At 31.1% G+C, this 72,089-nt stretch overlaps 5 protein-coding genes across 5 annotated transcripts; 2 read left to right on the forward strand and 3 right to left on the reverse strand.

Moving 5' to 3' along the window:
- Window positions 1–2,300: 2,300 nt before the first annotated feature.
- LOC121206206 (phenylalanine ammonia-lyase) lies at window positions 2,301–5,050 on the reverse strand. Its single transcript, XM_041076749.1, has 2 exons — window positions 4,501–5,050; window positions 2,301–4,157 (listed from the first exon to the last, which is right to left on the reverse strand). Exons 1-2 carry the CDS (start codon window positions 4,911–4,913, stop codon window positions 2,408–2,410), a joined length of 2,163 nt encoding a protein of 720 aa, XP_040932683.1. The 5' UTR covers window positions 4,914–5,050; the 3' UTR covers window positions 2,301–2,407.
- Window positions 5,051–14,557: 9,507 nt separating this feature from the next.
- On the reverse strand, window positions 14,558–23,246 carry LOC107889595 (ethylene-insensitive protein 2). Its single transcript, XM_041076750.1, has 8 exons — window positions 22,936–23,246; window positions 21,305–22,148; window positions 20,676–20,762; window positions 20,422–20,532; window positions 20,132–20,344; window positions 19,021–19,206; window positions 16,212–18,905; window positions 14,558–15,881 (listed from the first exon to the last, which is right to left on the reverse strand). The coding sequence occupies exons 2-8, from the start codon at window positions 21,551–21,553 to the stop codon at window positions 15,495–15,497; spliced, it is 3,927 nt and encodes a 1,308-aa protein (XP_040932684.1). The 5' UTR covers window positions 21,554–22,148; window positions 22,936–23,246; the 3' UTR covers window positions 14,558–15,494.
- An 11,400-nt stretch (window positions 23,247–34,646) lies between these two features.
- On the forward strand, window positions 34,647–36,935 carry LOC107889598 (29 kDa ribonucleoprotein A, chloroplastic). Its single transcript, XM_041076751.1, has 5 exons — window positions 34,647–35,371; window positions 35,489–35,590; window positions 36,007–36,330; window positions 36,478–36,559; window positions 36,703–36,935. The coding sequence occupies exons 1-4, from the start codon at window positions 34,994–34,996 to the stop codon at window positions 36,538–36,540; spliced, it is 867 nt and encodes a 288-aa protein (XP_040932685.1). The 5' UTR covers window positions 34,647–34,993; the 3' UTR covers window positions 36,541–36,559; window positions 36,703–36,935.
- A 6,844-nt stretch (window positions 36,936–43,779) lies between these two features.
- LOC107889599 (auxin response factor 18) lies at window positions 43,780–48,144 on the forward strand. The gene is made up of 4 exons (XM_016814079.2): window positions 43,780–45,037; window positions 45,135–46,325; window positions 46,636–47,552; window positions 47,634–48,144. Exons 2-4 carry the CDS (start codon window positions 45,207–45,209, stop codon window positions 47,722–47,724), a joined length of 2,127 nt encoding a protein of 708 aa, XP_016669568.1. The 5' UTR covers window positions 43,780–45,037; window positions 45,135–45,206; the 3' UTR covers window positions 47,725–48,144.
- A 10,834-nt stretch (window positions 48,145–58,978) lies between these two features.
- LOC107889600 (uncharacterized) lies at window positions 58,979–61,590 on the reverse strand. The gene is made up of 5 exons (XM_041076752.1): window positions 61,235–61,590; window positions 60,975–61,086; window positions 60,457–60,525; window positions 59,538–59,977; window positions 58,979–59,336 (listed from the first exon to the last, which is right to left on the reverse strand). The coding sequence occupies exons 1-4, from the start codon at window positions 61,357–61,359 to the stop codon at window positions 59,888–59,890; spliced, it is 396 nt and encodes a 131-aa protein (XP_040932686.1). The 5' UTR covers window positions 61,360–61,590; the 3' UTR covers window positions 58,979–59,336; window positions 59,538–59,887.
- Between the last annotated feature and the right edge of the window lie 10,499 nt (window positions 61,591–72,089).

Here is a 72,089-nt window from a genome sequence, read left to right on the forward strand (position 1 = left end):
CTCTATTTATAGACCTTCTATCATATTACAATCCCTTAAATTACAAAAAATAAATAAAAGTTTAATTACTACATAAAACCTTCATAATTCTATTGGGGTTGCTACAATGAAAGTTACAACTTTGAGAGTTATAAACATTCATAATAAAATAATATTTATAACAAAAAATTAATATTAGTCTATGAAAATTTTCAGTACCGTGTTGGGGCTGTATGATTTTAAATTTTATGCTAATATATTACACGTTTCAATCTATTGTTTGGGATTTATTAATATTTTGAAAGATTTTTCATACATATTGTAATTTTCAGTTTTTAAAAAATATATATTATATTACATACTTATATGTAAGTATATAAATTTTAAAATTGTTAATCGGGTGCAATAACATTATATTTTAATTTTAATATAATAAAAAATAATTTAAAATATGAAAACCTTCTAAGTTAGATCCATATGCATGGGTCCAGTTAGATATTAAAAATTAATTCAAAATACATACCAAAACGTCGAAAAACATAAATTTTCAACAAAATCACTTCACATTGATTTGGGGTCCAAAGAAGGCAATCGTGCCGGCAGTAAGAGAATCTATCGAATTCACCTGCAAGAAAGACGTGTCATTTAAAAGACAGACATCACAGCTATGAACCATTCATTCATCAAATCCACGTGCTACCTTCATTTAAACACCTCAACTAATGCCGATGAGGGAAGTAAATGGTCTTAAATTGCTTGTTTCTCTGCAAGCTACAGTTGTACCATTTCTTTGGAAATTAAAAATGTGCATTTGTTTGCTTCACTGCTACTCACTTCTAGGGCTCAGGCTTAGCTGTTTTCCCTTTCAAATCGTAACCAAACATCTTTGGGCGTTACTGATTGTCAATAATGGTCGAGGATTTCCAGGAGAGGACCCACCTCCCCATACCAGACACTGTTAATATACGTCAGCTCCTTTGTTGTTTTGACACTCCCTTCAGTTATTGGAATTATTGAACACACACTTGCCAATTCAGGGTAGCTCTAGGATCGTCAAGCATCTGTCACCCCTTGGGATTTCGTGGAGGGGCGTGGTCCTCAGTATGTAGGAAGCCCCATGTGCCTCGTAGGGAAGTGAAATAAAGATGGGAAGCGGCAGAAATATGCCAAAATGAAGCTAGTGTTTATTTTCAATTTCATTCCAAATAGAAATTAAATAACAAAATGGTAACTAAAGTACTACATTTTTAGCTAAAAAGTCGGAACTAAACTATATTAGTTACCTAATTAAACTATACTTTATCATTTAAGAAGTTACGTAATCGAAAATATAAGAACTTGTTGAAAAATTTAACCAAACCCAATTTTTAGAGACAAAACTTAAATTTCGGCCAGTTTCTTTTCTTTTTTATCCCTCAATTATGATTTATTTTTCATCTTGTTTCAAAATTTATCTTATTTTCTTAAAAAAATATTTTTTATTCCTTCTTTTTTTATATGCTTCGGATGCATGATGAACTTCGATAAAGGGAAAAATTAGATAAAGAGTGAAATCCAAGTACAGGGAGAAACTGAGTAGAAAAAAATGATTGTAAAGATAAATTATTTTAACATCTAAAAAAATCATTAAAAAAATCACGGGAGACTGTAAAAAAATTGTAATATTTTAAGGAATAAGATTTCATACACCGTCAATAAAATTTTTAGATTTTACAAAGTCACAAGGTTGACAGATATTTTATAGAGTATAATAAAATATTAAAATAAATATTTTTAAAAGGATGATATATTGTCATTTTAAAAAACTGCTTACAGAATAAAAAATAATTACATTGCTCAATGTATCAAATATTAACCCATGTTTTAAATTTAATAAGTAGGTTGAGGATATTACATGTATCCTCTAAGATATATTTAAAAAGTTAAAAATGAAAAGAAACTTGTCAATATATAGGTTTTGTTCCAAAAATTGGGTTTATATTAGATTTCCATCATGTTCTTGAATTTTTCATCATCGGAGTTCTTGGATGAAGAACAAAATAAGAACATGTTTAAAAAAAAACTTAATGATATATAACATTTTTTGAATTACTTTAATTAGAAATTACCACATGTCACAAAATAATTAGCTAAGAGTTTTTTAACAGTTGGGGTAATTTAGGTAACAAAGTATAATTTAACTACACTTGAACAATGCATTATAGTTTAAGTATAACTTGTGATAAAAAAATATTTTAAATATCAACTTGAAAAAATGGGTATAGTTTAGATACTAGTTTATGATTTAAACATTCACAATATTACTATTAGAGAGGTTTGAGTTGTGAAAATGGATTCATATAGTTAACTTACTTGTTTTACAAGGAAATTCCAACAACAAATGCAAAAGATTTGGATTACACATCTCAACTATAAAAAATAAAGCAAACTAGCAGATTGGAAGAGGGGCACCATTCCATTCCTTGAGACATTCCAGCATTGGATCAATGATCTTCCCTTGGCACATAGCTGTGAAAACCTTGTCAAACTCCTCACCAGGTGACATAACGTTTTCTCCAGTTAGCAGCCCAGTTCCAAGCTCTTCCCTCACAAATTTGTACAGCGGGAAGGATCTACATTCCTTGATCTTGTTAGGGATTGCAGCATTTCCGTTCTCTACTGATGCCCTTGCACTCTCCACCTCCTTTGGCAAAACAGCCTTTAATTCTTCTTCAAAAGCTGCTATCTTTTGGAAGATTGAAGTGCTTGCATTCTTCTCATTTTCACCATTTGTCAATGCGTGCTCAACAAGTACTTGCCTCAGCTTTTGCATCATCGGGTAGGTAGCACTACAGGGATCGTCGATGTAAGCGAAAACATATTCCCTGTCCACAGCTTTTAGTAGATCCTTCTCACAGAACCTTGAAGGGTGAAGCTCACCATTGGCACCAGTAGTGAGGACTTTCTTAGCTATCTGGCTCACGGTGTTCTTCACCGTGCTCCTCAAATTCTCTTCCAAATGCCTCAAATCAATAGCTTGAGAAAGTGCCACCAAGTATGTAGAGGACATAAGCTTTAAAATATCAACAGCCTCAGCAGTTTTCCTTGAAGAGATTAGTCCCAAGGAGTTAACATCTTGGTTGTGCTGCTCAGCACTTTGAACGTGGCTAGTGACCGGATTAGCAAGGTATTGGAGCTCAGAACAATAGGAAGCCATTGCTATTTCAGCGCCTTTGAGACCATAATCCAGACTTGGGTTCCTACCACCCGAGAGGTTTGATGGGAGACCATTGTTGTAGAAATCATTAACAAGTTCAGAGAATTGGGCAAACATTAATTTCCCAATAGCTGCAATAGCCAAACGAGCATTGTCCATCGACACTCCAATCGGGGTACCCTGGAAGTTGCCACCATGTAGCGCCTTGTTCCTTGAAACATCGATCAAAGGGTTATCATTCACAGAGTTGATCTCTCTTTCAATTGATTTGGTTGAGAATCTAATCACTTCAATCTGTGGACCAAGCCACTGTGGAGATGTCCTCAGAGCATACCGATCTTGTTTCGGTTTCTGCAGGGGATCCATTTCATGCAACTTCTTTGCTGCTTTAACATAAGAACTCCCCTCAAGTATGTGTTCCATTATAGCTGCTGCCTCAATTTGTCCTGGATGGTGCTTCAATTTATGCGTCAAATGGTCAGTGAACTCAGGTTTACCATTCATGACTTCAGCGAAAATTGCTGATAAAACTTCTGACAGAACAGCCAGAATATTAGCTTCAAAAAGAACCATGGAAGCCATGCCTGAACCAACTGCAGTGCCATTGACTAAAGCAAGGCCTTCTTTAGGTTGCAACACAAAGAACCCGGAATCGATACCAGCTACACGGAATGCTTCCTCTGCATCAAGGGGTTCACCGTTCGGTCCTACGGCCTTGGAATTCGGCCTGCCTGTGAGCAATCCAGCTATGTAGGAAAGAGGAACAAGATCCCCAGAGGCAGTAATTGTCCCACGAAGTGGCAAACATGGAGTTATGTTGCTGTTGATAAGCTTTGTAATTGCCTCCAAAATCTCAAATCTAATGCCAGAGTAACCCTGGAGAAGGGTGTTGATCCTAACAAGCATAGCTGCTCTGGTTGCCGAGTGAGGAAGTGTGTGGCATGACTCAGTTCCATGGCCAAAGATCCCAGCATTCAAGAACCTGTAGGAACAACAAACAGATTTAATTATACTTGCTGTTCATCATATTTTATCCAACTCCCTGTTCACCAGGTATTAATTTGCCATAGATTTTCCTTGACCTTTCTATTAATAGCCTTATCAACCTTGGTAAGCTAACATGTATTCATGCTTTTTCCAAAAGTAGTAGGGCCACTAAACAACTCATTATAATTGATAAAATAGTGGTAACTCGGTTATAACTCATCCCACCAGACCCAATGAACTTAACTGCCGTCCAGTTTGGACTATTTCCACAAAAGTGATATTCCGTCCAGTTTTATGATAATTGCTAAGTTTGTAGTATATAAAAAAAAAAAACTCACCTAATGAGCTCTTTTTGAAGGGCTGCTCCTTGCTTGGTTCTTCGATGAGAAGTAGCACCAAAACCAGTGGTAACACCATAGCTGTCAGTGCCTTTGTTCATGCCATCAAGGACCCAATCAGCACTGGCCTTGACGCCAGCCCTAGCGTCCTCGGAGAGCTCAACCTTGACACCCAAGTCACGTGTAGCAATGGCTGCAACTTGAGAAATTGTCAAGGTCTCCCCACCAAGCTTCACCAATGGGTTCCTGTATTCAGCCACCATGCGTTTCACTTCATCCAAATGACTCCCCTTGAGTGACTCAGCTGCAACACCCCAATTCAAAGGATCAATGGCTCCACCGGCACCCTTTGAAGCAGTGCAAAAGCTCTCCAAAGACCCCTTGTGGTGACCATTTTGAGTGATCGTCTCCATGTTAAAAGAAATGATGGAAAAGAGAGAATGAGCTAGACAAGTATTTAAAGTTCTTTGTTTGTGAATGTTTTGAGTCGAAACTTAGGAGAGGAAATGAGGAATAATAATAGCTCAAGGTAGTTGGTATCCTTCCTGAGGAAAAAAGGGAAAGGAAATGTGGTTTAAATAGAGGAGAGAAAGGGAGGGAAAGTGGAAGGAAACAGTCATTGAGTTGGTAGGTAAGCATAAGTGGGTGGCAATGGTAGAAAGAAGAAAAAAATAAGGCATATTTGGGTTTGTTGAGATTTATCAATGGCCGTCGATTAAGAAATGATCAAAGGGTTATGGATTAAATTTGACTGATGAAAGTGATGGTGGCTAAAGCTTTGAGTAGAGGATGCGGTTGGTAAGAAGTGAATGAGAAAATGCTTAAATGCATGCTTTCAGACCTTATAGTCTCCCACCAATCCCACCCAAATTGCCACCCTTTTCTGTGATTTACTTATACTGCCATATAAGGTTAGTTATGCTAACATCATTAAACAATTTTAATTTTGTCTTTGAACTTATAGTCTTATATTAATCATTTATTTATATAATATATAAAACCAACCCTAGGAATTAATAGGGTAAAATGTCTATATCCTCTGCTCTATTTTATGTTTAATATTATATCTTTCTTAAAGTTAAAAAAAAATGAAAATCTAAAATTAATTATCTAAAAAGCATTGGATTATAAATTATAAATTGATTTAAATTATTATTTACTATTTTATTTTTATTTTTATATTATGCTATGTGATGTGTTGAAAATTTTAATAAATTTTATTTGTAATTTAATTTTAAATTTAATACCAATCTCTTAAGAAAATTGTATTAAAAATTAATCATAAGTATTTCATAATGAAATTAAAAAAAATTGACTTAATTCTTTTTATATTTCTCACTCTTGAGTAAATAAAGGTGAAATTATGTAATAGTAGGTATTATAAGAAACATTCATCGTCTGTTGATTGAAACATAGTTTTATTGGCATCGACATTGTCGCCAGTGTATAAGGATGTATGTTCGAGTACATTAAAATGCATTATCCTCTTATTTAAAGGTTGGGGATGAGTTATGGTTAGTTTTAAGATTTGTATCGAAAAGACCAGATATGATAAATAACCTATAACGAGAGTAATGTTCAAAAATAAATGTTCACATTCTTTATTATATGATCTTATTATAACTTTTATTAATGTAATATACTTAGAATATTTTAATATTATTTTTTTGAATAATTTTTTAAACATACAATAATTTCATGCATAGCATAGGTAAAAAATTTGTTTTTTTTTAAATCAACTATAAATTTTTATATAGACTAAAAAAAATTTTCATTAAAATTATTTAATGAAGGATAATACAAGTTTAACAATGTAACTTGATGAATTTACGACTTACAACAAGAAAATTGGTCCTAAATCAAATGATGTAAATTACTCGGCGATTTTTTTTAATTTTCGGATATCTAATTTTTATATGAAAAATTGGGACATTGAGTCAAAGTCAAGAGAGATTGAAGATTGAACAAAATCCAAAAAGATGCCACAATGAAAAGAATCCAAAAGATTTAATGCTCTATTGGGCATTCAAAGGCAGAAATGCTTGTTGATTCTTCTTTGGAATTGCAATGCTCCTTCCTTTCTACTTACTTCCTACTCTAAAGTCGATGCCTTAACTAACATTATATATTATCGTGGATATTTCTTTGTATCAATCTAATTCATGATAAGTTTTGGACGACTTTTTAAAATATTTTTTATTTTAATTATGAAATTTATCTAAAATATACAATATTTAAAATAAAATATTAATAAATAAATAAAAAAAGCTTAGAAGACAACCAATTGAAACTGGAGTACATAAATTTATTTTGGTATTAGTCCGTACCCACTGACTGCGCCCAGATAATACAAATATTTATATATCTTAGACGCCCAAATTTAACGACCCGGTGGACCATTCCCTCAGTCAAATATACAAGAACTCAACAGAAAGGCTATTACTTATTTTTTAAAAACCTATTTATCCTCCAATTTTTATTTTGCTCTTTTAGTAAATTATTTAAGTCATTCCACCAAAATTTATGTAATTTAATGCGTAGGTTTTCGAATCCTCTCTTATGCTGTTATCGTAAGTGTTCAGTTAATTTATTGACTTTAATTCAAATTGTATTAATTTTAATTTATTTGTGGTGTAATTGTTTAATTTTACAAACTGTTCATTTATAATAATTTTATACTTATAATTATTCGAAATAATATTTATATTTATCATAATTAACTTCCAATATTTCTAGCCTTTTCTACTTTTTCTTTTTTCTTTTTTTAATTATGGATTCTACTTTGTCTTAGTAAGTGGAAATCCGAACTTTAACGCATTAATAAAATTGATCAGAAATATAAACGAATTAAAAGTCATAATCTGCTTGTTATTTACCTTTTTTTTTAAATTGATCAGAAAATAAATTAAGATAAAGTAAATATTCAACATTTATAAAATAAGGAATTGCCACTCATTGTATGAAAAAAAAAGAGCTTAATCATATATGTAATTTTGAAATTTTCATTATGAACTTCAAAAACTAGGGCCGGGGTTGGTGGTATAATTTTTCCAACAAATTAAGGTGTCTTTCTTTTGAATTTGTTCATAAAATAAACTTATTTTATTTTTCAAACTTCACCAACTTTCATTGTCTCCCCCCACCCCCACCCCCAGCCCCCCCAAAAAAAAAAATAAAATTACCAACCTTTTTAAAATTTTTAATATTGACTTGGAATGGTCTTACTTTGAAGATTTCCAACATAGAAAATCGTCAATGTATATCTAAAGAGAAATAAAAATTTTGAAAATTTATATTAATGATACAATAAAAAATATATAAATATGTGTCTCGAGTTAATAGAGTTGAACTATTATAATTATTATAACACAAATAAATTTAAGAACTGAAAAAATTCAAATAACTAGCTAATTAAACTAAAATCTACTTATATAATCATAAATGATATATTTCGAACTTAAATATTCATGACTAGGAACTCCACTTTTGCAACATAAAATCTTTAAATTAATTAAGGAGATTTATGGTTGTAAATAATTATATATATATATATTTTTTTTTTGTGGTGAGAATTCATTTTCTTCTTTGATTGAAATAAAACAAGAAGAAAAGTGTTGGATACTAAAAATCTTAAAAAAAGAAAAGAAAAGAAAAGCACTACACCATATTCGTGATTCATTGCTTTTCACATGCATGTCTTGGGTCCCTTTTTATAAATATGAAAATTTAAGTGAATTTAAGTACTAAATATTATTAGATTATTTGATAGATATGATTTTTTATTTTTGTTTTTATTTTTAAAACATTTTATATCATATTAAACAAAGTAAAAATTAAAGACTTTTAATATAAATACAACATATTTTAACTAAATATATTATTACATATAAAATATTATAAATCTAAAAATTAAGTATCATATATCATAACTATAAAAGTTTATTGAATAAAAGAAGAAACCGGAGAATTAGAATTTAAGATCCATTCCATTATTTTTTTCATTAATATTTAATACAATGATCATCACCATTCAAATATGTAGCACTCAAATGATAGGACACTCACTATTTGATGAAAAGAAAAAATTTATGTAAAATATATAATTGAAATAAATAATAATTTTTAAAATAATATTTTAAAAATGATGTAAAAAATCTGTATTTTAAATAAATATTATTTTTAAAAAGCTAGCTTTTTATTTTAAAAAATAGTTTAGAAAAGAGATCTTTTGTTGTTGAAGTATTTAATGTTATTTTTAAATATTTTGATATAAGCTAAAAGTCACCGATCATTTCATATTAACTATTACATTATAGAAAATAAAATGATTTTTTAAGTCTTTATCTTAGTCTCTTTTTTATTATAAGAGTTCTGGTAATGAAATTATTTTTCTACAGAATTATTTTATAATCTTAATTATCAAAGTAGTTACTAAAATAGAATTTTGTTTCGGGCGTTGGGAACAGAGGAGGGGTTGGTGAGATTTTTATTGGCATTTTTGTGAATGGTGTCATGGTTTAATCATCAAAGTTGTCAAGACGTGCATGAGTGGCTTAGATTTTCATCTATTTCTGTATTTAAACCAATAGAGAAAATTGTGACATCTGGATGCCTAAATTATTTCGGTTTTCCCTTACATCATTTTAAAGAAAAATTATGTTTTGGAGTTTAAATTTTAAGGGAGATAGATTGTGATTTCTCTAAAAAAAATTTTAAATTTGATTTTCTTGTAACTTTTTTAAAAAGAGTAACACTAATCGAGTTTCATTTTCCTTATTTTAGTATACGAATATTAAATACTGTATTAATCTTAGAGGACGATATCTATTACACGATTATACCAATCAGGGCAAATTTATTTTTAAGACAATGAATTTATATGAAGCAATAAATTTTTTATTTCTTAATTTGTTATTTATTTTTTAGTCAATGCTAATAGATTTATTTTGCAATAACTTATTTTCTAACACTATGTGATTGGAAATTAGATTTTAGAATTTAGAAATTTTTAGGTATATAAAATAATAGAGAATGCAGAGAGGAATGCTTAGGGGTTTTTTTATTATAAAAAATTAAGAAATTTGGATGAGTTATTTATAGGTTTTAGAATTAGGTTTCAGTTAAGTTTTAAAGAAAACCTCGTATATTCATAAGTGCTGAGATCAATTTAAAATCTTTTATTTTGTCGTCAAATAATCGATTATATAGATTACAATCTATGTTTTAAAATTTTTTATACAATTTACCATCTACAAATATCAAGTTTTATTTAAACATTATCAAAATAATTATATCGGTATAGTTTAAAATTTTAAATGTTTTACATTAAACTCAACACCTTTTTAGTGGCTCAAAATAAAACACTTGACTTGACACCCATATTTGTTGGAGTATCCTTTCAAAAAAGTTATTATGAGAAATAATTTTTTCCTAAACATAAATACTTAACTACAAAAATCATGTTTTGTCATATGATAAGCGAAAATTTTGGATTTCACGAATAACGTTTAAAAGATGACAATTTTATATGTTCCTTCCTATAAATTTTTTCGATTCTTATATTGATAACAATACAAATGTTAATTGATCAGTTGGTATTATATTTATAAAATTAATTTATATATAATTTAATTTTATAGATAAATATATTGATAAAGATTATAATTATAATGATAAGAAATATTCAAAACTTAGGTTACAAAAGTGTATTTTAATATTTCCTTAAATTTATCTATTTAGATTATATAATATATATTAAAATTTCTTAATTTCTCTATTTAGATTATAATATAATATAATATTAAATTTATTTTTAGTTAAAATTTTAAATTTATCTAAAATTTTCTTATAAAAATATATTTTAATTGTATCTCTTAAATTGAAATTATAGTGATATCTTATATAAATTCATTTCAATTTCTACATTAGGTTCAGTAAGGAAAATTGAAAAAGATATAAAGTAAATTTGTGTAACAAAAAAGAGTTTGATTGGAGACCTGACGTCCCACCTAACCTACCAGGCGGGCCCTTAGCCTTGGAGCATGGTGCACACACATTCATCATTCTCCAAAGGCTGAGGACCAAGGGTCCATGCCTAAATCAATAATGTGAACCTCTTATCCACATCCATCATGCCTTTAATCTGTGTTTTCACATTTCCCTCTTATCCCAATTACACCTCAACTCAATTGCAAGCATTGGGATGTTGGGATTTTTTCAATAAACACGTCATTTATTCTAATTTTAAATGATAGCAGAAAATGAAAGTTTAACCCTTTTTTTTTCTAAAACACAGTCACAATTATTTCAAAACATTGCAAATTAACATTTTTAACATTAAATTTATCTTTGTTTACACTTTTACTTTTTAAATAAATTCTCACTTTTATATTAAAAATAATTTTATTAGTAAATAAATAATATATGAACCAGCCATATAATTTTATCTAATGAGAAATTTAATTAAAATTACAAATATTTCATATTGCCCCTTTTAAAATAGGAAGATGTATACTGAATTTTAGCTATGTTGCTATTGTTGTTGAAACAATTTAGAAGATGAGTTCAAATGCATTTAAATATAAAATATCCTTTAATTTAAAAATTTGGAGTTATAACTTAATTTAAGATTGTATAAAAAAATATTCTTAAACTTAACTAGATCAAGTCAAGTTGAGTAGCAACCAAGTTCTAAAAACAAAAAATTCAAATCTTAGCTATTTTATCGGTCATACTCAATTCATCAACATGTTTTCTTCATAAAATATTAAAATATATTTTATATTAATATTTACATATTTTACAATTAAATTTATATTCATCGGACTACATAAGTTACACGCTCATGAACAGATTTACACTTAATTGAACCAATATTAAATGCATCATGTTTTATAATAATCATGCAAACTATGTAGTTAGCACATTTATTATTGGATGAAATAAATAAAAAATGGATGAAATTTTTAAATAATATAATAAAATAAAATTACTTAATTAGCAATTATTTTACTTTTAAAAGAATAATGTTTATTGCGATTCAATCGGCGGGCATTGTTGCCAATGTAAGAAAACGTCAGTTCGAGTGTGTTGAAACACATATCCTCCTATTTATAGGTTGGGGAATGGCTATGAATTGTTTTAGACATTATGTAAAAAACAGATATGATTAGAACTTATAATAAAATTATTCAAAGAAATAATATTTATTAATATCGGAATAAAATATGCAAATAGTTCTATTTAAAAAAAAACAATAGATAAATAATGCGAAGGAGGATGAGAAAAATAGAGGAGTTTTTGTTTTTATTTTAAATCAAATTACTTAGGTACCCATACTTATATATTACTTATTTATTTATTTATTTATTTTTCTTAATTAAATTACGTCTAAGTAATTTATAACACTAATTCAGTTAAGAATTATTAATAATATATTTAAGTAAATATAAATATACTAGTTAAAGATTTTAAAAGGACACATATATATAAGATCTATGAATAACCCAAGTATTACACATTTTGATGAATTTAATTGTAAAAAAAATATTTTATATTAATATATTTTATTATGAAACTTAAATAAAAATATTTTTATTATTAAATTAAAATTTGAGAAAAATTAATTTAAATTTGAGAGTAACTTAAATTAGGTTATTCTAAAAAATATGGGTTTTAGGTACCAATAAAATAGTACCACACCATCAAATTTTAAAGACATATAATTAGTACTATACACTCATATGTATGACATATTCTTTAACTTAATTTAACTTTAATTAAATTACATAAAAATAATTAAATAATTTAAAATTAAAAGAAGAGATAAAAAATGAAAATAAAGAAAAAAAATGAAACCAACAATTAAAAAAAAACTAAAAAAAATTCAGTAGGAAATTGAAAAGTTATAGCCACCACTAATTGAATTATCAAACTATGTTATTTGATTTAAAATAAAAAACAATTCAAAATGGAAAAAGAAAAAATTGACTACTAGAAATTAATTTTAAAAATTTGGTTATAAAAATAAAAATACTAATTTAGAAAAAAAAAACTAAAAATGATTAAAAATATAAAAGAAGAAAATATATTTATTTATTATTTACAAAATAATTCAATTAAACTTAAATAAGTTGAAAAGGACAATATATATAGATGAATGTATAATAATATTTTATTATTTTTAAAAATAGATGATGCCACAATATTTTAATGGTGCCTAAAAATTATAGTTTTGAGAATTCTTAATATAACATTTGGTACCTGAACTTGAAACTTTTTTCTAATTTGGTACCTAAACCTTTTTTTGGGTCCAATTTGATACCTTGAACTTGGCATTTTTTTTCTAACTTGGTACATAAGCCTTTTTTTTTAGGTTCAATTTGGCAACTAAATTTATTAAATGTTATAAAAATTACACAAAATACTAACGGTGTTAAAACTTTTTTTGTTATGCTACAAAAATATTGTCAATGTCGAGGAAATTCATGTTAAAAAAATATGTATTGAGCTATGCTTAACCAATTAATATTAAATAAGAAAAAAATATTTTTAAAACCCCAAATTAAAAGCAATTCATTATTTTCAACTAATAAAATAATTAATTAAATACATAAGACTATAAGTAATTGAACATATAAAATACAAAAGAAAATCATGTCATCTGTCACATGTCGGTTATATAATGATTATTTTTGCTACCTCAAAAATATTAGAGTAATTTATAAAACATTTGACAAGTACCAAATTGAACAAAAAAAATAGTAAATACCAAATTAGGAAAAAATGTCAAATTTGGGTACCAAATTAGACAAAAAAATTTAGGTACCAAATTAGAAAAAATAAATTCAGGTACTAAATATTATATTAAACCCTTTTAGAATATTCCTAATATAAATTATCCTTTTTAAGTTTATAATATTTTATTGCAAACCAAACCTATATTTGTCCGACATTTGGACAAGTTTATATAGTAATATGAGATAATAATAAAAAATGAAGGCTGTGAAATGATAAGTAATGAAAACATAGCTGTCGTATGCTATTGAATGTATTTTCTATGCATCCAAAAAATGCGGTAGGTTTGAAGTTGTGGTTCATGCGACTAGGAAGTAGCTACCTCTTCATCTATTACATCACTGGTAGTTGTTTCCCTCATTAGTTTCACACTGCATCGGGTTTTTTATTTCAACCATTAACAGCCAGAGTAGGTCTATTTAGGAGTTATCTTTCTAGAATCTGATCTATATGTATGTGTGTCAAAGGTTAATACATGGTTAAATCATTATAGAATTTATGTTTTTGATTATTAAAAAAAAATACTATATCAATATTCATAAGTGTCGAGTTTAAAGATATCAATATTAACAAGGTATTTAATGTCTATAGACTCAACCAACTCATTTAATATTAACGACTCACACAGATTAATATAAAAATTCTCTCTTATAAAGATCTACTTATCTTCTTTTATTTTCATCAAAAATCACTTTTTTTAAAACTCTCAAATTCTTCCTCCGCTTTAAAGTTTCAATAAGGTCATATACATCATATTAAGATTATTAAATAATTTTAGTTATTTATCATAGTGTTGACATCAACCTTAAGTTGGTGTCGAATTAATTTGTGACGCCATCTCACTCAACAATAAAACTAATAATTTGTGTATAATAAAATTGACATGTATAAAAATATTAAAAAAAATTTAGTTAAGTGATAAATTTAATGTTTTGCTACCCCAATTGTCATGAGTTTATATCATCATAAGCATATTTTTATTGGGTTTTTCAAAATTAAAATTGAAATTAAAATATTTTTAAATAATATAATTTATTTTAAATACGAAAGAGACGTTAAAGTAATTTTCATAACAAAATTAAAACCTGATTGATAGATGAAACCATCTTAATAAACTGCTTTATAAATAATTATAGATAATTAACCACCATTTATTTTAACATTCATTTAGAGGGTTCGCAGGATTCTCATCACGTTATTATGTATTTTATTATTTATATACTTAAGGGTTTAATCAATGGGATAAGAGGTAAAAAAAAACTAAAAGTGAAGGTGGGTGCTTCGTCTTGTTCATATAATTTCCATTCAGAATTCAATGGAAAACTTGGAAGTTACGAATAACACAGAAAATAATATGAAGCTAATATTTTGCAGAAATAATCAAATATTAAGCAAAAACCAAAACCCAAAAGATTGCTAGTGTTTATACAAACCCAATCTTTGAGCAACTCTCTAAACCTCGGACGGTTTCGCTTGTGTAGGTGGAGATGAAGCTGAAACTGAACCCGGTGGTGGCACAGGTGGCCCAAAGTATTGAGCAGCTCTTTCAATTCGACCCTGAGCTCTACCAATAAGGCAAAATGCAAGGGCTAGGATCAAGACCAGCAAGAGCAATGGAAATGATATCACTAAAACAAAACCCATCTAGTTTTTAATGGTGAGGGCTAATATAATTATAATCTACTTTGAAATTGAATTAAGTTGCGAAGTTTAGAGACCAGTGGAAGATGATAAAAATTGTGGTTGCAGGCTATGTTTTAGTTTTAAGGTTAGTAATCATCCAAGTGTCTCCACAATAATTGAGTACGATGTCATGGTCCCTTAATTTAGTCAATTTTATCTTCTAGGTAAACTTGAAAAAAAAAAAAAACCCAAATTCCAAATTTCAGCCACAAAGTTTGCTATTATAGATAATTTCCAACTTTTGTTCTAAGCACCTTTGTTTTTCTTTTCCTGAATCCTGTAATTATAACATATCCAGTAAACTTTTTTATCCTAGGTATATATATCACATACATGGAAATTAGTTATGCAGCGATGACTGTTAATACAACACAGAGAGAGAGAACGGGGGAAAAAGAAATGGGGGTTGGTTTTGGGTTTTGACAGTACTGTGAGAAGTGAGCTACTGCATCATGAGCTGCCATTCAAAATCGAACAGCTCAACAAGCATAAATTGGGAGAGAGTGGAACGGAAGCTATGAGTTGTAAGAAGCCAACATTGGAGTTGTTGGAACCTTGCGTGATCCTGTTCCGTCATGGGTGCTGACCTGTTTGGTGGACAATCGGCGCTTGTAGCGTTTAAGTACAGATGCCAAGTTCTCTTTTCCCTTTGGAAAAGCCACATCACCAGCGGCAGTACCTGTTCGACCCTTCCGGCAAGATATAGCAATCTCCACTTCCTTAATTATATCCAGGAGTGTAGATGCAATCGTAATCTTACCCCTGCCAGGTTTTGAAGCTGGAGGCAAAAATCCATTTGAGACCAGAGGACTTGACCTCTGCTGATATTCCACGGGGATCTGAAGGCAGAAGCATGGGGGCACCAGGGATCGATGCTTCGAAAAGGCAAGATCTATGACACCCTGTTAATGAGAAATTGCCACATTTAATAAATTATTTTATATTCATTAAATATTAACTAATAGGAAAAGGCCCTCCCACTAGTGCTTCAAGCTCCAATAGAGGGGCAAGGGAGGGGAGCCCGGTAAAAATGAAGTTAATGGTGCAATAGGGGCATTTTTATGCCGAAATTGCACTTCACCTTTAAAAAGAAACAGTTGTGAAATAATAGCCTGAGAATAACACTCACTCCTTAATGCTCAACTGCTAGAGGTACAATGGTCACAATCAACAATAGTGTAGAAGGATGCATGCATTAACTATAGGAAAGGAAGAGACTACCGAAAATATACCTGGAGACGATTAAGCACATAAGTGTATTTTCCCCACAGCTCTGGTCGGCTTTCCATCAGCGAAAGATCAAGAATTCGGTGAATGCACCACACTCCGAAGCTTATTATCAGATCGGCTTTCCAAATACAGCCTTCTCCACAATTAGGAACTGATGAAATTGAAAAGCTGGCAAAACTTGCTCTGTCACTCTTTGGTGAAGAACCGTACCTCTTTTCAGAAGACAGGTATTGAGGTTCTCCCATGTGAACAACCTGGTTCATCTCCCTGGCTTCAGCATCATAAAGAAACTTCTCCCTGCCAGCTACACGATCGATTAAATCTTCATCAGCTCCACCATTTTGTCGAAACAACCAGTCAGACCCATCTAATTTCAAGAGCTTTACTATACAATGTCGGAAAGATTGAAGAAGCTTGGACTCTAAATCCACACTAGAAGCAGTATCCCGAGTTAATGAGTTCAACCCACTTCCAAGTGCTTCACTGCCAGCAGTTTGTTGTTTCTCAGCTACACCAAACTGCTCAAAAGGCTGTCTGGACCAAAGGGATCCTGTATCTGGACTTGAGCTCAACTGTAGGGACAGAGGATCTCTGTAACCCTTTAATTGAGAAGTCTCATTGAAGGCCAATGGAACTCCAGCCCTTGGTCCAGTATTTGGATACATGGATGTTTCAAATTCTGTACGACCAATTGCTGACCCATATCCAATGGAACTGTCCCACTGAGCACTCTTCTCAGACATGTACATATTCCGAAGAGGAACAGAGAGCCCAGATATGTCTGGTAAACTATGATACTTCTTTGAATTGACTGATAAGCCAGAATTACCATTAGTTCCAGAGTTGATGTCATAATAAGACCTTTCAGATTGTAATGAACTATTTCTAGAAACCGCAGCACTCTGAAACCCAGCAGCTTGAGCAGGAGTTATCCCATTTTGCAGTTTTTGCCCTAATGCAAAAGCTAGGGAGTCTCCGTAATTTGTAGGGGCCAGGCCAGGAGATTTTGATGCCGGTGATTCCATTTGACCATTCAAGCAATCAGAGCTTTTATCCTTAGCATTTCGATTGAGATATGATGCAAGATGATATCCATGCACTGTAGCTGGTTGATACTCCACTGCATCAGCAGATGGGGCAGCACGCAAACTAGAGTACCTCCTTTCACTAGAATTGATATTGTGACTTGAATTTTGAACATAAGCATCCAATAACTGCATGTGGTTCGACCACAAGGGCACAGATCCTCTTGAATACCCATACGGCGAATCAACACTATTTTGCACCTTCAGTTGCTTTGGAGATTCATACAGACTTGAATTAATAGCATCAGATCCTCTTGCTCTGACCAAAGGGAAATATCCACCATACTCCTTTCCACTTGTATCCACCTTTAATGGTTTTGAATCGACCCCTAATAATACATCTAATTTCTTTTTCTTAGCTTCTGGAGTTGGTTGCCCATGAAAATCATACAACTGTCCCCAAAATTCATCAAGAATGGCAGCTAATTGCCGCCTTGCAGCACGACCTAACCCTGCTAGCCTAGAGAGACTTCCAGTTCCATTCCCACCATCATCGCTTTTCCCGCTGAGGCTCCTAAATGAAGGAGGGCCATCTGCTGTCAAAGAGGAAACACTTCCGGAAGGCGGTTTGGATGGCTCTTCTGGTTCCCAACTATCTCCATCATCATCATCTTTTTCAACCGACAAATCTCCCTCTACATTCACTGTTTTCTCCACAGTCTTCATTGATTCAATCCTCAGAGTCTTGGTGCTAGGTAAATCATCATCGACTACCTCATTAACTAAAGTGGGAGCTGACTCGATTATGGATGTTGATTCCTGGGTCTTACAAGCTGACGGGCTAGGATAAATACTATTAGAAGACGTCTCATTAACAGTAGTCAAATGTATTTCCCGGTCAGACTCCATAATCGTTTCAGGCAAATTCAAATCATAATTTGTAAAAGATAAATCTGAATGACTCCCAATAGATTTTTCTGGTGTTGATGATCTTTCCAGTACATGAACAGATTCCTCTCCGTGATATCTAGTTTCACATAAATCATTATCTACCCTCTCCATAGTTGCCTCGGAAAGAGTTCTGTTCAAATCCCAATTTAATGCATGAGCTTCACTTGGAGAACTTGTTGATTTCAAAGGAGTAGCCACTAGCCAGAGCATCAGAGAAAACGATGCACAAGCAGTAACAAGAAGAGCAATAAAAGGAACTGACAAGCTAATTCCAGCATTCAATCTCAAATTATCAACCCAATCACTATTTCCAAACATCATTTCTACCACAAAAATTATCTTTAAGCCCAGCATCCCCATGAATGTTACCAGAGCTAGGAACTCCACAACTGGAGAAATCTTATAAACACCCATAATGGGTCTTGATGAGGCAATTCGAAACAAGGGGATCACCGAAGATGGAAGCAGAAGAGCCACCATAACCTGAGCAAAAATTAGCAACTGATATATTCCTTCAGCTCCAGAAGTCCACACGCAATAAAGGGCTGGGACCATTGCTATAATTCTGATGGTTGCACGATGAAGCCAACCTGGTAAATCAAGCCCGAGGAAATCATGCAAAACAACTTGCCCACCAAGATTCCAGGCTGATGCAGTGATTTGATTAGATAAGAACATAACAACCAAAAAGATCAAGGGCACTATGCCATTCCTAAAAACCTGTTTCAATCATGTTTAAAAGGAACTTATTAACATCCACAGTTGAATTGTAGAGCAATACTTAAGCATGATTCTCTCAATAACTGTTAGCTTATTAGAAAAGAGGGGGAAAAACCTGTTCCATTAGTGACATTGCATCCTGAAATGTAACCAAGACAAGGCCTGCACTATAGAAAACATTTGCAGCTGAATTCATCAGCACATAATTTACCAGACAAATACCACTGAAGGCACACAAAATGGCAAAAAGATGGCTGTGACATGAGGCACTCTTGGAAATATTTGGTGGCCCCTGATGCTGCTGTGAACATGAAAGCAAAAGTTTGAGAAAACTGACAATGAATCAAATCAAAATGTGTAAGCTCCAAAAAAAGTGCAGAACCATAAAACAGAACCAATGAATTTGCAAGCACAAAATACCCTATACTTGAGAATGACACCATAAGTCTAACAACCCCGTCATGAAAAAGACTAGTAAAGTAGAAAATATCCAAATAGACCTTGTGGGCAACAATCCACCTTCACAGTTTGCAGCCATGCCTCAAATACAAGGTAAGCAACATGATCTAGAAAAAAGTGGATCGAAAGCAGGAAGAGAAAAAATCTCTTTGTGATACCAGTTACATTGAAATGCATGTATTAGAAAAACAATTCATACATTCTAACATATTTCATAAAACAAATTCAGATTAAATCAATAATGATAACAGCTTGAATAAAACAAAATTAATTGTCCAATTATCATATATATTAGTATGATGTTGTTTCTCCTTAATATAATGCAAATTCCTACTAAAAGGTTATATGACTCAGGTCTGATAACTACTGAGGTCAATAGCAGTATTTTTACAGCATACATATATTGAAGTTAGATATGAACTTATCACTAAAATCATCATCTCTATAAAAATTAATACTTAACAAACCTAAGTTCAGTTTAGCTGAAGAATAAAAAAGAAAAAGAAACAAAGAGAAATATACAAACGTAACTTAAAAACATGCACAAATACCTTTGATTCAGAATGCAGGGACACAAAAATTACAAGGAAGTCATCCATGTGAAAAGATTCTAAAAAGGCTTCTAAAATCCCAAGTATAGTTAAAGAATATATCAAATTCTCAGTAAAAATAAGTTTCCAAAGAACATAGCATTGAAACCTAAAATAAGTGGTTCATATACAAAACTCATGTATGTCAGTGCATGTACATTGTCCAATAAGAGATACCTGAACAATAAAAGAATGCAAGTAAAAATTGTGAGGCATGATGCTAGCTCCAAGGAGACTCATCAGGGCAAATGCACTCTCCCCGCTCAACTTTGTGAGCATCCCAGTCGTGGAAAGAGAAATTTCTGGTTGACTGATGAGCACTCCGAAAACATAAGAAAGCAATATGAAACCTGCCGCATATATACATAGGAAACTTGCCCTACAATGATCCTAAATATTGAAATTATATCAGATTGTTGGTGATGTTGCAAGAGAAATTGTACAACAAAAGAAGCAGTTCAGCTTACCAGGAGGGTGGCAAAAACTGGGAATAAAACAGCATCAAGAGCAGCTAAAAAAACTCCAGTGGACAGATCCACCCCCAAGAGAAGATTAATCCCATGCGCAACACCCAAAACCTGGTAAAATAAGGACATTTGTTGTGAGAATAAAGTAAACATCATTCTGTAAAGTGCAAATCACAAATTTTAGCAGTCTTAGTTCCAACATAATTCGGAAAAAGCATCTGGGCAGTATAGGAGCTGGTCAATAAGAAAATTACCATGGTAAGGTCCAAGACAACCATGGAAAGCTCTGCTTGAACTCCTAAGAATATACGAGTGGATTTGTCATACTCATCACTGCAAATCTATCATCACCAGAAAATGAAAAGATCAATTGCACATCATGAAAAAAGCAAAGAGACATCCACAAACACACACACACACATCGGATTGAGCACGTAATAATAGATTTATAAGCACACATCCATAGAAAAGGTTTCTAGCTAATATAGGTGGCAAATAATTAAAAACGTGCATTGGTAAGTATAACCACATAATTTAGTTACTTTGTGTACACTTTTATAATTAGGCAGGCGAAAATAATACACTTTCAATGAAATTACGACATATAAGAGAAATAATTCCTCATGTTTTATAGCAAAAGGAACCAATGTGAGTCTGCCTTCTAAATTTATTACTCTCCAATATTTTCTCGTTTATAATTTGTCCCAGATTTTTTGCTTCAATCAGTGCTAAATCCTAATAGTTGGGAAAAGCTCTATTTGGTTCTGTCTCTCTCTCCTCTCTCTGCAGGTGGTATATTGCATAAAACAATCATACAGCAAAAGACCAGGAAAAAAAGAAAATTTCTTGCAATAAACGCAAGCATGAAAAGAATGAACTATACCTGAGCAAGATCTCTCCCAGTCACTATACCAATTCGAGCAGACAGGTATTGAAACAAAATAGCAGCACAGTTAAAAAGAAGCATGGGGGCTACCAGATCAAAACCAAACCGTGCACCTCCTTCAACAGTTGCAACCCACTTTCCAGGGTCAACATATCCAATTGATATCAGAAGAACAGGTAAAACAGCAGGAAGCATCCGATTTAGAACACCTGGATGGTGGTTACCATTCCCAGTCTCAGCTTCCATGTTCTAAAGTAGAAACTTAGGCAATATACAAGTCACAGTGCAGTACAGAATCTAAATAATTCTTCAGAATAGCGAAAGAACCTCCAATTCCAAAAAGTTAAGCAATTACATGGTTGCCCATGTTGATTGAATCTCCTGAGAGATGATGCTACCCATCAGAATTCGTTCAGCAGGGCATTAGCAAATTCTTTTACTAAATATGATTGTCCAAGATAAAGCAAATTATCCAGCCTGTTTCTCCAAGCTTGCTAACAGAGGAGTGTACATCTAACAATAACCCTGGCACAGCAGGACCAGCAGGTATCTAAAATTCACTATCCAAAATCAGTGTAACAGCAACTGCTAACAAGGCAAAATTACAGCCCCAACTGCAACCAGGAGATGCCAATCTAATTCTTGAATCCAATCCCTTAACATGCCACTCTTGAGACGTATGTAGCTTCATGGTCATCTCCCTGAAACAAGTTGTTGATTCCTCTAATTCGTGCAGGACTTTACCAATAACTTGAGCTAGCATAAAATGATAGACATTCTCAGCCACAGTCCATAAGAAGAACAACAAAAATATTGAAAGAAATTCCTCCCTTGCAGGCACCTGTGAAGTAAAAATCCGACCAAATCAGTCAAACAGGGTAAACTACCATACAGACGTTAGAAAATCAATACAGCACAAAGAAATTAAGTAATCAATCAACATTAAAAATGAAGGTCAACCAAAATTCAGTACAAGATCAAGACTAATCCATTTGCCACATCTTCAAAACAAAATATGTTCCAAATCCAGATATAAAATCCTCAGAGAGTCATATAGTGAACGTCATAAATTTCACCAACTGGGATATTAAACTAATTTGTTCACATAAATAAGGGTAAGGCGAACTAATTCAGGCAGGCAAGCATTCATCATTAGGAATCCACTTTCCAAAGTAAGTTTCACCATCAATTCTAAACAGTAGTAGTAAAGATCAGCACACAAACCAAATAAAAGAAGAGGAAAAAAATCTAATAACAGCTCCATCAAAAACCAAAAAGTTGCCCAACACGAAAAAATGCAAAAATAAAATCTGAACTTAAAAACCCTTGGATCTTCCTGAAACATCACAAAGCAAGCAAAAGTTGAAAACCCCCCAGAAAAAAGGAAACCCAAAATGAATTAAGCATCCACAAAGCTAGAAATGAATAAAATCAAGTTCCATGAATCTGATTCAGCTCAAGAACTAAAAATAAACAGAAATCCAGCTTGCACAATTCAAGGAAGATGAAACATAAAAAGTAACAAAACCCACAAAAAAGAAAACAAAAAGAGGCCAACGAAAACTAAATAAAACAAGATGTTTGATAAGGGCTTTTGGGTAAGTAAAAGGAAAATGCTTTGGTTTTACCTCAATGGTAAAGTTTATGAGAAGGGATTGTTTTCTGGAGCTTATCTTTCTCTCTGCAATCTTAAGTTTGAGTTCCAACAAAGTAGATCTTGAAGAAGAGGCTTTTCTTTATGATTCTTTTTTCTTCACAGACAGAGGGAAAGATTAAAAAAAAGTAGAGCTTAGTTTTGAGAGACAGAGAGAGAGAGAGAGAGAGAAAGCTTGATCTTTTAAATATAATATATTTGAAAGGTGTGTAGGCTCTTTCCAACTTATGTTGGAGAGAGAGAGGGGGGGGGGAAATATATAAAGATGGTAATGAAAAGGGAAAAGTCTTACCTTTGCTACTAATCAAAGCCAATAAAACGCAAGCAAAATAAAAGCCATTCACAGGGGATGCCTGTCTGTGTTGTGTATATATATGTATATATATTGTATTTCTTTTATGTAGGTGTAATTATCCTCAGTTTTTATACTCTTTGATTTTTTTATATAATATTTATTTGGTTTAAAATTTTAAAACTCAATTGATTTTTTATTAAATCTAAATATATATTATCAGTTGAACTTTACTTTTTCAAATTAAACAAATAAATTTAAAAATAAAAGCATTAATTATATATATATTAGCCAGGCCAGGTATGTTTTTTTTATTGATTTCTAAAAATATGAAAGCATGTATTTTTTTTTCTTTCTATTTTGAGGCTTAAACAAATAATTTTTATGTTTTGTAAATTTTAATTAAAACCTAATATATATATATAATATAATGATTGATGAAAAATGCAAATTTGACTTGTAAACTGTACAATAATTGAGTCCAACCAATGATTTTTTTGGCTGATCTGTTTTGGCACTAGCAGTCTTCCTTCGTAGTCATTTTAAGAATAAATTTAAAAATGAATGAGAAAATAGTTGTTCCAATGAATCTGAATATATAAAGTCATTTTCATGAATTGAAAATAGACGAAGTTTTGGATGCATTTATCATTTAATTTCAACAATAATAGGTTTTTCCTAATTTTAGAACTCAAAAATTAAGCATTTTTCAAATTATTTCTACTGAATTACAATAACAAACGTAACTAGCGTAATTTAAATCCAGGCTATATTTAAAATGATAAACGCCATTAATTATCAAATTATCATATAAAATTCTATTTCTACAGTTTTTTATTTGAAGTAAATAATTCATCTTCTTTCATAAAAAATTTCCAAAAAGACATTAACATTTTTAATTCTGAATTAGTACAATGAACTACTGAAAATATCAGTAAAAATCAAATTAAGAAAGATGTGAAAAATATCAAACAGCCATAAATAAAAAGGAACAAATTAACTTTTTCTTACCAAATCAAAAAAGAAAAATATGTTCATGTTAGGAATACAAAATTAGCTGTTGCATAATATCGTACATAGTATTAAATTAATAAATAAATAAATGTTCGTAATTATAATGATTGTTATTTTTTAGGAAAATCGTAAAAAATATTTTTTCCATCAAAGTAAATTAATTTAGAGATGATAAAATTTATATTTTTTGAAATATTTCAAATCGTTTCACTTTGAATGGAGTAGATTTTTGGCGGGGCAAGTATGAGGTAAAAATGTAATAACTTAATATAAAAAAAATCTATTTATTTTATCTTTAAGTGTTTTTTAATAATTATGCTTAAATATTTACACTTTAAAAATATTAAAGATAAGTACAAAAAATTAAATTAAAAAGGAACAAGGTGGGTGGTGTATATATGAATGTATCCAATATTCATGTAATGACCCGAATTTTACCGATACTGAAAAAGTGTAATTTCGGATATCTATTTATGAAAAATAGATTCGTAAATATTTATTAAAAATATTTACGAAGTAAAATGAGTGGTTAATTAGAGTTTAATTAAGTGAATTTAACTTAATTAAGAGTGATTAGTAAAAAGGATTAAGTTGAATGAAGTGTAAAAGTTTAATTACAGAATTAAAGAAAATAAGGACGACTAAATAGGGAATTAAGCCTATTCTAAAGAATGAGGCAGCAAAACATAAAAATCTTTGATTTTTATGTTGTTTAAATTATAAATATATTATTAATGTTATTATTTTATTATATTACAAATTAAATTAATTATATTATTATATTTTGAAATAAATTAAGAAAAGACAAATGTATGATGTATATGGATATGGTGACATGTGTAATATTAATATACATATAATTGTAAAATACATGTATATTTGCTTATCATATAAGTATATTATTAAATTATATATTAGTATTAAGTAAAAGATATTTATATAATAAATAGATTAAAGAAAGGCAAATGTAAGGATATAAATGGATACAAATGTTAAATAAATATTGGTTATTTAGTAGATTTTTATTGTTATTATATTATATATATAAAACAAATGGAATAAAAAAAAAGGAAGATAGAAAAGAAACAGAATGAAACGAAACAGAGAGCAGGGGAGAAAAAGAAATAAAGGGCGAAAAGGAAAAATCGAAGGTTTGAAGCTTTAAGCTTTCATAGGTAAGTCAATCAAACCCTTTTTACTTAATTTTGATGTTTTAGAAGTTTCAAAACAAAGTTTTGATGAAATTAAGTTGATATTTTGAAAGTTGTTAGATTTCTAGATATTATCCATGTTAAATAAAATGATGAATTAAGGGCTAAATTGATAGAAATTCAAGTTAGAAATGATATAAGGATTGAATTGTAAAGTGATTCATAAGTTTTATGCTTTAAGGACTAAATTGAAAGAATTTTGAAATTATGGTCTTATGATAAAAAATAGATAATTATGTTTAAGTTTGGTTAAAAATTGAGTAGAAGTAAAGTATAAATTAAGATAGAAAAGCAAGTGAATTTAGTTAGGATTAAATTGAAATTAAAAGTAGAAAATCAACATTTTGCACTAAGACTATTTTGGACAGCAGCAGTAGTCTAAGTTTGAAAAATCACCAAAAATTGTATAAATTTAATTGGAGAATGAATAAAATATGGAATTAAAGCTTATTGAGTCTAGTTTCTTATAAAAGAAACGGTATAAGCAATTGAGTTGTAAATTATGAGATATAATGAATTTTGTGAGACAAGGTTAGAATGAATTCGGGTTCCCCTGTTCTGACTTTGGAAAATCACCAAAAATTGGAGAAAAATAATTAGAGGCTTAAAGTTATATGTTTAGAATCCCTAATGAGTCTATTTTCATGAGAAATCAACGGTAATTTTATCCGAGTTTTTTACTATGAGATAATTAATTTTTAGTGAAGAAGGGTCGAAACTGTTAAACAGCAGAACAGGGGTAACTTTAAAGGAATAAACTGTACTTATTGGCTAAACCAAAAATTCTGAAAATTTTATGGTGAGAAGATATATGAGACTAGTTTTAGGAAAAATTAGCGGATTTTAATTTGGAGTTTTATAGCTCCAGATATAAATAATTTAGTGACTATGACACAGATGGACAGCTTGAATATCCATAAAAGTAAAAAATAAAAATTATAGATAATGTTACTTACAAGTGTGTTATATACATTAAGGATGTGGAATGGAGAGGAGAAGGAGGAAAATATATATGAATATTCAGTTAGCATGGCTAATTTGCATGTTTTAAGCTCATGGACTAAATTGAATAAAAGTAAAATTTTAGGGGACAATTTTGTAAAAATGTCAAAAATGACTAAATTGAAGGGAATGAATTGTTTTATTATCTAAATTAATGAATTGAATGAAATTATCAATTTAAGATTGGGTGAAATTTGGAAAAATGGTAAATTACCAATATGCCCCTAAATATTGGTATTTCTGCAATTTAGTCAGGTAGGTTCGTATATCCTGAATGAGCATGTAAATATGACAGTTTAAGTATTGTATGGTATTTTATATGATATTTTGAATTGAATATACGAAAAGGATGTTACATGAAATATGAAAATGAATACTAAATAATATAAATTAATTGAAATTATTCTGAAAATCTCGGTAATGCCTCGTTTAGGTGGGGATTCAGTAATCTCATCTCACTGTTTCTTTCGGTTCCCATGTTACTTCCTTAATACTATGACTTCACTTCTCAAGCTAGTATCTCGATCGGTTCTTTTTCTTTATACAATGAATCAATTTAAATTTCAATATCCCTTGTCAAGCTAACATATGAGAGATTTGACCTATATTTTCTGAGCATCACAAATTTTCTGTAGCTTCGGAAGTGAAACCAATCAATTCATTACTATCTGAATTCTTTCTATAATTTCAGATACCCAAACAGAACGAGAACTTAGCTTCTCTTTTCCAATTAGATCTCAAAATTTTCTTCCAACATGCAACTTAAGAAATACCTCATCACTGACAGAATACTCGATATACATAATTTCCATCTGTTAAAACTGCTTTCAATCTATTTCAATCTAATCCGACCACTTTCACTTTTCTTCGGTTTTATAAATCAAACAACTTTGCATATTCATTTTCTCACAATATTAAATCAAATACTATGAAATTCTACATTTACAATCATACAGAATTTCATACAATACTGTAAACTATTATTATATATCCCGAACTTCTTGTACTTATTCTAGAATCAGAATATAAACCATGTATTTCAATCAGAAATAATAAAAATTACTATACCATGAATCTGACGATCTCAGAAACCAATATTTCAGATAATTATTAAGTAAGAATTTCATTCATATCGAAATAAATTATACAGACTTTGCCTTATCTTCGACGATTGTTCAAATATCATCTTTCTTTTTCACGGACAGAAATAATTCCAGTCCAAAACCATAGAGATTCTATCCCATTTCTATTGTGGTATCATCACTACCCGATATAAACATTTATATGCAAATTCAAAGTATTGCTTTTCTTTTCCCAGTCTTAAACACATCTATCTCAAATCACTGTACATCTTATTCTTCCAGAATGCATAGACATAGTACTATTATAATTTCATGCAAATTCTCCTGTATAAGTTCTGAATCCTTTTTTTCAGCTTTTATTTCTAAATTGCAAATAACCATCATATTCAATCCAAAATGTTTAGTCAGAAATCATCTGTACACTATACCCATATAAGATCCCAAAAATTTACTATAATATACCTAGTTATAACAACTATATTCAAATATTTTTGCAATTTATTCACCAATCTATTGACTAGTATAGTCATCAATAATTTCACATTATTTACTTCACTCAAAAAAAACTAATTCAGAAGAAATTTTCAATTAACTATTCTGAAAATTACATATTTAAATAAATCGATTTTCCCATAAATAACTTCTTTATTTAACAGTGCTACTGTATATCTCAACTAGTTTAAGAAAAATCTGATATCTCTATTCAGAACCCATCTTTACTTATTAACTCAATCTCAGTTCCGATTGCATTATCAATTGTTCAACCATTGAGCTTTTCACTTTCCGCTTCTGAATTTAATCAATATAAATCTCATGAATTTCATTGCATATAACTGTATTAGTAAAGGGGTATAGATCGTAAAGCCTCATAATTTAATTTTCATGTATTTACTCATATAACATTTATTATTCTCAAGTATTATAAAACATTTATCCGTATTTTTACGAGTTCTGCTTCATCATAACTAACATTTTTACTCAGGGATAATCCTTTATCTTGTAAAGAAAATTGTTTACTTTTTATTTAACAGGGGCCCAGTAATCTAGATAGAACACTTCGGATATACAGGACTTATACAGAGGTGCATTATTATGCACTAATGAACAGAGAGCACTGAAGTGCTATACAGAGAGCACAAATGTGCTAATCAGAGAGCACTGACGTGCTAAATATCAGAGAGCACAAATGTGCTAATCAGAGAGCACTGATGTGCTAATATTCAGAGAGCACAAATGTGCTAATCAGAGAGCACTGACGTGCTAAATATCAGAGAGCACAAATGATTTGTGCTAATCAGAGAGGACTGACGTGCTAAATATCAGAGAGCACAAATGTGCTAATCAGAGAGCACTAATGTGCTAATATTCAGAGAGCATGCTGAGGTCCCTTAACATCCTAATAGTTCTAATATTGTCTACTTGGGCAAATTATTTCATACATGCATATCACTTTTACAGCTTTCACATAATATTTTTACATGCTTTACAATTTAATCATTGTACCAATAATTCATATACTTATATCGTTTGTATCTTCAATACATGTAATATATTTCAAAAATCACTATTCATTCATAATTCTCTAATAATCCTTATCACGTACTTCATATATTACATTTATATATTTTGTAATTTAGTCATCAGCACAATATTTCATATAGTAATATAATTTGCTTTTAATAATACATATAACATAGTATTCATCATCGACATGTATTATAAAACATTTATTCATGCTTTTTTTTTGTACCGATTCATCATAATCAACTTTCTACTCTTATACTTGAGTATTGCTTTTAGCATTATCAGAATTAGCTTGGTTGAAAAACATATCTTTCTATAAGTAAAACAAAATTTCATTAGAGTCGAGAGATATCACACTATCACATATTTTAATGACATGTGTTTTTAGACTTCACATATACTACGTTTGGCCCAAGAACCGACTAAACCATAGCTATGATACCATTAAATGTAATACTCCATACTCGTATCCTATCCTGGTCTCAAGTACGGGTATAGGGTATTACAATCCATAAGGGTGGTAATGATTTTTACACATGTAATGGCCCAAATTTGAGGTTATCGGAACAGTGGTTTCGGGACCACAAATTCGATGAGAAAAATTTTATTTTTCTTATATTTTTATGGTCTACAATTTCACAAAATGATTTTTTGAAAATTTCGTTCGAAAATTTCGACGTTTGGGCACTCAATTTAGTCAAAAGGACTAAATTGTAAAAAGTGCAAAAGTTGAGTTCTACATGTTAGAGGTGTCCAATTGTTATGAAACTTTAAATTGAAGGTCCTTATATGGTAATTATACCATTGGTAACTTGGTAGACAAAAATGGACATGAGATAAGTGAAATAGAAAATTTTTAAGTTAGGGGCAATTTGGTAATCTAGTAATTAAAATGAATTAAAAGGGAAAAAGATGGCAAAAATCATCATCTTCTTCATATGAACGAAATCAGCAAGGGGGGAAGCCATAGTTAGGGTTTTCAAGCTTCCAAGCTCCATAGTAAGTGATCCCAAGCCCCGTTTTTAATGTTCTTTACGTTTTTGAGATCCCGGTAGCTTAATTTAACTTATTCTAGCAATAATTTAACCTAGGGTTTATATTTGGAAAAATACCCATAGGTGAAAAGTGTTTATTTTGATGTTTTATGATAGAATATGAAGCTATAAATTATGTTAAACAACTTTTGCTAAGCGATTTTAAGTGAAAACGAGTAAAACGACATAATCGGTAAAAATACCTAATGTTCATAAGTACATGTTAGAGTGGGAATTTGATGTTGACATAGAAGGGAAAAATGTTCAGGATGTTATAAAACATAAGAATAAGAGATGAAGTTTAATTTCCGAGCCTTGGGGCAAAAATGTAATTATGTAAAAGTTTAGGGGCAAAATTATAATTTTGAAAAAGTTGGAGTCGAGGGCTGTTTTGATGAATGTGATTATTAAATAAGTTAAGTTTACTATTTTAGATCAAGAAGTACGAAACTCGAGGTTAGACAAAGGGAAGAATAAAGTTGAAGACTAAGTTGGTGAATTTGGCTATAATTGGTACCGAGGTAAGTTTACGGTAAATAAATGCAATATTTCAATATTTATTATTAATGCTGTTAATTTCCAGCAATTATGAATTTATTTTATGAATTTATTTGATGATGATCCAAGCATGAAATGATAGAGAATTAAAATTTAAAAGTCCTGTTGATACATAAGGATGGTACTGGATACGAAAGTCATGACATTTGGGTAAAGAGATCCCATGTAAGACCATGTCTGGGACATGGCATTGGCATCCTTAAGATCATGAGAGGTCCCCTGTAAGACCATGTCTGGGACATGGCATGGGCACCGAGACGAGAGGTCCCATGTAAGACCATGTCTGGGACATGGCGTTGGCACCGAGATGAGAGGTCCCCTATAAGACCATGTCTGGGACATGGCATGGGCACTATCACGAGAACATCCCATGTAAGACCATGTCTGGGACATGGCTTTGGCATGTTATTATCAGAAGAGACCCGAGTATCCTTATTATTCCAATGTAGCTCAACGGGCTTGTAAACGAATCATGTTCATGAAAGTTCAGTTTAAAGCATAAATGGCAAGCTCCGGTAAGTTGTAAGACTTAAGAACTTATTATACTATCAATTGATGTTCAACGATGCAGCAATGATTGAGTAAGTTATGCACACAAGTATTCTAAGTAAACAAGTAAGAGAACTAGTATGAGATTAACTAAAGAGTAAACTAGAGATATAGACATTGAGTTTAATTATTTAAGTTAAATATTGTTATTTATTTGCTAGTAAACTTACTAAGCTTTATGCTTACTTCTTTTATTTCTCTTTCTCTTATAGTATTGCAAAGCTACTTCAAGGATCCTAAAGAAGTCGGAGATCGTCCACACTATCAACTACAACTGCTCGGTATTTTATATCGAAACACGTTTGAGTTATGGCATGTATAGGGATTTAGTTATTTTGTATGTTTGTAATGATGATTTTGCTAATGAGTGATGTGTAAGTATTTGATGATGTATGGTTATTAAAATGATTAAGGATGAAGGTGTTTGTTGTTATGAAAGATTAGGTGATAAATTATGCATGGAAATCATGAAAGGATAAAATTTTGCAAAGAAACAGAATTCAGGCAGCACAGTGACGTGAATTTGAAAAATCACCCAAGATAGTATAAAATGGATTAGAGGGTGAATGATATATGGAATTAAAGCTTGTTGAGTATATTTTCATGGAAAAATAACGGTGTAGAAAAAGGAAATTTATATTTTAAGATATGTGAATTTTAGTAAGATAGGGTCAGAACTGTTTTTGGAGTCCCCTGTTCTGAGTTTAGAAAATAATTACAAATTGTACAAAAATGGTTATGAGTTGAAATTTACATTCTTAGATTTCTTAATGAGTCTATTTTCTGTAGAAACAAGTAAGAACTTCATATGAAAATCCTACAGTGAGAAAACTTATTTTTAGTGACTAGAGGTCAGGGCAGTCAGGTGGTGAAACAGGGGAGACTTTAACTAATAAACTGTACTAATTTGCTGAACCAAAAATTCTAAAAATTTTATGGTGAGTAGATATATGAGTCTAGTTTCAGGGAAAATTTACGGAATTAAATTTCGAGTTCTGTAGCTCAAGTTATAATTAATTTAGTAACTGCTGCGCGATTGGACAGATTTGCTGCGAATAATGAAATAAATTTTCAAACCTAGTTTTTATGCTCCGAATTGGTAAGATAAGCTAAGTAATGCCTCGTGCTCGACTCCGGAAATGGTCTCGGGTAAGGGGTGTTACAACACATCTATAGTGGAGCAGGGTAGGTGATGGAGCAGAGTGTGGTAATTGTGAAGCAGTGGTGGATTTAGTAATATTTGTTTCCGCCCCACTTCATTTTCATCCATAAATTAGTCCCTTCAAAATAAAATTTTTTTGTGAAAATAAAGTATAACATTACAAAATACTAGAAAGACACTAAAGGAGAAATTTCATGTAACTATAAACCCTCCTCCCTACCAAAAGCTAACTTGGTGATACTATCAGCTTCCAAGTTTTCATCTATAGGAACGTATATAATTAACCAAACTTCTTTATTTTGCAAAAGTTGTAAGTACGCCTGATTAATGGAGAATTTGATTCATTCAATACAAACTCCTTGATAGATCCAATGACTCCTATATTGTCTATTTGCACCAAAATTCTATCATGTTGTCTTCCTTGTGTCAGTATCACACCATCGAGTATACCCCATAAATTTTCTTAAAAAATAGAACATTTCCCCAAGTTGCGGTTGTAACCAAGTATCCAATCTCCATTATGGTTTTTCAATACACCGCCTACCGCAGCGCAACTTATGTTGGTTTTAACAGCTCCATCAAATCTTACTCGGATCCACCTTACTATTTCCACCATATCCACTCTTGAAGTAGGTCTCACTACATTGCCTCCATTACAAGCTGCAATGTAGTGATTAGCCCAATTGTGTGAGACTTTGACAATCTTCTCTACACTTCACGACATGCCATTAAAAGTGTAAATATTCTTGTTCTTCCATATCCGCCAAGCAACTAGGCCAGAGAAGCATGACGAATTGGCATTCCTTCAGACTATGTTGAGTTGATTTTCCAAATTAGATTTAATCTATTCCTGCAAATTACCTGGAAAGAATATGGTTAGTTTATGGGGGAAGATACGGTTCCATACATTATTCGCTGCATCACAATCCCTTAAAACATACAACATGTCTTCTGCTTCATGGCTGCAGATTAGACATCTTGTGTCACTACCCACGCTACACTTTTGCCATTCTACTTGAGTAAGCAACCGCTGTTTAAGAGCCAACCAAAGAAAAACTCGCACGCTTTGAGGTCCCTTAACCTTCCATGGCAAATTCCAAGCTTCCTCCTTAGGATTCCACAAACTTTCCTTAATCATACGATAGACGTTTTGATAGAGAAACACCTTGAAGTGGTTCTCAACCAAGCAATTTTGTCAGGCCTTGTTGCAAGATGTGGAGGAAGGATGCCAGTAATGCGTCTAATTAAATATTCAAAAAGCCAAACTCGAAAAATTTTCGGATTCCATGTTCCTTCATCAATAACCATCATATTTAAACAACAATCAGTGACCATGTTAGCACTTGCTGGAATAAGGTTAATCAATAGGCTGATCTCTGTAATCCAACTATCCCTCCAACACTTAATAGAGATACCATTTCCAACTGACTAGAAAATATTTTCTTTAAGTAGAAGCCACAGCTCAGATAGAGATCACCAAAGAAAATAGCAATTACTATGAGCGATACTGAAGGGTATGCCATCCTTAATCCCATACTTCGCCTGTAACACACGAACCCACAAAGCCTCTGAACTCGACAGAATGTTAAACCCCAACTTTAATAAAAAAGAAGTGATATAATCTTTCAATTGTTGAAACCCAAGCCCTCCATAAGTCTTTTGGTTGACAAACTGAAGTCCAACTAACAGGGCCCAATATAAAAAATGAGTGTATGATGAAATTTAATTACAACATTAATAATTTTTATCTATTTTACATAAATTTGATTGATATAATAATAATGTTTTCGCATGCTGTCTTTTTTTTTGTATGTATTACTATTTTTTTAAAGCTAAATTTTATATATATTATTATTTTTTTATTTTTTAGAATTTTAATTTTTTATATATTTTTTCAAATTTCTTTAAGAAATAAGGTCAAATTAATTGAATATGTAAATATTAAAGGCTCACCAATGAAAATTATCTAAAATTAAATTGAAATAAATCATTAATAATGTGATTAATTATTTTTAATTGTGATGAATTAAATTATTCTAATTTTGTTATAAAGCGATGAATGTATTCAATATTGAAGAGGACTTTTACTAAGAAAATTTAACTTAGACATGAATGCATATATTGTAGGGCTTAGGCCTGAAGTGTTAAACCCATAAATTGTAGGCCAGTCTGACCCATTTTCAGTTGAAATTTGTAATATTTTCATTGCTATCGGGGGCTTTTGTCAATTGTGATAACCAAAACCAAACCAAACCAAACCAAACCAAAGACAAAGAAAGACAGCAGGAGAAAGAATGGCATGGGAAGTTGGGAACTAAACTCCAACAGCTTTTGTCAGAAGACAAAATATCTACTGAAATCTTCTGATCATCAAAATCGAACGGCCGAGATCTCGTAATGTAGCCAAGTAGCCAACTCAACTTGCTCCCAATATCTCAATCCCACCGAAAATGGAAAAGGCTAGGCTAGGCTGATATCTTTTTTCCATTTCTCCCGCTATAAATATCTAACCTAACCTCACAGCTCTTCTTAAACCCTCCTCCTCCTCTTCCATTTCGAAAACCTTATCTTTTGAGAACGAAGGTTAAAGGAACCACACCAGCCATGTCTGCAACATCTGCCTCATCTCTTATTCTCCCATCGCTCAAACCCAAAGTTCTATCTTTATCCGACTCAACTCCCAATTCACTTTCTCTCTTCTCCCTTTCTCCTACCCCCCATGCAAAGCCTCTCTTCTGTTCTGCTCTTCCAAGTTTCCAGCTTTTAACCAAAAAGTCCTCTTTTTCTTCCGGGTTCCTGACAAACGTTGCTGTTTCTTCTGAGTATGACCAGGAAGAGGACTTATTTGGCAGCGATGATGAAGAAAGGTCTCCTACTTTCTCACCTGACTTGAAACTTTTTGTGGGTAATCTTCCTTTTACTGTGGATAGTGCCCAGCTTGCGGGTTTGTTTGAAAACGCCGGAAATGTTGAGATGGTTGAGGTACTTTTGTTTTACTTTTTTGTTTTTACTTATTGATTACCCGGTTTTATGTTTCTCAATCATTTGTAGACTTAGAATCAAATTGTTCACTCCGTTTAATGTGGTGAAATATTGCAGGTGATTTACGACAAGGTAACTAGGAGAAGTAGGGGATTTGGATTTGTAACCATGTGCACAATCGAGGAAGTCGAAGCTGCTACTCAACAGTTCAATGGCTATGTAAGTCTTTTTTTTTTTCATATGCGATGACTATTTAGTGCTTTCCACATTGCTTAATTGGATCATCTTTGTTACATGTCTATCCCAAACAATGTGCCTTTTCATTTTTTTAGTTTATCATGAACATATTCTTACATATTATTAGAAATTTTGAGTAGCAATTTCTTGTTTTAGCTTTAAAACCTACTCTTGCATATAAATCTGATCGACATATGGAGTAGCTGCTTTAAACTTTCTTCCGCATTCTCTTTTGCAGCATGGTGGGGGAAAGGGGTGTTTGAAATGTCAAGTTTGCTCAAAATTTTTACTGTTTTAGTATCTAAATACCTCCCAATAAAAGTGATTAATTAATAATGTCTGTAGTTTTTATCACAAGCTTGTTTTGAGATTATCGTAAAATTATCTTCTGTTTGCAGGAATTGGAAGGGAGAGCATTGAGGGTAAACTCAGGACCTCCTCCTCCTCGTAGGGAAGAATTTTCTCCTAGGGGAGCAAGAGGTGGTCCTTCAATGGGAGCAAGGGGTGGTCCTCCTATGGGAGCTTCAAATCGTGTCTATGTTGGTAACCTTTCATGGGGTGTTGATGATACAGCACTCGAGACCTTGTTCAGTGAGCAAGGCAGGGTTGTGGAAGCGAAAGTCGTTTATGACAGGGAAAGCGGTAGATCAAGGGGTTTTGGCTTTGTAACTTACAGTTCTGCCGATGAGGTCAACAGTGCCATTAAATCCTTGAATGGTTGTGTAAGTTCATCGTTACCTTGGTCTTTCATGTGTGAATGTCTATAGCAACTTAGATTTTTGTGTGCATGATTTTGTACAAATTGCTTCGTCTTGAAATCTATTAAGCTCATTAACGATGGTGAATTACTTTAAATCTGTCTGGTGCAGGATTTGGATGGAAGACCAATTCGGGTCACTGTAGCAGAGTCTAGGCCAAGGCGCCAATTTTGAGTGCGGATATTTCCTACTGGTATAACACATTTTAGGTTGAAGAGGAGAACGACTATCATGTTACACGAAAACTGGTCCTAAATTAAAATGTTAATTGATTGTACTGATTTTAAGTTGGATTGGACTGCATTTCTTAAGACTTGCTGGTTCTCATTTTATCAGGGACGCCTAAGTTATGCAGCCGGAATCTGGCAACTGCAGTCTTTTCCTGTTCGTGGGAATCTGCTCGGCTGCATTTGGACGTTATGGTTGATCTGACTGCTTTTTATACTAGGAAAAGCTGATAATATCCATTTAAATGTTTTTATTGTATGTTTCAAGTATCTTATGATTGGGTGACTGACAATGTAGCCTAATGTTTCGCCTCATTGGATATAGTTGCTTCAAATTATTGACATGTTTGGCTCCCTTGTACAACCTTGTGGTCGAAGAAGGCCTTTTTATGTTTGTTGCAGTCAAGGCAAAAGCTGGTCCTAGATTATTTATTTGAGAGTTTCATTTCATGCTTGAGGCTCATTTTTGTCATTCCCCATGGAGTGGTCACCATTGGTAGCCTTGACTGGGTTCTTTACAATAAGGCCTTTTAACTGGAACATTTTAACCTTTAAGCCCAAACCCAAAATCTGATTGAGAGAAAGGGAGGGGGTAACGATTCTTCACACTTTTTTTTTTTTTTGTATATTAGGTAATGGGATTTACTGGAGTTCATCAATTTTACAAGAAGATAAATAAATAAATGTGATGCATAATTTTATAGTGTCACTTTTATGAGAAAAGTGAAGTTATAAATGGATAGGCAAAAGTATGGTATATATGTGCTGCATCAACCAGCCTAATATGCTTATGTTGCAAAATTAGGGCGGTGAGATCAAACAACACGTCTGTCGCTTTTATGGTAAATTTATTTTGAAGTCCCTTGAAAAATTATAAATTAATATAATGATACCTTAACCTTTTAAAAATATTTTTTCTGCTTCATCCCTGCAGCCAACATCATAATCATCTAGGCAAAAACCAGAACCAGTAGGCAAACAACATGGTTGAAGGCAATTATTTTGGTGAATGTAGCTACTGCTATCTGTCAGCATTTCTGATAATATACTAATTAAGAGTATAGCTTTGTTTTTCCATATATGGTTAATAGACAATAGATATCTCAACTTCTTATAAAGTTGGTTCAAATGTTAGTGTATCCCTTTTGCATTATTTCCTTTACCTGTCATTTTCTAATAAAATATTTAATTTCAATTAAATTTAAAAAAATTAATAGTTTGATGCTTAAAATAGAACCAAAAGCATTGTTATTAATTTCTATAAAAAAGATGTTTGTAACTTGAGAGGGAATTTGATTAATTTTTTATTTTAACTCTTATTAAATATATGTTCAAAAATTAAGGTTGAAGGGAGTAAAAAGCCCTCTAATTTTTTTAAAAATAGCAATTAAGCTCCCTTCTTTTTTGTACTTAATTGAGTAATTGATCTTTTAAAATGCATCAAAAAGGTTCTCAAATTTCTTCAAAAGAAGCAATAAAGCCACTACTTATTTTTTTTTCACTCAATTAGGCACTTGAACTTTCAAAATGCATCAAAAAATCTTCAAATTTTTTCAAAAAAGCAATTAAGCATGTGGTCTTATTAAAAATTAGAAAAATAATAAATAATAAATTTTAAAAAAAAGTATTAAAATTTTTAAATAAAAATATAAAAATATAAAAATATAAAATTAATTAAAAATTTGAATTTTTTATAAAAATCTTAAAAATATAAAAAAATTGTAAAATGTTATAAAAAATCATAAAAAAATTAACGACTCCTATTTTTTTTAATTAAAGTCATCACGTGTAGCAGCATAGCGTGACATGTGACGAAAAATGATAAAAATAAAATAAAATAAAAGTTATAGAAAAGTTATAAAATGCTCCTTTTGGTACTAAATTTTTATAATATTTATATTTCTTTACATTTTGCATAATTTGCTTATGACTTTATAAAATTTTTATAATTTTTTTATATTTCTATATATTTTATAAAATTTTACAATTTTTTATATTTTTTATGATTTTTATATTTTTTCTAATTTTTAATAAATATTTAGTATTTGAAATTTTTTATTAAATTTTAATAATATTTATAAATTTTATTGATTTTAATTTTTTTATAATTTTAATAAGAGCAGTAACTTAATTGCTTTTGTTGAAAAAGTTTTAGGGTCTTTTTGATGCATTTTGAAAGTTTAAGTATTCAATTGAGTGCAAAAAAAGTAGGTGCTTAATTGCTTTTTTTTTTTGAAAAGGTTTGAGGGCTTTTTTGATGCATTTTAAAAGTTCAAGTACCTAAATGAGTGTAAAAAAATAGGGGCTTAATTACTTTTTTTTTAATTAAGAATTTTTTACACCCTTAAACCAAAAATTAATTCATTCCAAAAGAAAAGAGTGATGCCAAAAAAATGTATTATTCCAATTCCTAATTAAAATAAAATGGAAAACATGGAAAGGATGATTTACCTAAAATATAAATGTAAATGTATGTGTAAAAATATACATTAAAATGGAATGAAAGGGTAAAAGTAAAAGGAAGAGGGGACTAAATAGTAAAAAAGGGTAATTATTGAATTGAAGTAATTAACGGTGTATCTTTGTAAATTGTAATCAATGCAACCAATAACGAAAATTAGCTCAAAAAATGTAGTTTTACCCATAAAACATGTTACTAAGGTATGACACGTACAGTTGAGTTAGGTTAGCTATCATCGTGGGAGGGAGATTGAAATTGTAGTGCGTATGGATTGTCCATGTCCGAAGAAGGCCACGATGGCTTTTAATTGTTGGTAGTTTTATATATGCCTTTTCAATTCTAATGATGATCATAATGTTAGCCAAGAAAGATGTGCGTAATGATGGAAATACATTCAGTTACCTATACGTATATATTAAAATAAATTATACGTATACCACTCAACTAATATTCATTTTTATTTTAACATGCACAAGTTATTATCTTTATCAATAGGGCCACCAACTCGGTTAGAGAAATTTTGAACATACCTTTCTATAATTAAAATTAGTTATATTATTCAATAGTATATTAATCTTTTTATTTTAAAAACCTGTAAAAATATGTATATGATGAGATTTGAACTAATTGCATGGGTAGAATCTTTAATTTACCACTTATTTAAAGATTTATTTTGATATTTTTATGCATTTTAATTTTATTATACATACTTTATTATTTCCACCATTTGTATATATATATATATGTATATATTAACAATGTATTTGATTGAGTTAGTGTAGCAAGTTAACACCGATTTAAGATTGATGACAACATAATAATAAACAATTTAATCTATTTAAAAAAATTAATATCATATATATTTATTGTGTTATTATTAATTAGTTTCAAGTTATATGTTTCATTATTTATTATATATTATTTTTAAATACATATTTGTATTTTATATTTGTAACTTCCACGCACATACATGTGCGGATATTAACTATTGGATATCTATTATTTGAATTTAACTTAAATTTACGAATAGTAAATTCAAATATCCAATATCCAAATTCATTTACTTTGTAATAAATTTGGGTTTGGATTTTCGAATCCTTGATCAGTGTTTTTTTTTTTAACAAAATATTTTTGAAAATATTCGTCGATTAAATATTTGCAGATTGAAATTTAAAATTGAAGTCAGTGGCAGAAATCATAGTGTGTGTTATCCAGTGTGATTCGTGCTTTTAAATTCAACCATTATGAAATTTGGTTTCATCTCCACGTAAAAGGGCGGAGGGTCCTAATGCAGCTAATGTTCTTGGTAATGGGTCTTTGTCTTTGTCCTTGTCCTTGGCACCAACAAATGTTCAAACTTCTGGCCAAAAGTTTACGTTTTACAGGCTATACAATACAAGGGAATAATGGTTCCATATCTGGCATTTCCAAAATGGAGAGAGAGGGAGGTTATAAATTAAGTGAATGGTCCTGGCTTTGATTAATGTTCCCACCCAAATGTATTTGACAACTTCATGGTGCTTGAACCATACACATCGACCTGATACTGTTTAGACTTTTTTCTTTTTTAATGACAAACATAATGTGGGTTAAATGTCTCAAGTTTCAGTTGAGATTAATAACCAGGCAGGGCAGCAGATGGGAGATTTTAAAACATGATAGATGGTTGAAATTGGAAGCGGAGCTTGAATTGAATTGTGATTCCAACATTTTGCATATTTATGTGTACCTCTATATGACAACCTTGATGCTAAACTGTCATGTCCCCCCTATCATCATAAATGATCATTACTAATCTTTGGATAATTTTATCAGTAACTGATCTTCAATAATTACTGACAACAAAATATACTGCTGCACACTTAACAGTTAGTGTTCCATTAAGAAGAAGAAGAAAAAGGAAAGCTTTCCCTTTTTTAAAACACAACTTCATTTGAAATACTTTCTTTAACTTCACATTGATGAGCTCAATGTTGAAACTGGTAGTTAACGTCGAAGAATTTACAATGTTCATCACATTATAGCTCCCGGATTGGACCTTAAAACTTAAAAGCTAACTCCTCAGCCTAGTTTAAGGTCCCCTCACCAGAAAAAGGAGCAAAGATATGATGTGAATCCCAGAAAGCTATTTTGAGTTGCCAGTAGCTGAGATTGGGCATTTTAGGGTGAGTCCTATTTGTAGATTATGAAGAATTGTTTAGCCACTGGAGCTGCGTTTTGTATGCAATGTTTTGCTGCTGGTAATTAAGAACAAGTTTCACTTCTTACCTAACAGGTTTGTTAAAGTTATTAATAAATGGAGTGGGTTCAACTTCAACTTTAATAAATGAACAAAAGATTTTTCATGTCGACGGAGCTAAAAAGATTATTATATTAATCTTCAGTGAGGTTGAATTGTGCACACAAATGTGGTTATTTGTCAAATAGGGTAAACTTGAAGTTCACCAAATCGGAAAGTCTACTTAACTTTTTCTTCTTCTTCCAGATTCCTTTGTTAACCAAATCACTGTCAGCGGCAAGCTTCACGCGCGGCTGGTAACGTGTGGGTTTCCTTTTCTGTTTTGTCAAAGGAAAGTGACAAAAATACCCAACAAAAGATTTTCTTTGTTTTACTTTTGTTCAAGTCTCACGACTTGACTCAATTCACTGCTCTAACACAACAGAGTTGGATGGGAGTACCCTCACTTTTCAGACTTATTGTTTTAATTATACATTAACTTTTTTAAATAACAACCAAATTTAAATTAAATTTTAAAAGATATACACCACCACATAAACTATAAACTTTTGCTCTCCTCTCCACGCGCCTCCCAATGTACACTATTCTAACTTTCATCCGTCTGATGCAAATATTTGGCTAAATAGGTAATATATATCGGTTTTTTTAATTAGTTAAATAGATTGTTTTTTTTAATTTAAAAAAATAAATCGATTTTGGAGAGAGTGTGTGAAAACGCATTCAACTATACGCTATTGATATATCAAGAAAAGCACACATATTTAGACCCGATTTCTTTGAAATTTTCAGAAAATGCTTCTAATTATACGCACTTTTCCTAACATATAAGTAGAAAAGCTCGTCCAATTTGACACACTTTCACACCCTCTTTTCAAAAACGACTTATTTTTCTAAATCCTAGAAAAACCATATTTGACCAATTAAAAAATCTACATATTTAGCTCAAATACTTGCTCTCAATTTAGGGTTTTTCAAATTCCTTTGTATTTGTGATTGTTTATTTCGGATTCAATTTAAATTTAACTTATCATATTTTTATAAAATAATTTTGGGATAATATTTGAATTAAAATATTTGTGTAGAATATATATATATATATATAAAGAACCGTATTTTTTAAATGGGAATAGTAGTTTTTCTTAAGAAATAAATATAAAAGTTGTTTGTTTTAAGTAATGGTTTTGACGGAAAACAAAGGTAGTGGTTTAAGTTGTTGTATTTAAATATTTTGTATGAAAATATTAGAAAATAAAAAATATATAATAATATTTTAGTTATAAATAATTTTAGACATTGCATAAAAGAATATCTTAGTTAAAATATGTTTTAAGTTTATATACTCTTCATACATTTGAAATTTAGTCACTTACTTTTATTTTAAGAAATTTGATCCCTCAACTTTTTAGATTTAAAAATACGAGTCCAATTGTTAATACAATTAAAATTCTTCTATAAACTTAGATTCGTTACAATGTAATTATTTTAGTTACATGGCTACTAAATAAGTATTTTTTTTTAATTTCAAAATTGTATACCAACAAATTTAATAGAAAATTTTCATTTTCTTATATTCTTCGTGTTCGTTTTACAGTTTGTGTTCTCAGTTTGTGGCTGCCCCTCCTAATAATATTGCCTTCGAAATTCGAACTTGCATTCTCCTTTGACAATACAATGTATCTTACCACTGTAAGATTCATACACGATATAGTAACAAATTAAATAAATTTATTTTTAAATTATTTTATGATGCTATCATTTAATTTACTAATAGTGCATAAAATATATACCAAAAGTACACTAATTCTTTTAAAAATGATTTTATGATTTTTATTTTCTAATTAAGTTGCAATTGATTAACTCGAATTGCCAACTTCATATGAAATTTTATAATAATATTTTTATACCTTTTTACAACTAATATATTTATATTATTATTACGTCATTGATTATTTTTTATACAATCTCTAAAAGTATAAATAATTTTTTTTAAATCTTAAATAAAATAATAAAATATATTTAAACGTACTCGAACTGATCTTTCTATTGATATCAATTAAATTGATATTCAATCAATAATAATCCTTAATTGTTAATTGTTATATATAAAATCTCATGATCTCATTTTTATCATTTCAATTAAATTTTCATTAATTTTTACATAATTTTTTTCATAAATATATATATTAAGTGTGCCGTAGGATATAATATTTTTTTAATGAAAAATAATTCTTTTACTGAATTTTAATGAAGTAGCGTATAAACCACTCGCGGCAAAATAGAGTGAAAAAAAGAAAAGAAAAGAGCAGACAACAGTAGCATCAATCCCAAAAGTGAAACAATTTGAGGTTAACCAAAGGTCCAAATTAAAGGTACACGCTTAACTCTAGTTGACTAAAACTTGAACCAGGGTTAAGTTGTGTTGTTATCGGTTAACCACTGTCTTAGCTTTGCTTTTAGACTTCAATTTACTGTTTAAAGTAAAGGATATGAAAGAATTAACATATGAAGATAGAGGAGCGTGAGGAGAGGGGTTTGTGAAATAATCGAATATTAATGAAAATTTTGAAACATAAGTTCTTTTTTGTAGTTAAATTGATAAATGAGAATCAATAAAACGATATTTTAAGAAATATAATTTGATTCATGAAAAAGGTTGAAATATGGATCGATTTCTTAAACATCTTTGTTGGTTTGCTGGCTTCTTATACAGTTTCCTTCAGATCCAAAGAAAATGGTTAATAAAAACATAAAATGAATAAACAAAAAACACAATACTAAATTATCTTTTTGAGTTTATATTTATGTTTTTTTGGGGTTTTTAATATTACTTTTAATAATTTTAGGTGTTAAAAGGGTGTTCTGTTCTTTCAGTGTATGCTTTTTGGACACTTGCATGATCCAAAAAGTTGCCTCTCTTCATACATATATATTTTCCCTTTATTTTCCCTTCCTCTTACTTTCTTCTTATTCTTCTTCTTTGTGCGCTAATGGCTTTTTTATCTGCTTCTGTGTCGGCCAACGAGTAATTTCTTGATTGAATCCTTGAAAGAAATTGCACACCCAAAGAAGATTCATCACTGTTTTCCTTCTTTTTTTCCCCCTAGATATCCTCTTTGGGTCTTTATAGGAGGAGAATTTGGAGGAGGTTCTGATTACAGGAACTTTGTGTGTTGTTAGTTTCTCAGAATTTTTGGGGTTTCTTTATGGGGTCAAAGAGACTGTAAGATTAGCAGAGAACTCTTTTTTTCAGGGGTGTGCGTTTAGCTTCTGGGTTTCTTTTTTCCCTGTTTTTAATGGATCTTAATTTTTGTAGTAAAGTTTTGATGGTGAACTCAAAACATGGTAATTGAACAGTTGTCTTTTTTTTCTTGTCTCTTTTAGTCTCTGATTTTTTACCATAAAAAAGTGTTTCCTTGGGGCAGATTTTGTTGTTCATAGCTAGTTATAGGGAGGCTACAAAACTCTTTTAATTGGAGGAAGACAGACTCTTGGGAAGCTTTGAATGTTGTTTAATGAAGCCTTAGATATTTTGTGAGAAAAAAATGGAGCTTTTTGGAATCTGAAGTTGGCTTTTATTTTGGCAACAAAATGATGAGATTCTGTGGAATTCCTAGTTTTTGTTTTGGATTCTCTTTCTGGTGAGGATTGAAGATCAAAGAAGATCTTCGCTGGATATTTTTCTGGCCTTTGCAAAGAAGACCGCCCTTAATCACAGTGTTCCTTGATCATACAAGCTTTTTCAAGGTAGTAATTTCGCTTTCAATTCTACCCCTTTATTTCTGATCCTTTTTTTTTTCTTTTTTGGTTATTGAATTTGATGAATAAGTTTCTTTTCTTACAGCATTTCCTTAAAGAGAGAAGTGGTAACGGAAAAGGAAAGTTTCATTGTTACAATCATAGTTTGGATTGAGAGATGATTACTTTTATGGAGTCGAAAGAGAAACCGAAAGAGATGGAGAAATGCTTGGATTCTCAGCTATGGCATGCTTGTGCTGGCGGAATGGTTCAAATGCCTTCAGTTAACACCAAAGTCTTTTACTTTCCTCAAGGCCATTCCGAGCACGCTTGTGGCACTGTTGATTTCAGGAACTGTCCTCGAATACAAGCTTATATACTCTGCAGAGTCGCCGCCGTTAAGTTCATGGCCGACCCTGAAACGGACGAGGTTTTCGCCAAAATCAGGTTGATCCCAGTTAACACCAATGACCCTGATTTTGAAGATGATGGAATTGGAAGCATTAATGGGAATGAAACACAAGAAAAACCGGCTTCCTTTGCAAAGACATTGACTCAATCAGATGCTAACAATGGTGGGGGATTTTCAGTTCCAAGGTACTGTGCTGAAACGATATTTCCAAGATTGGATTATTCTGCTGATCCCCCGGTTCAGACCATTCTGGCTAAGGATGTCCATGGGGAAACCTGGAAGTTTAGGCATATTTACAGGGGTACCCCAAGGAGACATCTTTTGACTACGGGCTGGAGTACGTTTGTCAACCATAAGAAGCTTGTAGCTGGTGACTCGATTGTGTTTCTTAGGGCGGAAAATGGGGATCTCTGCATCGGAATTAGGAGGGCGAAGAGGGGGATTGGTGGAGGACCCGAGTCTTCAACCGGATGGAATGCTACTGCTGGAAATTGTATGATCCCGTATGGGGGGTTTTCAGCATTTCTGAGGGAAGAGGAGGGTAAGCTGATGAGAAATGGAAGCGGTAATGGGGTTAGCTCAAATGGTAATTTGATGGGGAAGAGGAAGGTTAGGCCTGAACAAGTTATTGAAGCTGCAACACTTGCTTCCAATGGCCAACAATTCGAGGTCGTTTACTACCCAAGGGCGAGTACTCCTGAGTTCTGCGTGAAGGCCTCTTTAGTGAAGGCTGCATTGCAGATCCGGTGGTGCTCAGGAATGAGGTTCAAAATGGCATTCGAAACAGAGGATTCTTCTCGGATTAGTTGGTTTATGGGCACTATATCTTCAGTTCAAGTCGCGGATCCCCTCCACTGGCCTGACTCACCTTGGAGGCTTCTTCAGGTCGGTTCTCTTTGCTTCTAATTGTGTGTTTCTCCATGGTTTCTCCATTGTTTTCAGTTGATGTATCTATGTATGCATTGTGATTTTCATGCTGTTCATAACAATGGTTATTACTAGGATAGCTTACTTGTGCTCTCTTATTGAGAATATAATGAATTTGCCAATTTATTGGGACATGTATATGATGATTTGTTCATAATTGCATATCTTGTGTTACAAGCTGACATGAAAGATGTCATTGACCATATATGTGGATCCTGTGAATGAACAACTGGAATATGGTCTTATATGATCAAGTTCTGTATTGCAGGTTACATGGGACGAGCCAGATTTGCTTCAGAATGTAAAACGAGTTAGTCCTTGGCTGGTGGAATTGGTTTCGAACATGCCCGCGATTCATCTATCTCCCTTTTCACCACCAAGGAAAAAGTTGAGACTGCCGCAGCACTCGGATTTTCACCTAGATGGTCAACTTCCAATGCCAACATTTTCAGGCAACCTCCTTGGGGCCAGCAACCCCTTTGGGTGTTTACCCAACACTGCTCCTGCTGGCATGCAGGGAGCCAGGCATGCTCATTACGGTCTATCTTTATCAGATCTCCACCTCAATAAACTGCAGTCAGGTCTCTTTCCGGCTAGTTTCCCACCACTTGATTACGCTCCTGTACCTAATAGGACCTCCAATGGTGGCCCAAACATTCAAAAGCCTAGCATGAGTGAGAACGTTTCTTGTGTGCTAACCATGTCCCATCCCTCACAGAATTCCAAGAAAGCTGATGGTGCAAAGACACCTCAGCTTGTACTTTTCGGTCGGCCTATTCTTACTGAGCAGCAGATCTCTCTCAGCTGCTCTGGTGATACAAGCTCACCAGTTCTTACTGGAAATAGTTCTTCAGAATATCTGGATAAGGCAGCAAACTTTTCCGATGGTTCTGGATCTGCTCTTCATCAACAAGGCCTTCCTGAGCGAGCATCCTGCGAAGGTCTCCCGTGGTACAAAAACAATCGCCAAGAAGCTGAACCCAATTTAGAGACTGGTCACTGTAAAGTTTTCATGCAATCAGAGGATGTCGGTCGTACGCTCAACCTTTCTTTGCTGGGGTCTTATGATGAACTGCGGAGAAAGTTGGCAGACATGTTTGGTATAGAAAACTCCGAAACTCTGAGCCATTTACTCTATCGGGATGCTACGGGTGCTGTCAAACAAATCGGAGAAGAACCATTCAGGTAGAACTCATTCACCTTGTATGTTTATGGGTTAATGCCCTTACAAAGGGCATGGTAATCAATTTCTCATTGCCATTGCAGTGACTTTATGAAAACCGCGAGGAGATTAACGATTCTAACGGATTCAAGCAGCGACAACGTAGGAGAATATAGAGGAAGAAGCAAATCTTGAATTCAACATGTACAGCTGACTGCAACCTATTCACCTTATTGAAGTTGTAGGAAGGGGGGCTGCTCAAGTCCATGTTGCGGACTTCCAATCCTTGAAAACTCTTCCCTAATTCAGAGCTGTTCCCCATTGTTTTCAATGGATATTTGGATTTTAAAGCTTGTTCAAGTTCATAGTTCATCGTACATTTTTGTTGGCATATTTGTTCCTTTGAGGTTTCCGGGTTTCATTGGCGCCTGTTCTTACAAGTACACCAAGTCAGTTTGTAGGACATGGCCCTGTGTATTTAGGGGCTCTGTTTGCCTTTTACAGTTTTATTAGGTTTCTTTTTCCATTGGGGGAATTAAAGAAAAAAGAAGAAGCTAAAAGCTGCCCTATCTGTACTTCATTTCTAATAACTATAAAGTGTACAATTCAAAGGTTTTTCCTGTGTCCTGCTTACATCAAATCAAGTCCGATGAGTATCTTTCATTTTACATGGGGGTTTATCTTTTATACAAAACATATGGCAGTTCGTGATCAAGCTGTGAATATTGACAAAAATGGTTACGTGTATGAAATAAAAAGCTAGAAAAATGAAGGGATGGGTGAAATCAAGGATCAAGAGAGAACAAATATTTGGGTTGACTAAATGGATTTGAGTGAATCAGATGTTTCACGCTACAACAGATTCTATGGATTCTGTACTAATTACTCATTGCCATCTCTTTAATCTGATATTTTCTTTTTTAATTATATAATACTTCGTTACTAAATGTACCTTCCTAATGCAGCAAGTGTGGGAATAAATTAAGAGGAAAACAAGATATGAGACATTGGGATTGCAAAAGGAGATTAATTGTCAAACACAAAGTCAAGAGAGAGAAAAAGGAGAAGTAAATCTGAATCAGAACCGCACGTGTGAGAGAGAAAGTGAGGGATTCACGTGCAACAAAAACACCTTTTTTTTTTAGTCCAAACATTTTAAATAATTACTATTAAAGTATTCAAAATTTTAAAACATTTTAACTTCATTTTCAAATTACTATTATATTTGAGGTGTTAATTTTAAACGACAAGCTTGTACTTATAACATATTTTAGAAATGGGATTACAACATATAATGCAATTAACCCTAATTATTTTGTTATAAATTAAAAATTCTTTAATAGAAACCGAGGATATATAAATAATAGAGGCCGAGGGGCTTCACGTGTGGCCAACGTCAGCTAAGGTAAGCGTGGGCAAGTGTTGCGGCGTTTCGATGACTGCGCTGCTGCTTGCTTTGCCTCTGGTTTTGGCTTCACTTTACCACCTTTTTCTCTCCTTTTGTTTCTTGTTTTCTTTGAGCTCAACATTTAATTCGGTATTTATTGGGTTATTTTCTTTAAGTAAAATTATAATTGCGAAAATAGTTGAAAAAATTTGATCTCTTACTTAAAAATTTGATTCGATTCCAGCTCAAATTTAATTAAAACATAATATAGAATGTAAAAGAAATTATTGTGATGCATTTATTTATAAATTAATTAGTTTTCTTCTCTCACCGACAGACAACGGAAGAAGCCGAGACATAAGCATATCCTTTTACCGACCAGAGTAGATCCTTAGTTGGATCATGTGAAACTCCTTCAACCCTCAAAACCGTTTCATCAACGTTTCCTTCATTTATTTCTCCCCTTCTTTCTTGTTTTCTAAAGTTTTCCCATCTCTAGAAACTTGTTCTCAAAAGTTATATAAAAAAAAAGGTAATTCAAAAAAACAATTAAAAAAAAAAGAAACTCATTTTTATAGCATGGTTTACGTAAACACATGCAATGCAGAAACCCTAGTATAAAAGTTAGATATATTTTTAGCAATTTGATTGCAAAAAGCAACACACATATTAGGTTTTTTTTTTCTTTGAAGGTTTGTTAAATTTCTTTATTTGATAAAAGTTATAATGCAAAACAGCAAGCAAACCAGGCGGTCAACAACTAAACAAAAACCAATATGGGTCAAAACAACACACACATACACAAAAGGGGAAAACCTTTTCCAAAGCATTGTGTTTTTCATATATATTATTATATAATATAGGTAGTAAAAGAGGCTAAAACCAAGGGCTTTGATTTCAGAAGTTGTCCATTTTCCCCACCAAGTAAGGCGCATAGTTTTCTACCCAGAAGATAAACAAATCCCCCCTCCCCACTAAACAACATTAATGGTGTCTAGTCTTGTTTACTTTTTGGCTTTCGTATTACGTCAAGAAACTGCCACTCATCAATATCAAACACTGAAACAAAAGCTAATGTAAATACAATTTTATATTAAATGGTAGTTGTATAATTGCATTGAAAGATCCAAGTCACGGGAAAAAGGGGCCATCCAACATGAGACAACTACGTCATTAGCATTCAAGGTGCTTCGTTAACTTAATTCTGTCCCTATTTCTTGACTTTTCTTTTCTTCTCTTCCCTTTTTTATTTTTATTTTTTATTTTTCACTATTTCCAACTCAAAAAATACCATTTAGGACCCATAAATAATATTAGATATTATTAGAGAAAGCTATGTTATTCTTGTGGATACCATAGAAGCAGTAAGGTCGAAGTTTTTTTTTTCTTTTAAAGATAAGATTTGGGTTGATACCGTGTAAAGAAAAATGAAGGAATTTTAGATACCCAAAATTACATGAACTATATGTTTTAAAGCAATAATGAATAGTATGGTTAATAATTGGATAGTAGAAAGAAATAGAGATAAAATTCTGCATGCATTTCCATATTGGAGCCAGGCAGCGGGATAAGCTCATACGCTAACCATTAAATAATTTCCAAAAGAAGGAAGTAGTGTCACGTGTGTAGATAACGGCGACACGTTACAATCATGCGGTATATCTTACGTGTCGTCCATTTGGACTCTTGGGATGATGGGATGGGATTTGGGAGGTTTGGTTCATTTTTATGAACGAAAGACCAGAAATCAAAAGCCTGGTTATCAAACTGTGGGGTCCACCGCACGGGTCCTTGGGTCATGCCATGTCATCAAGTACTTGCCTCCGTGTCTCTGTCGTTTTAATTGAAGACCTCACCATTTTCTTTTTTACTTCCACAGTAAATAAATAAATGAATTTGAAATTCCACACCCGAAAGGTGTTTTTGACAGCGATGACTAACAGTCCAATGCAAAAGTATTAAGTCAACAACAACTTGACAAGGAGATGTGGTCTTGTTTCAAGATTTAAATAGGGGACAAGTTGTATAGATGAGTCGAGTTTGTTGTGGTATCTCATTTCATCCTTTGATCATTTAATCATGTGGTTTGAAGTTTCAGAAAGATTGATATACAAATAAATGGGTTGGATGAAAATGAAAAGTGAGTGATGAGATAAAAAGGGTTTTTTTGTATGTTGTGTTGGAATGAATGCTATCGCTAAGAGTCACATTATGGAACTGTGAACAGCTACCAGTGCAACTGTAGCATTAGCTGTTTACACAATTATCCGGACGAAATATTCTCTCAACCCTCAGCGCTGTAGGGAAGGCCAATACTACAAAGTTTAACTTCATTGGTCCCCTATTTCTTGATGAGTTTAAGATCCGTAGTGATGGTGGTAGCTTGTAGAAACTACAATGAATAGATAGGGTGGTCCTTTCTCTATCACTTTAAAATTACGGTATCCGTATTTTTACCTTTTATATTTACCATAAGACAATCATTTTATTAATAAAGTTTTCTTTTAAGTACTCATACAATTAGATATTTTTCATGTCTACTTTTTATGTGACTTGTACTTCATCAACTTTGATTATCTGATCTATTTCATTATTCCATGTTATGTTTAGACAATAGTTATGATCGGTTATTTGGTTGGCATATTTAACTATATAATTAATGTTAAGCTGTTTTTCAATATTATTAAGCAACAAATGGATGTGTCGGGCTCATGAAATAAAATTACCATAACTTCATTTTATCTTTTTATTTGAAATAAAGTAAAGGATTAATTATTAAATAAAATCATTCTCTAAGTGAATCCTAAATTAAATTGTATTAACAAATATTATAAGTTAATACTCTCTTTGTAACTCTTTTTCTTATGATGTTTATTCTAACTTTCAGCTCGAACAATTATTTAAATTTGATATTGAAACAACTACAAATTAAAAGTTTTTTCGATATGCATTCAATTATTTATATTTTGATAAAAGTATTTTAATTTTATATAATGAATGTTAGCAATCATTATTGAAACATAAATAAAATATTCTAAAAAAAATTGTATTTACATAATGTTTAAAAGATCAACATGTTACATATCTATACTTTACACTCTTCAATTTTTCTTGTTTTGTTCTATGAAAAAATATGTAAATCAATTAGTTGTATTATAAATGCATTAAATAATAATGTCATTTTAGCTTCTAAAACAAATTATCGGTATGTTGTAAGTTTTGAGTGATACGTTTACTTTGATAGAGTCATATTTAAAGTAAATTTTTAATATTTTTATCATATTTACTGACAGGCAAACATGAAAGTAGAAGATTACGTTAAATTATATATGTTATACTTATAAAATTCATAATAATAAAAATAATTATAATAGTTCATAAAAATATTGGATGTGTAAATTGTTGGTAAAATTAGTTAATTAAGGAAACAATTATTATTGGTATATTGGAACTTTAATTTTTTTTTTAAATTATGTTTTTCTGTGATATTTATAATAATAAATCCTAAACTAGAACTATACATGTGCTTTGTGCGATGCGGACTCAAGTGGCTTTTAACCAAACAACCTTCCCCGCTATCATTGTATCATGAATTGTATCGACTATGGACTCAAACAATATGAACCAAAAATATAGAAAATGAATGATTTATTTACTTTCAGTGGGAAAATAATTTATCTCTCTATAAACTGGTAAAACTCGTAATTCTCAGAAAATAGAATTTACTCTTAGTTATTAGTAAATAAATTACCACTACTTTTTGATTGAATAATGATATATCAATATGTATGAAATGTATTTTTTGGTCAACCCATGCTCTCTATTTATAGAGTGAAGTACAAGAATCATGGTTAAATTATCACTCGATAAATAATATTATTTAAATAGAAAATGTAATCCGACTTCAACTAGAGTAGAGGGCGGCACACCCTTGTATTTTCTACTAGGGTTGCTGTCTTACATGAGGGATAAGTTTAGGCCTCTCATGTATTAAGTCCAATTATATTTGTTTCCTAATTTTTTAACCCAACACTTTATTATTTTATCCAATCCAATACTTATTTTCTATTTTTCAAAATAAATATGATTTAATCAATTAATTAAATTAATTTCTCAATTAAATAATTTTCTCAACTCAATATTAATTCAGTTAGAGTCATGACAACTTTATCGTAATATAATATCTAATGAAATATATTTAATTTTCTTATTCAAAAAATTCCATAATGACTAATTAATTTAATTCCATCTTCAAACTTCAACTATTTAATAATTAATTAAATAATAATTTGAAGAACCTTAAATTAATTCTCAAGTCATTTCTATATTTAGCGAGAAAACGCATTCATTGTGGATAGTGATTCATGCGATCTATTCATTTTACTTTGTCGTTTCTATTTATTTTCATTCATTGGTTATACATGCAATCCATTTTTTGTTATTTCAAGCTAGTAGAGAGATTGATTGAATATATATAATTATGGCTCAAATAATTTATAATTAAGTTTAGACTTTCTCACCTATTAATTATAATTTTATTTAGTCACAAAGTCATTCCAATAAAGTATATCATTTTTGAGCTATCTCTTATTATATGTCATCAGAAAAGCTACTTAACAAGTGTTCGTCCAATGACCTTGTCATAAGTGTGTTACCTTATATGATATCTTTAATCTCTTTAGGATAAATCTGTTATCCTGATATGATACTATTTTATTTTATAGTAATCATTACATCTTTAATGAAAAGTCAATTACTATCAAATAATAATTAAATCATTTATCACAATCACAAAGACAAATTACTCATGGTCATGTTTACTTTTCATCTATCATGTAATGTTGATGAGATGATATCATTTATCCTTTAGCTAGGTTATGAATTCCACTGTTGTGGGACTGATGCTACACACTACAGAAGTCCTATACCCAATAAAATAGCTTTCAGTTACTTATCTCTTTGAACTTAGGCTTTCATTTACATTAAATTATACGAGTCACACATACATAATCCATCATCCACTTAGGATTAAAATATGTCACATTATGAACATTACAAATGGATCTAGAATTTATTCTACTTGGGTCATGTTCGATGTACTATTAGTCCAGTCAATTACATCTATGTCTTTATCTTTTAGGAGCCATCCACTTCAGCACCTAAGACAATGTATCTCCCCAATTGGATTTGGTAGATGATATATTAGTCTTTCGATTGGTTTACTCATTTCCAATTAGACTAAGGATATATTTATATTATCTATTGATATAAACTATCTTTTTGTATTACGATCCAACTATGTAATACTATTTAATATTAGTTAAATTTTAGATAATTAATAAGTCAATATTTGCTTTCATTTTTCATTACGTGCAAAAATCATTAAGTACAATATACAAAGAATATTACTATAATCAATGAATATTTATTAAACTAATTTTTTTTAAAATACAAGTATACATAGACGAAAAACTATTAAGGGCACTAGATCCAATATAAACTTGTTGAGTTAACTATTCAATATGAACTTTTTATTTGATGAAGAGAATTTAATTTTTTATTTATTTTTAGTATAGTTAAGTCACCCTTCAAGTCTGTTTGGCAATCCATGAAGACGTTTAGAGTTAGTGCCTGCCTCTTTTATACTATCATTTTTAAAGTTCAACCCTGAGTTATACAATTTTTATTAAAATTTAGGATTTTTTTTTAAAATTTTTTTTCATATTCAACATTTATTACATGTGGCATACCACATATTATCGTCTTGTATCATCATTTGTCACATCAACAAATTGTAATGATCTACACAATCAACTTTAATGCAAGTACGTAATTTTATTTTTTCTGATAAAGGCTCAACTAGATAAAAACTTTTTATTAGATCTTAATTGATTTTTGGTAAAAACACATCTTTAGTTCCTCTCAAATTTGATATTGAGCGAGTTGATATCTCTAAAAAAAATTGAGCAATTTAGTTACTATCAATTTAAAAATGAATAACTAAGAATAACCAATCACTGCATTAATGTCTTTTGGTCAATTGTGTATAATTTTGATGGTATAATAACAGAGTTACGATGGTTTCTAAAACGGACCAATAGTTGAACCTATCAGACCACCACTTTACCGGTTTGATTAAAAAATTATTAAAAATTCTTCTTTTTTTTAAAAAAAATTTCAGTTCAACCGCTAGTTCAACTGGTTCCTGATCTAACCGATTCAAAGACACTCTCTAGATCGATACCTAACCGTTCGGTCTGGTTCAAACACCACTACACAATTAGTCTTCTATGTTTACATATTATATCATTTTGATATTTCTATTAATTTAGTTTGATTCTAAAAATCAACAAATATAAATAAAATTATATTTTTTTTAAAATAAGAAATGAAAATTTGAAAATCAATGGGAAAAAAAACAAAGAAATAAATGAAAATGTGAGCAATTAAAATTGGAACCACGAGATTAGGTGAGATGGTAAGAGTTTCTTCTACCGTAAAAAGTGGCTGAGGGTTCAAACATCGCTGGCATCTACTCCATTAATGGACCTACAAAACACAGAGGATTAATCATTGGGTTTGCTCCAGTGAATACCTCGAGAACCAAAAATCGAATGTTAATTTTTGGCATTGGTTTTCTAATTTTTTATATATGCACAATTGAGCGAAAATATTAACATTATAATTAATTATTTTTAATTGCTTATTTTTAAAATTGACAAAAAATAAATTATTTTAATCTTTCTGAAAGAAATTAATTTATTTAATATTGAAATCCAAGAGTAATATTTTTACTTAATTTTTTTTAATGAAGGAACTTTTTGACTTACAAATATATTGTTGAAGAAGAAAAAGAAAAGGAATTATTCCCAATCATTCAGAAAGAGGAAATTTATTTATTCCAATCTCCTTGGTAATGGACCCACAAATATTATTAAAAATAGAAAGCCCAGATTCTATTATCTGACCCACAAACAATACCATAATTACAGCCCAAAAAGCCATGTTCAAATTATCCGGTTTGCCTTTAAGAAGAAAGAAGAAAGGGAAAAAACTTGTTTGGGTTGCCAATTATCCATTACATCTCTATTCTTTAATTTACTTTTATAGTGTTTTAAAATCAAATTTCAAATTCTTTTCCTCATGTATAAAAATATATTTATTATGTTTTCTATCTTAATAAATCTAATTCAGCTACCATTCATCAACTTATTTATTATTATCTATTTATACTCAATCCGACTTTTTTTTTTAAATTTTCTACTCAAATGTGGTAATATTGTTGGTTGTGTCTCTCAAGGGTATTCAAATAGAGGCGTTCATGAGTTGAGGTTATGTAGTGATCTTAATATATTTTATACTTATCTAAGATTGATTTGACTCAAAATATGAGCTTGAAGTTTATCTCAAGTTTACCTATATTTAAAACTAACTAATTCAAGCCTATTTTTGGTTCAGGCATATCAATTTTTAAAAGTATATTATATTTAATTTAATATTTATTGATTTAATAAAATTTAAATATAGATAACATATCTTTTAATATTTATATTATAGTATTATATATTTTATTTTATATAGATTACATACTATATAAAAAGGGAGATTATTAGAATATTGACCGTTGAACTGCATTATCCCAACTAGTGTTGGGATATGAGATTAGATAATGAAATTTGATATTGTTGGCTATTTTGGTGACTTGTAATCTATTGTAACTTGGTTGTATTATGAAAATAAGCAGCAAATATAGGTTTGGTTGAACAAAGAAAATGATTACAGAAAGTTCATCAATCATGGGATTTTGATATCTTTGGGGATTCTTTGATTTAAGTATTTACTTTCTTATTTAGGGTCCTTTTGGATTAGCGTTTATTTTCAGTGCTGTGTGTTTAATTTTTTTTTTGTCTCGCGCTTCAATATCGTTACAATATCTAATCTCATCGCCACCATTAATTTTATACTAAACACAAATAAACACACCATCCATTCAAAAGGACACTGGAGAGATTATCAATAACTGATTTTTAGGAGATAACTTGCTGGTTAATTTTGGAGGTAGACGAGCACAAAGTTGTATAGAGAAAAAAAAAAGCGCAACATTTGTGGAGACCTTGGACTAACGGGAGTCCCTTAGTGAATTTAGTTAGTTTGAGTATGATGGATTCGATGTTTAGTGAAGGTGACGCAGACACAAATTTCGTAACCAATTCCCTACCTTCTCTTTATTTCACAACTGTGGTAATATCTATATCCAGAATTTACTTAGAATGAAAGCAGAGGTGTATCAAGTTTGTGTAAGCATTTCAAAAGTGGTGGCTGCCTTATGGTTTCCGGAGTGCACACTTTACACGTTCATGGAATATCATATATCCAGCTTCATGCTTATTCTTTCACATGAAAATGATTTGGTCCGTTATTATTTTATTGTTGAACATAGACTAGGGTTAATTATTAGTCCTAGAATAGAAGAAGTCAGCAAATATAGTTTCATGTTTATGTCATCAATCATACACTTCACGATTTGCATGTTTCCTTGACTTGGAGATTTTCCACATTCCATGGGGAAGCAAAGCCTTGCTTTTTACACTACAAGCAAAAGGTTACCAAAGATGCTGCCACTGAATATATCAGTCTTTTGATCCATTGAAATAATGGATGCAATTATAGATATGCTATTTGGATTTAAAGTTGGTGCTAGATATATTCATCGGGTTGGAAACCTTACCTGGATTCAAAATCTCATTTTTCGTCAACAGATCCTCTTATATTCCTCATCTGTTTATCTGTTTAATTGTGGTGCCAAACATGGGAAGTAGTTACAGTTAATAAAGTGTAATTCTCTTGCTATTTTGGAAAGTGATTTATTTTCTTTCTAACAATTACGCCTTTGTTTCTAACCTCTCTCTTTAGACTGAAAGCTTTGACAAGGTTTGCCATCACAAGAATTACGCTTGACTGCTTGCTTATACGAGAATACACACACACTCACACATATATATATTATGTTCCTTCTTTTCATTGTCTATTTAGAAAGGCTTGAGAAAGCAAACAAAGACTGCTATATATATTCCATCAAGCTCTGAAAACATATTTTCATTTGATAATGTCAACAGAAGAAGAAGAAGAGAAAAGGTTAAACCAGTGTATAAGGAAGTACCAAATCATGATAAAGCAGGTACATTAATCTCAATATATCGATCTAATGCCTATGGCATTACGGCACCATCACTTTGATTTAGATAGATTTTATTTTCTTTTCCTATTTGCATGACAAGTGGGATTGGGATTTTGAAATGATTATGAAGAGTACTCTAAAGATCGCATATGGTCTTCTTTTTTCTTTTTCTAACTTCTTTCATTACAATGCAAGAAAATTTGAAGACAGACAGAACTGGTACTATAACAACGTTAAAGTGGTTTAATTGATTTAAGGTTTAACACCACTGAAATATTAGTTGAAAAGGCTGAGAACGTTGTCATATGTAGTCAATGTTGCTGAAAATAGTATTTAAGTGGACGGGTTTTGTCTTTCAGTTTGACGAGCTTGTTGAGATGATGGATCATGTTAGAACCAGACCACCAAAGCGACGAAGGGTAATTAATTTCTTTGTTAATTACTAGATATCAACTTTAGACAAACGTAACCCAGTGTTTAGCTTAGTTGGTTCATGTAACTGTTCTTAAGAAGTCTTTGCAACCCTTGACATGGAATGAATATCATAAGTTACCTATACATCGATGAAATTACAGGCAGCAAGTCATCTTTGCTTTGGGTTTTCTGCCTTGATTTTCCTTTCTGATTACTGTGTATTTGAATCTTTTGTAGAGCACTAGAGGGAACAACAGTTCCAATGACCCTGCAGCCTCTGCAAATCAACCTGATGATAGAGAAGTAATTGTGCAGACAATAACAAGGTTTCTCCATGAACTGAAATCGAACCCTGCCACAGATCCCAAGTGTTCGACTGGCACCCGTGGTCGAGGATAGCTCCCACTTGGTTAGCCATGGCAGTCGTTTAACTAGTTCAGAGGTCCAGCAAGTTATCTCCATGTTACTAATGATTATACAAATCAATTCCCATTATTAAACCAAAACTTTATCTCGGCTAAAACATTGCAGTTTGCTCTGATGTATAGAATGCAAAAATAGCTTTAAATTCAGAGTTAATCTCCTAAACCAACACATTTACTGCCTTTAAATTAAGAATCAATCATTGGTGAGGCCTTGACAGTTGAAATTAAAGATTGTGTCGCAATCTTTGATCATTGCTTGTATCTCAGAGACTTGGTTTTCAGTTGCAGAAAAGAACAGAGAAAAAGAATGAAAAAAGAACACTTGTCTCGTGTCTTTCCTTGTTAGTCACTTCCAGCTATTGATTTTTTGACAGTATCTACCATGTTGGACGAGATTCAGCCACTATCAGACAAAAAAGCAAAGAAATCTAAGGATTATTTTGAATATCTGTCACAATAACTTGTGTTTAGTGTGAAAAGAGTAGAGATGCCAAAGAAAACTAATTATGCAAATCGCTTAAGATCATCAAGGAATTTGACAAGTAACAATCTCATAGTTTATCAAGAAATGAATGAAAAATACAAAAAAAAAAAGAAGGTATACCTTTTCTCTTAGAGGGATGGGGAGGGTCATTTATGATACACGCAGCCTTCACCATGCATAATTTGCACCAAAAACTGTTTCTGCAGCTCGAACATGTAAACCAACCATTGCTACAAGGAAACATTTTTTCTTTTTGATATTAACCCAGCTTCTAAGTGGAGAAAGACAATTCTCTATGTTCCAACGGTTTGACTAATTACAAGAAACTTTAGGCCTAAAGCATCCAAGAAGATACATATTGGTCTTTGCCAGACAAAATGGACGATGGACCGTGAACAGCTTATTTGCAGCTTTGCAAGCAATGAAATCAGCTTAGTGAAGCTATGATCAGCCCCTGTTCCCACAAGTTTTTATTGGTTTTGAGAATGATGACACCTCATTTTCTCATCCTCAAGCTTATTTTTTAACATTTCAACCCTCTCGAGTAAAGCAGCATTTTCCTGGTAACATTCAAATTAATCAATAAAATAGCAGAAATTCAAAACCTGAAAAGCTTGTAAATTTAATTACTCACATAGATAGCATATATGAAGCATCCTTTCAGTCCACTAGTCCATTTCTACTAACAAATAACACTTGAAACGCTGATAAACATGGTTGGATAAAGGTTTCAAGGACAAATAAATGAAACAAGTTTCAAATCCATTTTATTTCATCAACTAAAACCCTTGATAAACAGGCTTTCCAATAAAATCATGATCAAGTGGCTTTTTTCTTTTTGATAATTGGGTTGGGGGTGGGGTTGTTAGGGATCGAGCACAAGCTCTCAAGCCACACAACACAATAATCTTGCTAATAGGCAAAGAGGTTCCTAAGAAGTATACTAAGAATGACAACTGAAGCATGAAGGATAAAGATCTTAAGAACAATATATCTCATGTCCAAGAAAGAAAACAACTCTCAGAACAGAAGAAGTCACCTTTTGCAGCAGCGCCAGTTTATTGTTAAAACTAATGGAATCTTCCTTCTTCACAATGGACTCCTTAATCTGTGGAAAAAGGGCATATAATCTATCAGGCTTTTTTTAATGTTCCAACATGCATATGAACAAAATAACTTCACCTCTACAAGAAATTTAGCAAGCAGAAACGGAAAAGATTCTTGGTGTACAATTAACTTATCAACTTTTAATTAGTCCCAAGGCATATTTTTATCAATTCTTTATTCTTTTTTCATGCAGAACAACAATATCATCACATCATGAACAACATAAACAATGTATGGAGTTCCAAACAAAGAATGTTCCACTAGAGAAGTAAATTTGGGCTCTTCCAAATTAATAAATATTCGAGAAACAATGTTAAATATACTTATCATCGTCAACTAACCACAGGTGTAGTAGCAAAAGACTTGAGTTTCTTAAGTCTTTGTTGATATTGATATAATATATATATATACACACTTGTGATCGAAATATAATAAGAAATTGTAGCAAACCTTTTCTAGTTCCTTGGCACACTTTGAAGCCTTGTCTGCCTCTTCATCAAATCTCAGCCTCAACTCTGCAGATTCATCCATTGCCTCCTTGTTTGCAAGATCAAACTGTCTTCTTCTCCCCCCCAAAAAAAATCATTTTAATTACAAGTTAATCAAGCAGAAAAATTGGAAACCCATAATTCAAAACAAGCTAATTTTAGTTTTTAAAAAAAAAGTAGGACTTTTTAATAAATAAATAACCCAGAGAAAGGAGAGGCAACCTTAGCAACTCAGTATCATGAGAAGAGACAGAGTAGTCAATCATCCAGAGCCTAAAATAAACTGTCAAGCCCAAAAACATAGCCACCGCGAATCCCACCAATATTCTCCTCTCTCTTCCTATCATTCTTTTACTGAATAAAGTCTGCTTTTCTTGAACTGTTGGGAAGAATTTGACTTTCTCCTTCACTTTGAGAGTCTTTTAAATGGTGGCTCGTAACAACATCGGAGTTTAAGATCGACGACAGATAACGTCTTAACTAAAACTCAATTGGCGTATTTGGCTTTGGAACTTTGATTCGGTGCGGCTTTTTTTTTTTTTTTCAAGTTGAAAAATCTTTACAAGTTAACCGGTTAAAAGAAAATAAAAAAAATTACATTAACTTAAATATACCGCAAATAATAGCATATCCTTCTCTATGTAATCCGCATCATTAGTATATTGTAACAGCCATTGATCAACATTTTTTAAGAGTAAATGAATCCGTTAAATTAAAGTAAAATTCGAAGATGACAACAAATATTATTGAATAGTCTTCTTGACCTTCACACCATCGATCCTAATTGGTTTTTTTATGGATAAATGCATATCTTACATTTTAAAGAAAGTAGCTTAAATACACGTGTACCACTGTTACTATGAAAGTTTCAACTCTGGTGAATTTTATGAGTAAACCGCCTTTAACCATCAAGAGAGTCATTTTTCAAATGGTAAAACTGACTCTTATGAGGAGCAAAATATTCATTTAGCCATTGCTTTTTATAGATAAGGAATAATAGTTAATTTAGTCTTTAATTTTTACACTTTTATTCAATTTAGTTTTTATTCTTTTAGTTGTAGCAGATAGATCCTCATCCTGATGTTGTTCTTATTGATTCTTATAAAACATTCAAAAAAAAATCGTAAATTCAAATAAAACTTATAAAGAAATTGATTAGAAATAAATATGAGAATTCATGCCACTAACTGTAACTACTGGTTTACAAATTTTTGTTATTTTAACTGAATTAATTCATCAAATCAAGTTAATCGGTGGATCAGGAAATTAATTAAATCAGTTAAATATTTTTAAAATAAATTCAATTATCAATTAGTTCAATTGAAATCAGATAATTAATAATATTATATATATTATATCTACAACTCAAACCCAATATATATATAAACTAAATGGGTGAAAGAAAAAAAATATTTTAACAAAAGGTTTCTTTTTTCATTTCAATATTATCACAAATCACTCCATTATCATTATGTTTTTAATTTAGTTTTGTTAATGTGTTTATTTTTATCTTCTTTTAAATTTTTGAACTACAAATAAAGAAAAAATGTCATTGTATTTATTTTGTTATATTTTAACTTTTTTTATACACATATTTTAAACTTGTTTGAACTAAATATATATATATATATAAATTCGATTTAAGTAACAGTTAAAGAAATTTAAAATTTTGAATAATTTAATTAATAATAATTCAGCATTAACTAAATGATGATTTGAATACCCTAATTGAAGCGATTTATGCTAAAGCCAAAATAAAAGCAATTAGTGTGTATTACCTTTTAAATAATGCAAAATAAGCCTTAAACGTAATGAAACTACAAACTATTCTTTAACAAAATTAAAAATATAAAAATTGTGAAGCAAAATAAAAATAATTTCTCACCCACGGATTGTGGATATATCTAATACATTTTCTTTCTTTTTTTCGAATAATATTCAATAAGAGAATAAACTGAAAATCAGTATTTAATTGGTTAAAAAAAATAAAAACCTGTTTTAAAGTATATATCACTTTTTTGACACCAGCTTCTTGTCGTATAAATTTTTGAATACTTTTCATCCTTATTTCTTCAACATTTTGTCTTTTGCCTCTTTTTTCACTTCATGAAAATTAACCCTATCTTTTACGTAATGAATGGGTTGAGATTGGGTTAAAATGTATACAAGTATTTGAATTTAGTGGTTTGTATTTATTTAATATTTAAATTTTGTTAATTTAATCGGTATTTAAATTTGAAAATTATACGTTAATTTGATACTTTCTTTTAAGTATCCGATTAATATATTTAAAATATATTGACGTGACACTAATAATCAATAGCATGGTGACATTTGACAATATCACATTTTAAAATATAAAAAAACAAAAAAAAAAACTTAAAATTATAAAGTTATTTTTGGTGCTAAAACAAAACAAATTTAGGAGGGACTGATAATGCCTCAACTCTCTAAATTTTTTAAAATTTAAGTAATATTTTTTTCTAATTTTAAAAGTTTTTATGTTCACTTTTTAATTAATTCTTAAAATAGGATGAATTTGTGTTACCAAAATTTCTAAAGTTTCTTTTAATTTGATTCCTTTATAGAATTTATAATTTTTTTATCATAAATTTAGTACCATTTTTAGTTTAATTCGGTAACTAATACAAAGTAGTATCTAAATATTAATTTGGTAAAATAATCAATACTTAAATAATTGCAATATTTAATATGTCCAATTTATATAATTATCACGGCTCCCTCTTTATTTTTTATTTTGCCCCTAGTCAAAATATGAGATTGTCACGTGTCATCATACTATTTATTTTCAGTATCACATCAACATATTTTAACAATGTCAATGAAATACCTAGAAAAAGTATCAAGTTAGTTTCTGATTTCTAAGTTTAGATATCAATTAAGTCAAGTCAAATAAAAATTTAAAAACCATGTATAAATTGTTAAGTTCAAGTATAAATAAAGTTTAAGATTGAAAGCAAAAAGATTTTCTTATTTACTTCGGCACTCTTAATAGGTAAGGTTAAAGTATAATAGATAAATAAATAAAAGTTTTTCATTATTTAATTATTTCAATATTTGTAATGAAAATTATTGATATAATTGTAGGTTAGAATTGAAATAAATGAAAAAATATTTAGCATATTATCAATGGAGCTTTTAACAGGGTTAGGATAATAACAAGTATCCAATAAATATAATAAAACATTTTAAAAATTAAATATAAAAAAACGACACATTATAATTTTTTAAATCTAGTTATAGAATTAAAAAAATTTATAGTCAATATATCCAATATTAACTTGAAATAAATAAATAAAATTAATATTTAGTACACTAATAATATTTTTTTATTCAATAAACATACTTAAAAAAAATTACCATGTGCCGTTTTTTTAATATTTTATTATATTTTTATACAAAACTTATCAAATTTGTAATGAAATTTAAAAATTAGACTTTTTTTTCAAATAAATAACAGAAAAACAAAAGTTTAATGGTGAAACATTAAAAACATGTTTATCCGTAGGGGTTTGAATTTCAGCATTTAAATTCTATACTTATACTGAGCACGTAGTTCTCATTTTTTCAGGAGCATAACCCAGTATTCAACCAAATTTCACGTTTTCATAGGTGAATGCCTTCGCTTAATATTTATTAAAGGCAGGTAGGTGTCGATATAAATGTCACAAAAATATGAACATTGAACTTTCCTACTGTTTCTTTTAAGAAAAAAGAAACTCTGGTATTAAGAAAAAAACAACATACTTCAAAAATCAAACTCTATTACCCTTTTCATCTATAGTATTATCCTAAATATTTGTCTCAACATCTTAAGAAATTCATCTAGCTTTTTCATTTAAAAAATATCATATTTAATTTTTTTATTTAATAAAAAAATTAACATTTTAAATTTATAATAATTAATAATAATTCAAATTATATTTTTAAACATATAATGTATGCAGCAAAAAGAATCACCTTTATTACCATATCCTAGACTAATTATCATTGTCACACAACTAATGGAAAAAAGAAAAGAAAAAAGCATAAAACAATGGGTTTGAAAACAAGGAGCGGCTCCTTGTTTGATAATTTATAATTGGACAACAAAATTAGGTGCAGTTATCTTTGCTCTTTTTGTTAGGATGAACCCAAACGATAATAGACCATATTAATTATAATTTAATCAAATTTAAAACCTAGATAAGGTATCCTTTTTGTCAATGTTTAATGCTACAGAATTGTAGATTTTGGGGAACTATTTCTTAATGGACTCTCAACTAACAATCTTTTATTATTTTTCTTCAAGCTTAAGTAAACTATATTAGATTTAATCTTTTCTTGATTTAAAATATAAATTAATAAACTTTTTTTTTGAAAAAATAAATTAATAAACCTTAAATTGTTTATAAAAAATAACCATCCACTTATTAATAATAATCCACTTTTAATATAAATTAATAAACTTTTTATTTGAAAAAATAAATTAATAAACTTATTAATAAATATTTTTCAAAAATAATCTAAGTTTAACACTCCACACTTATTTTTAGGAGGAGTTTAGTTCATAGAAAGTAAGATTATATATAGTAATAAAATTATCAAAATGTATAGTTATTTAGCATATTATCAAGTTAGTAGGTTACATTATCTTTCTTTCTTTCTTTTTTTTTTGTTTATTTGGGCGTAATATAAGATTTTGTTGCCTAATTAAAATAAGGTAAGATTAGCTAAAATAATATTTATTAAATTGTTCTTATTATACTTTTTTAAACATATATAAATACAAAAGTTGGACAATTTTAGACATTATTAAAAAGAAAAATATTTATTTTGTCATCAATGAAATTTTAGAAATTACAATAAAATTAGGAAAATATCATATATGTCTCAAAATTATTTAAATTTAAAAAAATAATTGTAATTATGAAATTAAAAAATTATGATAAATATATGTATTCTTAATTTAATTGTGAAACTAGACCTATTAAAAAGTAAAGGATTAAGTAGTGTAATTGAAATTAGTACAATCCAAAAATATAAATAATAATCTAATTAAAGTCAATTCATTTTGATAAAAAAATAAATCTTATTCAATTTTACTAAACTAGTTGCTTAATTTTATCTAACATTAAATTATTAAAAAAGAAGAAGAAGAAGAAGAAGAATAAGTTACAATGGAATAAAATTATAAAACTATCATAAGATCTACATTACTATGTAAATCTTACATTACAATGGCAGAAGGGTATTGAAATTAACCCTTATATTATCAAATCTTAGCAGTAATAGGAATGCAATACATTACAAAGTGTTAAATATGACTCCTATTTTCAGTCAAATTTGAAAAATAGTCTTTCAGTTAAACTCTGTTTACTTGTTTCAATCAAACACTGATTAGTTTAGATTATTTTATTATTATTTGATCTATGAATTTAGCCTATAAATAGGCTCTTTTACAACCTTAGAAAATACACCAATTAGAGATTAGAACTCATAACACATTTAGAGAATTTTGTGTTTACGTTTTGTGGGTTCTTTGTTTTCGGGTTTTCGGGGTTTAGTTTTTATCTCCATCTTTTGTACTCTTCGTTCTTTTGCCATTATAGTAAAATTATTTTTGCCCGTGGTTTTTATCCTCTTTGGAGAGGTTTTTCCACGTTAAATTTGTGTGTTCAATTTCTCAATTTATTTCGCTATTTTCTTGTTCGTTGTTTAATCGGGTTAAAATCCTAACAAGTGGTATCAGAGCTACTTCAATTTTCATAAATCAGCCCGTTCAGAGATGGCAACAACAATGTTTGAAATTGAGAAGTTCGATGGTGAGACAAATTTCAATCTGTGGCAAGTTTGGATGATGGCAATTCTAGTTCAATCAGGCTTGAAAAAGGTTGTTATCGGGAAAAAGCCTGAGAATCTAAATAAAACAGAATGGGAAGAGCTTGATGAAAAGGCTTTATCTGCAATCCAGTTGTGCCTCACGAATACGGTATTGCAGGAGGTATTGATGGAGAAGACCTTATCTGCCTTGTGGAAAAGGTTAGAAACTCTTTATGCGACTAAGTCTCTGGCTAATCGTTTAGTGTTGAAACAACGTCTATTTACGTTTCGCATAAACGAAGGTGAGCTTCTTAGAGATCACATCAGTCAATTCATTACTCTTTTAAATGATTTAAAGAATGTTGAGGTTCATATTGACGATGAAGATCAGGCTATGCTATTATTGTGCTCTTTACCCCCTTCATACAAGTCTTTCAGGGAGACTCTAATTTATGGCAGAGACAAACTCTCGTTCGAAGATGTGAAGGGTTATTTGTTGAGTAGAGACAAACTCGACAATGAGCTTCATTTGGATAGCAAGACAGATAGGCAAGCTTCCATTTTGGTAGCATCAAAGAAACGAGATAAAATGTGTCGCTATTGTAAAAAGTTAGGTCACGTCAAAGCAGATTGTTATAAACTGCGAAACAAAAAAGCTACTGAGAGTAACGAGGAAGATGTAGCTGGTGCTAATTTGGCCGATGAAAATGGGGATGACTTCTTGTTAGTGTCAACAAGTGATAACACCAAGCTCACGTCCTAGTGGATCCTAGATTCAGGATGTTCTTTCCACATGTGTCCCAATAGAGAATGGTTCTCCACATACAGTTCGATTGAAGGTGAAGTTGTGCGCATGGGAAACGATTCATCTAGTAAGGTAATTGGTATTGGTACTGTTAAAATTAAGATGCACGATGGGACGATTAAGACACTCTCAGATGTCAGGTATGTACCTGATTTACGAAAGAATCTCATCTCCTTAAGTATTTTAGACTTGAAAGGATGCAAAATCAACATCGAGTCGAGCAGTATTAAAGTATCTCGTGGAGTTCTCGTTTTGTTAAAAGGTAAAAGAACCGGCAGTCTTTATATTCTAAAAGGTTATACAGTGACCGGTGAAATCAGACGTCCCTCGTCCGTTACGGAGTTGAAGTCAACTTGTTTGGAGCGAAGGCAACTTGGTCATAGGAGGGAAAAATTTATGACTATTTCGTTGAAGAGAGGTTCTCTTTTGGATGCAGGTTTTGAAAAGTTAGGGCACTATGTTTGTGAAAATCAGACTCGTGTTAGTTTTGATTTGGCAGTGTACAAGTCGAAAGCCAGAAGTCTTCTAGTTTCTAGGCACAAATTCGACTCAGTTAATTCCTTGCATAGTTCAAGATAGGCTCATGGCGGGCTTTGGCAAAGATGGCGTTGTGAAAATATGAGTCAATGTGGAGATTTGTTAAATATGACTCCTATTTTCATTCAAATTTGAAAAATAGTCTTTCAGTTAAACTCTATTTACTTGTTTCAATCAAATACTGATTAGTTTAGATTATTTTATTATTATTTGATCTATGAATTTAGCCTATAAATAGGCTCCTTTACAACCTTAGAAAATACACCCATTAGAGATTAGAACTCATAACACATTTAGAGAATTTTGTGTTTATGTTTTGTGGGTTCTTTGTTTTTGGGTTTTCGGGGTTTAGTTTTTATCTCCATCTTTTGTACTCTTCGTTCTTTTGCCATTATAGTAAAATTATCTTTGCCATTGGTTTTTTATCCTCTTTGGAGGGGTTTTTCCACGTTAAATTTGTGTGTTCAATTTCTCAATTTATTTCGCTATTTTCTTATTCGTTGCTTAATCGGGTTAAAATCCTAACACAAAGGAATAAGGGGTATTGAAATGACCAATTTGCCGATATTTTACCAAGAGATGATCACTTTTTATCCTAATACATAAAAGTAATCCTTCCAATTTGAAATGATAGAGGGTAGAGAAAATGAGAGAGATATGAATGTTACTTCAAATTTATGTATTTTTAAATGTTTTATTTTCTATCATTTTATTTTTTAACTCTACCAAACAATAGACGAAAAGAATTTTTTTTTCAATGTTTCCATATTTCCTACCAGACACACCTAAAGAAAGGAAAATTATATTTTTGGTCTGTCTATTTTTCTATATTTTTGGTCTGTCTCTTTTTCTATCCCTTCAATTTTTTATTTTTTCAATTTTCTTTTCATTCTAACGAGATGGTTTTAAAAATACCCATTCATAGATGTCATGACTAAATTTTAAATAAAAATACAAACTTACCATTAATTAATTACTTCCTATTCTATTTTTTTATTTTTTATTAAAAATTAAATAAAAAAATCAAGTTATTTATAAAATTATTTTCATTATTATAAATGAATTAAATTATAAATTACATCATATATAAGCATATCTTAAATATAATATATTCTTTCAATTAATATTAGATAATGACACACCCAAAAAAGTTAAAAAAGATAATAAATGAAAAAAAAATTTAAATAATTACATATTATAGTGGTTCAAAATAGAAATAAATAAGCGCTAATGAATGCTTAAATGAAAAAAAAAAGGTAGAAATAGAGATGCAATATTCCGGCAATGATACTGATAGAGTTCCGTGCTCTGACGGTGACCGGAATACCAAAAAAGTAGGATTCGAGGAAGTTGTTAACGGAGAAGACACTAATATGGTGGTTGATTTTGATTAATAGCCGATTATGTCTTTTAAAGATAAGCTGTTGGGGGGAGGCGTTGTCTCAGCGGATGAGAATCATGAAGGAATTTTAGGAAAGAATGAGAGTGATTTTGAACTTCTAGAAGGAGACGTGAATATGTCAATGGTTAATGAGATTCCGACAATAGCTTTATCAGATCGTATCAAGGACATTTTGTTCAAAAAATAGAGTTGACAGTTATCCTCAAGTTGTTAGGGCGTAACATTGGATACAATGTGTTGCATAATCATATCTTCAATATCTGGAAACCCGCAAAATCATTTCATCTAATGGATACCACTAATGGATATTTTTTAGTTAAATTTCAAGATATTGATGATTACAACAAAGTCTTAACATAGGGTCCATGGATCATTTTCGGACAATATCTTACTGTACAATCGTGGACAAAAATGTTCAATCCAGCACAGCCTTACCCTAGCACGGTGATGGCTTGGATTCATTTACCGGGTCTTCCGGGTTACCTCTACAAACGGAAAATTATTGAAGCTATTGGAGGACTAATCGGAAAAATCGTAAAATTAGACTTACAAACTGATAACAGAACTAGGGGACGGTTTGCTCGTTTGGCAGTATTCATCAATCTCGACATGCCCCTAGTCTCTCAAGTATTGGTTAACGATGTCGTCTAATAGGTTGAGTATGAAGCATTCCCGACAGTTTGCTTCAGTTGTGGTAAATACAGTCATGTCAAGGAGCTTTCCCCGTCGGTGGGGGAAAATTCGATCGCGAGGAGTTTCGTAGATACAACGATGGTGGCCTCCAACGAAGCTGTCGGTGACGGTGGTGAGGAAAGGAGAGTTGATTACGGGCCGTGGATGCTGGTAGAGAGGAAATCAAGGCGTAATTTACTCGATTCTCGTAATGGGGTAGCTAAATCGGGCAAGGTTTCATTGGGGTCCAGATTTGTGCATTTGATTGTTGAAAGAGATTTAAGAGGTGATTTAAGGAAATCTGTTGAGGGATTTTCAGGGGAAAAGTGAGAAGATAGTGTGGTGGGGGGATTAATGGGTAATAAAAATAGGGTTAAGTCTTTAAAGGGTTTGGGTTATGAAGTTGGAGTGGGCCGTGGAACTGAGGCAGACTTTAGGCCTTCGGTTGGGCCGTTTTCGATGGCCAATAATAATAGGTCAAGTATAGTTGGGTTGGGCCTGGGCATGGGTAATTTTAGCCTTAAATCTTTAGAGAAAAGGCCAGAGGGTTCAGACAGATGGTTACAATGTAACAAGGACTCGAAAATTAAATCAACCTTTTTTAATCCTGATTCAATTCTCTTATTTGTAGGTTTAGTGCATGTAAAGAGAGATGATGCAGGGCTTTGCGGGCCGTCGAAGGTGAAGCTTAGTGGGCCAAGTGAAGATAGGTTTGGGCAGTTTGATCTTTTAGCGCCAGGCAGGCCAAAATCCAGTGGACTGAATAGTTTCTTATTAAATGGGGCAAATAACATTTTGGAAATGCATAATGTGGAGCAGAATATTGTGAATGCACAATTGGGGTCTTCAGGAAAAATAGGAAATAGTTTGATCCTTAATAATCCCATGCTCGAAGGACCTAACAAAACTGTTGTTGATTTAGACGCTTCTCTTTTAGACCCAAAACATCACTCGGCTGTTATTTTTAATGAAAACAATATGCCAAAATCATCCAAAGGTGACAAGAAAAATATTTTGGTTAACACTAATAAATATTTTTTCTGGTTCTAAAAGGCGTGGTTCTGAGAATAAAGTGGGTTTTAGCCGTGGTGGAGTGTTCCTTAATTGTACGTTCAATGATAAGGGAAGTAGATTAAAAAATGCCGGAATTTCTCTAATTTTTTTGATAGAGGCTATAAGCTCTATGGCTAAACTCATCAATTCAGATGTTGAGTGTGGAGCTGAGGAGATTAGTGGCGGCGATGATAGACAGATTGGTGGCCTTGATTCCACGTCGGCTTAATACGGTGGTATTTTTAATATTGTCAGTTTTAATTATGAATTTTACTATTTTTTGCTTAAATTGTCAAAGTCGTGCAAGCATAAAATTTCCTTGTATTTTTTGGGAATACAATAGAGAACATAAGCCTGATTTGATTGGCCTTTTGGAAGCAAGGGTAAGTAGTGTCAAAGCAGATTCTGTTATTGCTAAACTTGGTTTGGATTTTTCGCATTGTGTGGAGGCTGTGGGCTTCTCAGGTGGAATTTGGATTAGATGGAAAAATACAATTTCTATGGATATTTTGGGAAATTATTCCCAATTTATTTTAATTAGAATATCTAGAGTTTCTTTTCGAGAATTAATTTTGGTTACCTTTGTGTATGGAAGTCCTAATGGTCAAAAGGGAAGCAATTATAGGAAGCTCTTAAGTATATTGTGCCGAGGGATATGGCTCATTGGTTAGCAATTGGTGATTTCAATTCTATCCTTGATCATTATGAAAAAAAAATGAGGTCAGGTAAATGGGAGAAGATGTGCCCCTCTTTGGTGATTTCATGGATTCTATGAGATTACAAGA

The sequence above is a fragment of the Gossypium hirsutum genome, chromosome A09 (genome assembly GCF_007990345.1).
Source record: "Gossypium hirsutum isolate 1008001.06 chromosome A09, Gossypium_hirsutum_v2.1, whole genome shotgun sequence".
NCBI lineage: Eukaryota > Viridiplantae > Streptophyta > Magnoliopsida > Malvales > Malvaceae > Gossypium > Gossypium hirsutum.

Coding starts and splice junctions, on each gene's coding strand:
- LOC107889598 (XM_041076751.1), top strand. CDS start 34,994: ATGTCTGCAACATCTGCCTCATCTCTTATTCTCCCATCGCTCAAACCC. Junction 35,372..35,488: donor GAAATGTTGAGATGGTTGAG/GTACTTTTGTTT, acceptor GAAATATTGCAG/GTGATTTACGACAAGGTAAC. Junction 36,331..36,477: donor TTAAATCCTTGAATGGTTGT/GTAAGTTCATCG, acceptor TGTCTGGTGCAG/GATTTGGATGGAAGACCAAT.
- LOC107889599 (XM_016814079.2), top strand. CDS start 45,207: ATGATTACTTTTATGGAGTCGAAAGAGAAACCGAAAGAGATGGAGAAA. Junction 46,326..46,635: donor CACCTTGGAGGCTTCTTCAG/GTCGGTTCTCTT, acceptor TCTGTATTGCAG/GTTACATGGGACGAGCCAGA. Junction 47,553..47,633: donor ATCGGAGAAGAACCATTCAG/GTAGAACTCATT, acceptor TTGCCATTGCAG/TGACTTTATGAAAACCGCGA.
- LOC107889595 (XM_041076750.1), bottom strand. CDS start 21,553: ATGGAAGCTGAGACTGGGAATGGTAACCACCATCCAGGTGTTCTAAAT. Junction 20,763..21,304: donor CTGGGAGAGATCTTGCTCAG/GTATAGTTCATT, acceptor TGGTGATGATAG/ATTTGCAGTGATGAGTATGA. Junction 19,207..20,131: donor TGCATTCTTTTATTGTTCAG/GTATCTCTTATT, acceptor TCATGTTCACAG/CAGCATCAGGGGCCACCAAA.
- LOC121206206 (XM_041076749.1), bottom strand. CDS start 4,913: ATGGAGACGATCACTCAAAATGGTCACCACAAGGGGTCTTTGGAGAGC. Junction 4,158..4,500: donor CTTCAAAAAGAGCTCATTAG/GTGAGTTTTTTT, acceptor TTGTTCCTACAG/GTTCTTGAATGCTGGGATCT.
- LOC107889600 (XM_041076752.1), bottom strand. CDS start 61,359: ATGATAGGAAGAGAGAGGAGAATATTGGTGGGATTCGCGGTGGCTATG. Junction 61,087..61,234: donor CATGATACTGAGTTGCTAAG/GTTGCCTCTCCT, acceptor GGGGGGGAGAAG/AAGACAGTTTGATCTTGCAA. Junction 59,978..60,456: donor AACTGGCGCTGCTGCAAAAG/GTGACTTCTTCT, acceptor GAATGTTACCAG/GAAAATGCTGCTTTACTCGA.